Source organism: Meleagris gallopavo, chromosome 7 (assembly GCF_000146605.3).
Source record: "Meleagris gallopavo isolate NT-WF06-2002-E0010 breed Aviagen turkey brand Nicholas breeding stock chromosome 7, Turkey_5.1, whole genome shotgun sequence".
In the NCBI taxonomy this organism is placed as follows: Eukaryota; Metazoa; Chordata; class Aves; order Galliformes; family Phasianidae; genus Meleagris; species Meleagris gallopavo.
This window is the reverse complement of record NC_015017.2, coordinates 16,251,132-16,323,220: the sequence shown is the minus strand read 5'-3', so window position 1 is coordinate 16,323,220 and position 72,089 is coordinate 16,251,132. Positions and strand designations below refer to the sequence as shown.

The 72,089-nt window shown below is 38.8% G+C and overlaps 1 protein-coding gene and 1 long non-coding RNA gene across 4 annotated transcripts in view; one reads left to right on the top strand and one right to left on the bottom strand.

Moving 5' to 3' along the window:
* The first annotated feature begins 19,717 nt into the window (after window positions 1-19,717).
* GYPC (glycophorin C (Gerbich blood group)) lies at window positions 19,718-45,541 on the top strand. 3 transcript variants are annotated; one of them, XM_031554192.1, is made up of 4 exons: window positions 19,718-19,927; window positions 40,714-40,825; window positions 42,826-42,876; window positions 45,298-45,541. In XM_031554192.1, exons 2-4 carry the CDS (start codon window positions 40,744-40,746, stop codon window positions 45,492-45,494), a joined length of 330 nt encoding a protein of 109 aa, XP_031410052.1. In that variant the 5' UTR covers window positions 19,718-19,927; window positions 40,714-40,743; the 3' UTR covers window positions 45,495-45,541. The 3 variants fall into 3 exon arrangements, with proteins under 3 accessions (XP_031410052.1, XP_003207701.1, XP_010711893.1); XM_003207653.4 differs by lacking the exon at window positions 40,714-40,825 and having other exon boundaries at window positions 19,724-19,927; XM_010713591.3 differs by lacking the exons at window positions 19,718-19,927; window positions 40,714-40,825 and adding an exon at window positions 29,300-30,079.
* A 26,026-nt stretch (window positions 45,542-71,567) lies between these two features.
* The window catches only part of LOC109368529, a 7,491-nt gene continuing 6,969 nt past the window's right edge, over window positions 71,568-72,089 (bottom strand). Inside the window, exon 3 of the long non-coding RNA XR_002116657.1 lies at window positions 71,568-72,089. This exon is cut by the window's right edge and continues 672 nt beyond it. This is a non-coding gene — a long non-coding RNA (uncharacterized LOC109368529).

Here is a 72,089-nt window from a genome sequence, read left to right as displayed (position 1 = left end):
GAGCATAGTTTTTAAGAAAGCTAAACAAATCATGACTCATGCATTCAGACACAAATGCAATTCCACACTGATTTTTAAAAACCACATACAAAACAGCACTGAAGTGGTCTGATTCATCATGCTTTTAAAGCAGATAACTTCAAAGAAATTTAATAAAAACATTTTTTTCGAAATCCATTCTGCTTTACAAAACAGAAAATGCTAATGCTGTCTGCAAGGAATCCAAGCCTATAAGACATACCAAAAGCCAAAATACTTGCTAAATAGTGAGAGAGTGGGAGGACCCTTTCAGATGCCTTGTCCTCAGTGTTTTGTGTTATGGTTTTGTCCTGAATAAAATGTTTTACAACTGAGCAGATGAAGTAAATTGCCTTCAAATTATATTATGAATGAATTACAAATAGCAAGATCTTCACAGCTTGAAGAAATGTTACGTTCAGCTTTTTTATTCTGGTATTTAAAAGCCCTGGAACAACAGGCATACGATGTAAACATTGCAGCATCTTCGTTTACTTAGAAAAGTTGCATATCACTGACTCCAAAAGAGACAAGGAGTCAGTCCCTACCATAAACATTAGAGATCTAGGGTCATAGACAACATGGCTCAACCAACTTGATCAGTATGTCCTTTCTGCTGTTTGAGACAGCGGAACATTGATTCACACAAGAAAGTATTAAGAGTGAGAAGTCACTGCCTATAGCCTAGCCATCAGCTGCCAGGCACTAACAACATTTGATTCCTACCCGACCTAATTTCTTAGTAGAGTTTGCACCCTGCTGACTATTCTGTGAGCTAGAGAGTCCTGCCTTACAATTCCACTTAGAAATATGAATTGCTTTAAAAAAAAAAAAGTAAACTTTCTTGATTGCTCAGAATTTGACCTCTGACAGTGATAACATGAGAAAAGAAACAGTGCTACATGAAAGTAAACACCCTACACTTTCTGAAAAGCAATTCACTGCTTAAAGTTTCACTGTATTACATCACAAAACATACTTTATCTCTTTCTGCTCCCAGGAAAACATCCCCTTACTCTTCCCAGATGCCCCAGTGATTTCGTAGGAATTCCTCCACAAGAATTGGTTGGGTTTTTTTGTTTGTTTGTTTTTGTATGTTTGTTTGTTACTTTTTTCTTTTGGTGCAAATAATAAAAACAAAGCAGCTGAACAACACTCATACACCAGGACCCCATCCTTAGCTCCACTGGGATATTTAACTCACATACCTCCCTGAGCTTCCTTTTCCTCTACCTCTGCAGGTTCTTCTAGCTATAAATGAGCTTCTGTCACGAAGAATTGCTCTTCAGCCCTTCTGATGAGGAACACTAACATCAATTATTAAGGTTTAACATTATAGAACTGCTTAGGTTGCAGGGGACCGCAAAGGCCACCCAGCTCCAACCCCCATTTGTGGGCTGGTTGCCTCCCAGCAGCTCAGGCTGCCCAGGCACCATCCCACCTGGCCTTGAGTACCTCAGCAGTGGGGCACTACAGCTCTGTGGGCAACCTGTTCCAGCTCCTCATCTCCCCTGAGTAAATTTTTTCTAACATTTAACTTACATCTCCCTTCTTCCACTTCTAAGGCATTGCCCTTTGTCCTATCAATATTAGACCATGTAAAAAAAATCAGTCCCCCTCCTGCTTGTGACCTCCACTCAAGTACTGGTAGGCTACAATAGGATCTCCTTTGCAGCCTTCTCTCCTCCAAGCTAAACAAGCTCAGCTCCCTCACCTGTCTTTGCAGGAGGTGCTCCAGCTCTTTGATCACCCTTGTGGCCCTCCTCTGGACTTGCTCCAACAGCCCCACATCCTTCCTGTACTGGCAGCTGCAGGTTTGGACATAGTACTTCAGATAGAGCCTCATGAGGGCAGAGTAGACTTGGGAAACCCCTCCTTCTGACTGGGAAGTAACAGTAGGTTTTCTTGTTTATTTGTGACAGAAAACACTCCCAAGGAAAGGAAAAAGTAAAAGAGAGGCATCCAAGATCAAGCCTTTGCTGGAATGCTTTTTCTTTCCTGTAAGAGTCCCCTGAGAGCAGGACTCGTGGGTGTGAGACAAATGGCATCACCTTCCTGCAGTGTGTTTACACAGGACTCACTCAGCCGCATGGGCATCTAAAATAATATATCTTCTCACAGTCTTTCTCAGTTCACCCACCCCATCCTTACCTAAGTGCTTAGACACATGTTGAACACCAACTGAAAATCTCCCAGGTAAGACAGAGGTAAGTTCATCTTGCCCAGAGATATGGATCCTACAGCCTTGGAGACACTCAAGGTCAGGCTGGATGGAGCTTTGAGCACCTGAACAAGTTTTAGGTGCCCCTTTTTATTGCAGAGGAGTTGGACCAGATGGCCTTCAAGGGTCCATTCCAACTCAAAACATTTTAAGATCTTTCTGGCCTTTTAGTTCCTGAGAAATACCTTGTGCTGCAGTGCTGTATCAGGGGGATACACTCTTCCCAGGGTTCTTTTGATTCAAGAGAGGAGTAGCTGAAAGCTTAAGCCGTCTCTTAAGCGGCTGGTGACCAGAGCACCTGTTCTTAATGATGCTTAAAGATATTCATCTCTTGAACAAACCTGTCTTATCTTTCTCCCATAAAGGAGACTGTCTGAGATGCACTTGGGAGCACTGGAGATGAATGCATATTTATCTCAGCCTGCCACTTTCAGGATGCCTTACTGCAGAGATAGGGAAAAGGATGCTAGACCTGTTGTTTCCACTTGTGAAGAGAAGTTCAGACCCTGGGAATTGCTGAGCAACTTTACATGAGTAATAAGACATCTGGGAGTGGAGGGGAGTGAAAAAAACATTACACAAAGAATGATAAGAACACAAGAAAGAAAAGAAATAAATCTGGATGAAAAGGAAATGGGCAAAATAGATATAAAGGGCAATGGGGAGAGCTAATGAAGCAGCTAGGCATGAAGTAAGGGAAGGCAACCACTTTCTAGAGAAGAAGAACAGGTCTGAATTCTGTAGGCCATCATCATATTTCTGAAGGGAAAAGAAAACATACTCTTTCCTTTCCAAACAGCAAGCAAAACAAAACACACCATGACATCCCCTCATGACACCTTGCAATAGAAAACCATATGGGACTGCAGGTTGCTGTTCCGTGGGGGCAGAAATTGGGGTTGCAAAGTGCTGAGGGTGTTTCTGGCTGCCTGCCTAAGCTGTCTCCTTCCGCATGCACTTCCTGGAAATCTGGAGTAAGTGGTAGCTGTTGAACTTTATCCTGCCTCCAGCAATGCAAAGATCCTCCCAGTGAAATTCAAGAGGATGAAGCCAATGCAAGTGTTAGTACTGCCAGGACACCACCCTGACCTTGTGGTCCCCTCCTTCCTTTTCCCATCGAGATGATTCCAACTGCTGTTATTGTTTTCATTTTAGGCTCCTTGTATTTGGACTGTGATAGAAATTAGGTCTCTCAGTTCCACTACAAAGAAAAGGGGAATTATTATATTATAGATTTTACATGTTGCATAATGAATCAAAAAGAATACAAATAAAGAACATAAGAATATTTTCCTGCCCTAAGACCTAAGATAGCCAGACCTCTTTCCCAGGGCTTTTTGTTATCCTTCTACATTGGATGCACTGAGTTTTCCTTACAAATCTCTCACAACAAACACAGATGCCAGTGCTCCTACTGACATGGATAAACTTCTGAAAATAAATGTTAATACAATCTACACCCCAGAAAGAGGCTTTCATTTTGACAGTTTGGCAGAGTTTGTTTCCAGTTTTACCCACCAAAGCCCAGAACAAACTAAAACAAGTTACAGACTGGAGAGAAAAACACCCACTTCTAAATTAAAACCTCAAAATTCCCTATGTAAATAAAGAAAGTACAAGTTTCTTTTTTATCATAATTATTATTACTTAGTAGATATACAAGGAATCTAATCTAATATGCCACCCAGCCTTGCAGTTTTGAAGTCCAAACTAAATTAATTAGCCAAGTAGAATTAACTAATTCCTTTGATACTTCCCAGTTTTAAAGCTTTTGTTTTATTTTATTTTTTTTAATCTTCAGACTGATATCTAGGAGAAAGAATTCCTTTTAAACAAATAAGTAAATGAAAAATGTTCATGCTGGAAAAAAGTATTTTTTTCCTCTCTCTAGAAAAGATTTAGACTGCCTCTTCACATCACCATTTTTCCTATTAGTGTCTTTTTCACTCTCTGTCATTTCAGATGTTGAATTAAAATATAAACTTTAGCTCAGGCCCAAATTAGGGCAAGGCAATAAAAACAATTAGAACTGATGGAAAAAGCGTAACCCACTATTTCCTTCTTTTAATGTTTCATCACAGATCAGTTTGCTATAACAACAATTATTCACTTGGTAGCCCCTGAATTCTCTCAGCAGCTTCATGTTTTCTGCAGGAGTGTGTAAGAACCTATACACCATGGTTTATATAAAGCCTTGTTAACTATCAGACAACTTTATACACTTTACTAGTGATATTCTTATTTCCCATGAAACCATAAACATAAAATGACTTGCTCAGCTATTATAAGCCTCCAGCTATCTAAACTGTGTTATGACGCTATCTACCTATTCCTTACCCTCTGTTTGTGCTTTTGCTTTTTCATTCTAGTGTTTCATCCTTCCTACTGTTGTATTATCCCAGATTTTTTCCAACCATGTCTCCAACGTACCAGAATTAGTTTGAATTTTTACTTTCTCCATTGTCTTTGCAATTCTCTGCTCAGTTAAACTCTACAGTTTTCATTTACTCTTTCTATTGCATCTGGCAAGTTACTAATGAAAATGTTAAAAGAAAGAAATTCAGGCTACAATCCTGCAGACTTGTATGCAAAACATTGTTTTAATACTGAACCACCAGTAACTGCTTTTTCCACAGAAGCTGGTAAAATTGGATATCTATACATCACATCAGTCTCCTTCCATCAGTTTGTTATTGTCTCAGGAAGTCCCTCTGTATCCCTTTCCTAACAGCATCAGAGATACAAAAACATGATGCAAAATGTCCTCCAAGGTCTGAGTGGTCAGTGTTCCTCAGTGCCTGCCCACAAGTCTGCTAGACCAAGTTTCTCCTGCTTCTTTACTTTCCTGAAAAACTAATACAAAGCACCACTTGCTTTTTTTTTTTTTTTTCTTTTCCTGGGGCCTGGGAAAACAATTCTTTCTATTAAAGACCACAAATAGCTTCCTAGTATTGTCCCATCAATGATGAATCCACTCCTTTCCTTCTTCCTGGATATATAAAAATGTTTGTCCAGCCATGTCATACTGCCTGTCTTGTTATTCACATGCTGAAGGGACATGCTGCCTGGGGGAACACAAACCAAAACAAATCCTTGCCCAGATAAATTAATAAAACTTTGCAGAGTAAATAACTGAAGTCCAGACTATTCGAAGACACTTAATCCAGTAAAATCCTTTTTTCATTGTTATGTGACAATCACTGTGGTTTTATTATACCTAATATACTTGTCAGCCTATACTCAAGAATCCTATAACATTTCAAGACCACGTTCAGACTGCCTACTGCAGCATCTAATGCAGATTTAATATCTATTATTATATCTATTGCCAGGAACTAATAGGTAGTATAGGCACAGATGGTGAAATCCATAGTGAAATTCACAATATCCAATTTGTAAACTCTTCAGGGTTTGTATCCACATCTGAAGTAGATAGTCTAGACCCCCTTTATGAAAAGTGGACAAAACTAGGATTTTCTTATTTGCAGTTTCTCACTGCCTAGCCATATTTAAAAAGAATTAGATGAATCATGGCCTGTAAACATTTACGACTATGGGAAAGCAACACAAGTGATCAGTGTATTCAATATATTCATCAATTTTACGCATTAAAATTTAGAAAAGTGGAACCTCAGCTCGAAGCTGACATCACACCAAATGCACAGACAGAAGTCCAGTTTATGTTCAAATTATCATCATGTTCTGTCCTTTCTTTTTTGACCTGATTGGAATCAGTATAAGGCAGCTGTGAAAACACAGGCCTTGGAAGCATCACCATTCCCCAGGAACTGGGGGCTATATTAAGTGCTCAAACTCCTTCCTTTTGTGCTAAACATCAAAAGGTGTAAGACTGATGAACACAGACTGTTGTAGTTCATGTCTAGCTTTTCTTCTAGAAGCAACCTTTTGATTTCTTAAGTGGAAGTGATACATTACCAGGAAAGCGAAGGCATTTATTAGGCAAGCAGACATCTTTGAGAAAGCACACTTGAAAGAAGCCTGATTCACAGCTTTGAAGGCATTATATTGGATCCTTTGAAGTGCGAAGCAATGGATGCGACTTACACAGATTTCAGCAGAATCTTTGATACATCATCATGCGTAAGCAAGTTGTGAACAAGATCAGTGAAGGCAGGAAAAGGACCAGGGGTTTAGTTTGCAGAAATCCAAAGATATAACATCTAAGCATAGCAGGTACCTACAAACCAGTGCTCATAAATACAGCAGGAGGATCTAGCAGAAGCAAGAAGCCTGTTGCCCATTTACCCATGCTTTTTTTTTTTTTAAGCCTGAATTCTAATTATGGTTAATGGCAGGTGTTTGGAAAAGACAACATTTGGTTGGGATATGCAGAATCAGACCCTCCATTTGGAGGAATCAAATTTAAGCACATTAGTTGGAATTTAAATACCAGGTAACTACAAATGGGACTCACTAGCTAGGTAACAAAATGCTCATCAAGAGAGATCTCCCATGTTTTAGAAAGCATATAGCAACACATCAGGAGAAAGGAAGAAAAGAACTCAAACCCTCAATTAAGACAAACTCCTTTGTTTCTTTTAAAACTAAGTAGAGGTTTTGCAAGAGCAGGAGAAGCAGTGGAACTGGTGAGGATCTGAACAAGCAATACCATAAGTACATTCTACTCAATATTTTTGCTTTATGTAGATATATATATAACTATCATCACACAGCACAAAGCCAAGCCTCAATAACAGACAGCGATAGATGAATTATAGAGGAATAACCTGCTTATGATCTGAAACTGAGAAAGCCTCCAAAAAAACCTCAAAGAATAAACAAATTGAACTTAGGAAGTAAACAGCTAGGTAATTTCACTGCAGTTTCAGACACCTTCAGGGAAAAGGCAGCTCTTTAGAGTGACCCAGCTGGTTTCTCTCTGTGAACCCACTTCTCTCCTGTCACAGATTACAAAAAAGAAAAAAACAAACCACTACTGCATACCACAAAGATCTACTCTCTTTAAACTTTGTCTATTTTATTAGGAAAATATTAGATGGTTTCCCATTTCCAAGGACAGCCAGAAGACAGGCAGCAAATACTCTGCTTGCTTCACTTCACCAAATGCTTTACACATTAGGGAATCCAGGATAAGAAGAAAGCTTCAGCACTCCTTTTGTTCTGGGACAATTTTGCATTGCTCTAGATCATCAAATGATTGTATATTTTAACTGCATTAAAGGGCACTAAGCAGGGACTTCAGCTTTTATAAGTTTTAACAACTCTCTATTAACATGGTGCTCAGCTACTACAGTCATTATATGACTTGCAGTTGACTAGATGAGATAAGGGCAGGCAGAATCCATGTCAGTCTTCAGGACTTATGGAGATAGAACTGTATAGTACATGCTGAGGATGCTGTTTCCTTTTCCAGACTCTAGACTACGGCACTATAAGAACAAGTCTCCCAGAATTGGAACTTGGTCCCACTGTGAATATGATATACACGGAACCAAGGTTTTCTGAAAAACAGGAGAACTATGAGATGACTGATCTGCACATGCACTTAACCTTGTACTTGCATAAACTGTCTTAATTTGTGCAAGAGTTATGAACTATCTTAGTATTGTATCAGCAAACCTCACACACAAGAAGATGAATTTTTGCCATATTTAAAAAACAGCGTTACACTGAACATTTTCAGTGATTGGGGTATTGTTATATTTGCTTTTGTCTACAGATATATCTGCATATACAAAAATTACATTATTTTCTAATTACTTGTCATAGAACTAATACTCAACAGTTTTAAAACCATGAAAAATATTTATCATAGGAAAAGGAGGAATCCATAACATTTAAGAAGGCAAATTGTGATGCAAGAATTTGCCAAGACACTTTTTATTAGTACACTTAAATAAGGAAGGCCATAACTGTAGATCAAGAACTGTTACAGGATCCTCTACATGAAGGAAGAATAAAATATCTGCACTGACCTTGACAAAGCAACATTTCTCTTGTGATGTTACCCACCAGCAGCTGTCTTGTGAGGTAATACAAAAATTCATCATTGGTGAATCATTCATTGGTTTGGAAGTCACTTTTCTACCAAAGCATTGACAATTGGAGGCCAATACAGATGAACTCCATCTTTTTCATTGACTCCCAAAAGTTATTTCCCTGCTAGTGAGATGCATAAATACACCTGAGAGATTTGAAGTCTAATGGCAAATCTGTATCAGTACAGCATTAGAAAGAAAAAATTTCCAAGAGAGTGTCATTTGATTCTAGAGCCTGCAACTCCATTCTAGGACACAGTGCTACTTTGACACAAGCTCTTGTCAGAACCTTCAGTAGATTTGTAGATCATATAATCTAAGCTGAGTTAACATAGTAACAGGCTCTCAGCTTTCAAAGCAGATGCCTCATAAGCATCACCCAGACATTAGAAAACCTGAAGACTGATAGGAACTTCACATGAGATAAAAGGAGATAAAATTTATCTATTGCGATAAACATTTTCAGCAATGTTAGCTTGAACTGACAACAATTACCAAGACAGACCAGAGAGTAGCAGCTACAAAAGAAAGGAGGAAAAAATTATGTTTTACACTGCTTGTAGTCAGAGCAAAGAAGAGAGACTATAGTTCTCACTGTGAAAAGATATTTGAGACAAAGACTTGGCCCAGTCCATGAGCATCCATAATATTCAGCTCCCAGGAATCTAGAAAAGCTGGATTGATTACATTATTAAACATTGCCTTTGTAATTCAGGTACTCGAACTCTGCTCAAAAGTCTCCAGTTTAAGCCTCATGTGATGTCATGGTTTCATGATTTTTCGTTATCAGTATTCCACATCATAAGATCATGTAATGCACTGGGTTGCATGTGATTTAGAAAATGCCTACACTGTGTAGGCTGCTGAGGACATGCAAAGATAGCTTACTTAGTAGAGATACATCCAGAAGCAATATGGCTATGTAAGAACAGAGCTTTGCCATGGATGCTTTCCTTTCTAGCAGAGAACAGCACACCTGCCCTGCTTCCTGACACTGTGAACAGCAGTCATTCAAAAGTAGCTTGGTTTACTTTACTGCATCCCCACTGTGGACAGAATAATCATCTTTGCTTCTCCTTTGCTTGATTCTAAAAGAACAGAGAATACATCCCCCACTCCTTTTGCTTCCTTACTTCATTATGCAATATTATTTCCTATTGTTACTAGAACTTCTATTACCACCTTTTATCTTTTACTTAACCACATGATTAATTCCTACTTCTCACTTTCACACACCTAACCATCCTAGACTTCTTTGTTTACCATATATTTTTGTCAGTGTAACTCTTACTGTTAATGCCACATCTTTTCCAAAGCATTTGAGGAAAGTAACATCAAGGCAGTTACTGTTGGTAGAATATATTTCTCACATCAAGGAAAAAGAGGCTACATCACAAGGACACGTCATGTTCTACAGAGAACACAACTCTTTAGAAACCGTAAATGCAGGTGTGACAGAGCTGTGGCATCACACTAATGTCTGCAGCAGGTTATCAGAGAAAGTCTTTAGTGAATGACTCTAAAACAAAAACCTTTGACTTGGGCTCATGCTAAGAAAAGTAGTTGTGCTGAAGTCATGGAATAAAGTAGAAAACAATATATCTTCCCACTTAGTTACACTCTGAGCAAAGAACCCTGGGTCAGGATCTCTTATTTCCAGCAGAGCTCTATCATTACACATCAGCAGAGAATCTGGCCTCCTCTCAAGAGAGGGAACATGAATCATGCTTTATACACTTTATGATAAATATGGAGTTATCATGCTCTTTCAAGTTCACAGTACCAAGCACAAATGCAACAGACTTATTCTGCTTTTATGATGGGATAACAGAAAATTGGCTGCATCTCAGTAATGTAGGCCCAGAAGTAACAAAGTAAAAGGACTAATCTTCCAATATAACAATGGGTATTGTACAAATATAGGAAATAATCTCTATAGGCAAAGAGAAGAGAGTTAACACTCTGCCTGATATTATAATCTATTTTCTCTCCTGGTAGAAGGTGTACCAAACCTGATATATCAGCTACTGTCTCTGATACACATCCACTGCCTCCCTATGTGCTTCACATGTATGCTTGCATATCACTCTGCAGTCAGCCAGCAGCTTTAAAATGTCACACTGATGGCTCACATGGTGATGTGCCTCGCCCCCTGTGCTCTTGAAACTTAATTTCTAGGCCTCTAGTCTATGTACGTGCATGCAATGGCAGAATCAAAGAGGCAGTTCACAGTGACTACTGGACTAGCAACTATTTCTTGGGCCATTTTACAACAGCAAATTCTAATACAGATGGTTTCATCAGCATGTAGCCTTGAGGAACAGAAGAGATATCACAATCATGTAATCGGATACTGTGTGCTCTACAGGCCACAAATTTTCATCAGCTGATTCAGATTTATATCTTCAAGGCCACTCGAACCACAAAATGATACCAGCTAATAACATTGCTTTATTTTTATTTTATTTTTTCTTTCCCAGCAAGGTATCTGGAATATTTAAATAGGAAAAAATACTTATTCTCAGTACTTTGTTCCAAACCTTATTTTAAAATTGTCTTTTCCCCCTCCCCACCCCCATTTGCATTGTTATGAAGTAGATCCTTCACTGTTAACTCTCAAAAAACTTTATTCCACTAGATTCAAAGCCCACTATATTACACTCACAGAGATACTTGCAAGCAATAATCATATTACCTCTTGACTTTCTTTTTGCTAAGCCAAGCAGATGCATTTCTGCAGCAAGGTATTAGTCACATATGAATCACAAACCTACTGCACTTCAATATATATCTATTTCTTGCTATCAAAAAGGAAAGGAAGAGCTCTGCCACTGAACTTCTATCTGCAGTTGGAATTCACCCACTTCACAAAACCCTTTCAGGCCATCCTTCAGGTCAAACAAGACTCATAGCTACAAATATGAGCTGTGAAGAACAGTGGCCTATGCTCATTACATACAATAACATATGTAATGTACAGTTTGTTTCACTCTGCATGAAACTTTGTTGCTGTAGTCTACATTAGGGAGAACCAACACCACAAATGCTAAATTTTTGTTACATTACCATGAGGTATATTACAGCAGATTGTTACCTTTGAAGTCCTCATGTTATATCTGATGGTCCCATTTAGTTTCCCATCAAGAACTAAACAGTGCCAGAGGATCAAGCTTCTCATACTCTTTATTACAATGCAAAAAAAAAAAAAAAAAAACACACAACACACCAGACTGTTTCATGGGGCATAGAGGAAACTGAGCATATAGTGCTCAGGAGGCATTTCAGAAACAGCAGGAGTTAGTTTAAGACACTACAATTCCCAGAAGAGGCGAGGTCAGCCATTGATGTCTTACTTTTTACAAAGATCTGTAAATGATGACACTTGCTCTTCCCAGGTATTTCAGACAATAAAAAGATTCATGCACAATTCCATGTCAGACACCATTTTGTCAGACCACCCCTCTCCTGCCATTTGTCACACAGCAACAAAACGTAACAGAATACTGTCAGGAAGTTCAACCTCTACTGCCATATCACAAAAATCTGCCTCTGATGTTGCGTGATAACTTAATAGAAGGCATTACTTTTGAAAAAGCCCTCATAACTACATTTCTCTAATTAATGTTTGAACTGTAGGATTCTCCTCTTTTTTTTTTTCCCCTCCCAGAGATAAAAAAATTTCAATATTTCCAACCTTTTCTATCAGCATATTAGAACTGTTCTTCTGTTCTTTTAAGGAATCCAAGTAACTTCAAGCTCTCTGTCTACAAACTATGAAATTTTGCCATATCAGCTCACTAGCTGTATGGAGAATTGTCAGAAACATTCAGTCTTCTGCTATTAGAGTAAGCTCATGAATAGTATTTATGAGTCTCCCTTCCAAAATTTATGATACCAACCTAATGCTGTTAAAAAGCAGACTGTAAACACACACACGTATATACAAAGAAATACGTACGTATGTTATCAATGCATATATATCGTCCATAGTTGTTCATTTTGCCACTAAATTCACTAGTAATTGGTGACTCTAGGGTTATGTTGTTCTTACATATGAATAGCTAACTTATTACTAGGTGCAACAAACTGGATACAATTGTTAACGCACTCTGTGTGAAGGCACCAGTAACACCAGGGTAGTCATACCACATGATCAGTTATTTAGATGAGATAGATGGGAAAATATCAGCTCACACTTCACCTGGGCTAGCAGCAAAAGTGGTATATGATAATAAATGAAATAGGAAACTGATTTTTTTTTTCACTTTTTTTTTTTCCAGACAAATTACCCATTTTGAATTTCCCTGAGGGACAAAACTTGAGCATGTTAAGCAGCATCTTATGCTTAACCACAACGACTTCATACACAGAAAACATCAAGGTACCCTATTCAGTGAGATCAGATACAAGGAAAGTGCTACAATTGCCCACGCCAACTAACCACAGCCCTCAGTGCCACATCTCCATGGCTCTTGAACACCTCCAGGGACAGTGACTCCACTACCTCCCTGTGCAGCCTGTGCCAGTAGTCGACTACTCTTTGAAGGAAAAGTTTTTCCTCATATCCAACCTGAACCTCCCCTGGCACAGCTTGAAGCCATTATCTTTCATCCTATTGCTGTTACATGATAAAAGAAGCCAACTTCTCACCTTGCCACAAACTCCTTTCAGGGAGCTGTAGAGAACGATTAGGTCTATCCTGAGCATCCTCTACTCCAGACTGAACCATCCTAACTTCCTCAGCCAAATCCTACAAGACTTGTGCCCTAGGCTCTTAACAGCTCATTGCCATTCTCATGTCCTCATGGCCTCAATGTCTTTCTTGTACAACATACAGAGGCCCAACATTTAACATAGTACTTAAAGAGTGGCCTATCCAGGGCCGAACACAGAGTCAATCAAACCTTCGTAGGTTGCAGAGAAAAATATCTGATGAAATACAAGAAGAAATTGCACTTAATTAACATTCCTATTTATTTTAATTCAATTCTAGTATTCTTTAAAAAAAAAAAAAGTTAGCTCTTTAGAGCTCCACAGCAGATCAGCATTAAGACCACATGCATATACATGTGAAAGAGAAAACAAAACCCCATCGTTTCTTAAGGAAACATTAAAGCATTCAACAATAGCTATCGTTGAAACGCAGATTTTGCTTCACATGATTGTGCAAAACAGCACTAACGTTTTCATTTAAAGTCTACAGAAGTGTTAAAAAGATCGTAACTAGTGCAATATTTTGACTTCAGTTTTTCGCAATCCAAAGACACCAAAGCAACGATTCTCACATGTACTAAGCAAATTCATTCCAATATTAGTAATAGGGAGCCAAAGACCCAATTCAGAATGTCAATAAACCCTTTGCAGCGTTTTTCCAGGTTGAAGCACTTAGCAAGTACTAGAAAAAAACCCCGGCTCTACCTAATCTAACACAACAGAGCGTCAAGAAACTTGCCTGGACTCCGTGCAGTTCCATCCATGCTGGCTCTCAGGTGAAAGAACATTCACTGCTCCTTGCTCAACAGTTTGTACTTGGCTGTAAGAAACAGGTGCAGTACATCAACAGTTTCTGGGGCAAACAGGAGGAAGGGAGGCTCCCTCTCTTCTTATTGAACACAGCTGATTGCCTTCCTGGGCCAGCTGTGATTGAACGTTATGCTACCTTAATCTCATGGTAAGTAACACATGTGCATGTGGTAGGCCTCAAAAACTGTTTTTTTTCCTTAGCATACACCACCTGGAAACTGAGGAAGAAGTGTTTCTACACTCTAACCATAAGCTTATTCCAGGGTTTTAGTCAGGATTCCCAAAAACCTCATATCTGTTGATTTGTGAATTGTTTAGAATAAAATTAAAAATAAAAATAAAACACAACAGCACCCATAGAGAATTGAGCTGGGAGCTCACAAACTTCATGTTTATGATCATGAGGTATGCCCTGCCTGCAGACTATGGTAATCACTTGCAACTTTGGAAATGATTTGTGAAAGCCTATGGATTCACGAACACTGCAACCAGTGATTAGTGGGGAACACTGCCTAATGGTGTTTGAGAGAAGCTGGATCTGCACTTTCTTCCTAAGCTACTGGTGTGATCCTACTAAACTCAATTAGGATTGTCTACTACATCTCCTAGTTATTTAATTAATCACTTAACAATGGAAGTAACTTGACTTAGTAAATGTAAACATATTTATATTTGCTTAAGCAAGTTGCAGAATGAAAGAAAAAGATGATATAAGCTTGAGGTTGTTTAAAAATAAATAAAAATGAAATCATGAGCCATGAGAAAAATGAAGTTCCCCTGGGCTAAACGTTTTGTGGAGTTATTTTTAGCAAAGTGATAGGAGCAATGCTAAGCAACAGGGTCTCAGGGTCTTTGCACACGTCCTCATGGTGCTGCAGTTTCACTCAGCATAACTATGTTTTTATCACATGCCAGCTTTGTGCTCAGATAGTGCATTGGAACGCTAAACTCTGCGCTGCAATATCTCTGCTTTTATAATTAATCCAAGTCTATGGAAAGCAGTCTGATAATAAAACTAAGTCAGACTGTTACAACACCAATATGATGTTGAAGATATCTAGCAAAGCTATTTAAGAAGTGTACTTATAAGAATTCTAAGACAGCATTATTTTGTAGGATAAGTACCTTTGAATAAATTTAGCTGGCAATCCTGCATAGAGACTCTGAGCTGCAGATTCACAAGTAGAGGAGAAGAGAAGAAAGAGCTTTTTGATCTTGCATTTGTAGAAGAAAAAAATCTTAATTTGGTGTCCTTTCCTCTATAGAGGACAGTACAGGCAAGCTAAAAATGAGAGCAAATACTTCAGAGTTATTATATTTCAGGAAGTGTCATCTGCCAATCTGACTGTGCCTGTGTTGCTGTAACACAGAAAGTGAACTTAAAGCACGTACACTCATACAACACCTTTGATGGATGTACCCCATCATCAGTGTTGATCAAAGCAATTAGAAAAATCTCAGCGTTTGATGTGTCCTGCCCATGTCTGATCCATCCAGAATAGAAAGATTAAAGAAGGTGAGGCCCTTGGTAAAGTACAAGAGAGTTTAGCCCATAGCTCATATTACACAAAGACAGCAAAGATGATGGACAACCAACTTCTGAGAGGATCTTGATGTGCACTTAACTAGCAGTGAGAGCATAACTTAGCACTTGGGTAATAAAACACATCAGCCTCCAGAGGTATCAAGACTCTTAACTTTCAATTTTCCAGACATTTTGGAGATCTGCAATTTTAGAGTCCCAGAAAGAAATATCATATTGAAATTATGCTACAGATAATATAGTTCCAATTATGTAAACAGGAAAGGCAGTTTGCAAACTGAAGGTTTAATTAAACTCCTAGCAGTGATGATTTCCACTGATTAATTCTGTGTTGTTTGAGAAAGCTTTCCATCTTGTTTGTTTTAAAATTGAGCATAATTAGCTTTATTATATTTATCTTTAGTTCTTTTGTTATGAGAAATTCAAGCACCACCTCGCTTGTGTTTCTTCTATTCGGAACATGCACTATCAAACAGCATGTCAGCATCCTGTTGACTGATCTAGAGTATAAGTACAGTGATACATGTTTCAGTGATATCAGGTATTAGATTCGAGAGGAGCAGAAATCAGTTGCTTTAAGGCAATCTGTTTGATCTTTGGATATGACAATATTCTACACAGTGACAGAGTGTTTGTGATCCTTTGTCCATTGAGCTCTTGGCCTTACCCATTTTACCTTCATTATAAAATTAAACCAACTACTGTTAAAGGAAAGCCAAGCATCGTGCAGCAGAGAAGGTACAGAGCCTTCTTATATATCAGTTTCACTGACTGTCCTACAAAGAATGATGGCTTGTTTTGAGGATTTGTATTGTATGGATATTGGAGGTTCTCCTGAGAAAATATTTATTACATATAAAAAAATAAAAGATGCAACAGCATTCAGTAACAAATAAATAGAATATTTTTTCCTTCCAGAAATGAGAGGAAGATAATTTGTAGAAAATGGTGTTTCAGAGGATTCAGAGACAAATTATTTCCTGAAGCACTTTTTGTATGAAGTATCTCTTTGTCAGGACACAGCCTAGCATCTGCTGTGCTGTAGCTTTATCTCTTCTTAACCTGCAATAAGTCTTCAAACTTTGGGATCCATCCCAGCCATACACAGCCTAGAATGTTTATGACAGCCTGAAGTTTGTAGCCAGCAGAGGTGAAGAGAAAGCCAACACCATCATGGTATTGTAGACAGGTGGTCACGGCGCACTGCCTGGTGGTACGCATTGCCATGTAATTGCAGCCATCAATACAAGAATGGGACACTTCCAGAACTCACAACAGGAGTAGAACAATTTCAGCTGCTGCTGTAATCTCTTCTCAAAGGTCCTGGCGGGGAATCCAAATACCTCCTCTGAGGCAGGAAGGCTGCACTGAGTGGGCAGCAAGGGATACTACTGAGAGCTTTCGAATCAGCTTCTTTGAGTCTTACCATGATTTTTGCAGTCTGAGACTACAATCTTTGCATTATGTTTTGTCACAAAAATCCAAAAAATACAGGGATTTCTAATCTGATTTCCTAGTCAGGCATAGCTTCCTGGAAAGATACATTTTCCTTTGGCTTATTTATTCATTTTCCTGTCAGTGCAACCTAAACCTTTCCTTCCTGTTGGGAGCAACAGCTGCAGCCCATGACATGGACTTGCCAAGCCTGAACGACTGTAAAATATCATTTACCTTGGAGTAAGATAGTATTAAAGAGAACAACCACATGGGCCTGATCATGAATTCATTACATGGCTCTGCTTAAGAAGAAGAGAAGTTGCAGTTATCACCAGGTCTCTCTTCTGAGCTGCCACCTGAAAGAGCTGTCATATTTGAAAGCATTATTGAGACAAAAAGGGATTTTTTGTTTCTTTGCTTAGAAAAATGTTCTCAGCTTTCAAAGGTTGGAGATACAAAAGTATTTACCAGAGCAGGAAACAGATACTTCTATAGGTTAATGGGGATGTGATGGCCACTGAAGAATAGGTAATTGGACAATGAAGGCCACACAGTTGACACACTTCCCAGCATCCCCATGTTGTCCTACAAATCTGGTAGACTTTGTGTGGGTGCCATAGCCTTTGGATTAAAAAACGCTTTCAGGTATCTCTGCTACCTCCATATTTTTGACTTTTAGGTGGGCTTTTTTGATGGAAGCAACCTTTAAAGTTTAGGAGGGTGTTCAGACGAGCTGAAAAACAATGATTTATCACATATTTTGTTCCACTCCAGTCTTTCTCTCTAGGTCCATTTGATTTCTCCTGTCCCCCAAGGGCAGATGATGGCAGGCTGGGGGAAGCAGAGACCACTGGGCTGCTCTTTGTTTCCCGCCCTGCTCTCAGGCTCCTCCGGAAGTGTGTTGGATTGTCACGCTCACTTCCTTTTTCAGCCTCACATATTTCCCATTAATGATGAGTGGGAAAGGTCAAGGAGGGTCTCTTTAACAGTTTACTTGAGGGCAAGAAACAGCCTTAGGAAATGGGTCACAGGCTTCCTGATTTCCTGAGATTTCAAGCCTATTCAATAAGCAAAAAAATAAATATTAAGAAAAGTGAAAAAATGTAGGTGTTAAAGGGGATGTTAACAGGTGGGCTTGGTTCTACCAGAATTTCATTGTGTAAGCTTCAGCAATTCTCTTCCAGTGATTTTAGTGATAGAAGAGTAGCCTGAACAAGAACCAAGACAGATAAAGGAAACATTGCATAGATGTGTGGGGTTAAGCAGTAGGAGATAATGAGGCTCGGTTTAAGGCAGCTCAGGTGTAGTGTGTTTGAAATTTTAAGTATCCCTTCACAAAATGTCTAAGTGCTACAACCACTGTTAATAACATAATGAAGACAGGAGTGCTTTCAGCTCAGTTACAATGGCTGAGAACTCTTTCCATCAGGAGTTCAGAAAATATTAAGGGATCTGGATAATTAAGGACTTAAACGTAGCCAATTTGCATAACAACATTTCTCATGCCCCAGGACAGAAAGGTGTAATTTTACCTGTGCACACTGTGCTTCATATACAGAAGTAACACGCCTTTCAGTATTTCCATACAGAATCTATTTGGTGTAAATCAGTTTTGCTAGTTGAAACCAGGGTAACAATGTCAGGAGTTTTTTGCTGTTATCTTTCCCTCTTTGTTTTGTGCCTCGCTTTGTTGCGTCTATCACTGAATGTTCCAGAGCTCTCTACAATGAGCTTGGAAAGTGCTGACCCAAATCATTTACTGTATCTGTGCTCACAAACAAGCTGTTATTTGGCTTTGGCATGTAAATAAGTCACTGGTCTTTCCATCTGATAGCTGTTAAATAAATGCTATGAACCAACTCCACAGCAATGATTTCTTGCAGGTTACAGAGATGATATCACAGAAATATCCTGCAACAATTTTACAAAACAGGATGAGTCTCAGCCTGAATTTCATGAGTGTGTTTTTTTCCATTCCAATGGGTACTGTGTTTTTGCTGTCACAGACAGGCAGTTAACTCATCCTGACTCACAGAGGCTAGGAAAATGAAAACTTCACCCACTCTTCATACTGTCTAAGATAGATGTGTTATAAAGGAATTGTGTTTTGGTAGGACCTAGAAGTCCCAGCTCATGTTGTTCACTGTATATGCACACTTATAGTAATTGCAGTGTGCAGTGATATAAAATGTGCATATACAGTGGATGCACCATAGCACAGAAATAGCTAGTGGTACCAATATAAACAGGGGAGCTGGTAGCCTAGTCCAAGCTGAAAAACTTGCTGCAGAGTAGGAACAATCAACCCATGAAGACCAATGAAAATATTCTATTTATAAAGAACACTTATAAATCCACACCTGTGGATTAAAATACAAATGCCGAGACTAGAAGGAAAAAAAGTCATCTTTTTTCTGCAGATGACAAACTGAGGCAGAGATGAAGTGCTTTGCCCAAGATGCCACAAGAATCCTGTGTTAGAGCCAGAACTGGAGTTACGCATGTGTCAGCCTGTGTCTCAGTCACACATTATTCCTCACTCTGAATGCAGTTCAGATTCACGCTCTACGCAGATGCAACCCCTCTGACCCAGTAAACGCCATTCTCAACTTTCACCCATTAAAAGGACAGGATCAGACTGTGAGTGTAAGGATGCTGCTGGGCAATAAAAATTGGAAGCTCTGATCTTGATCTCACCCAGTGATGATGGGCACTTTTGGAGGGGACTCACACAGCAGTGAGTTTTGCACTTAAGTAAGGGCTTGAGAGGTGAATCTAATAGGTGCGTCTGAATTTGGCTGAGAATGTAAAGAGAATTTTCTTTCCACTGGTTGCTGGCTTGTAAAAGCAAAGGGATGGAATACATCCAACTTGCAAAACTTGAATACAGTTACTGCTATCTGCAAATGTGTGCCCCTCCCCGCTCATGTGAGCTATACAGGCAAAAGAGAATGACACATGTGCTGTTTCCTTTTCCAGTTGTAAAGGGGTCAGGAGCCAGGAAAGGAGAGCCTGAACAAGAGCCGCATTTTCCTGGGCTCTTCCAGCTGTTCTGTTCAATCCCGCCGTCGGTTCTGAGCAGGGAAGAGAGGCTGTCAACACAAATAAGGCATTTTTCAAAGGCGTAAATTATGAGTTACCAAAACAATACGACATCTCAACCACGTGAGTACCCTTATCCCCCCTCCTTGCAGTAAGAGTGGGTTTACCAATCTGACGCTTAAGGAAAGGATTGTCAAATGTGTTTCATGTGAAAGGGAAAAAGAAAAAAAAAAAGAAATGCCTGAGACTCATCCTGAAGGAGAAAAGTTGCGATGAAACTGTTTTCCTTTTTAATTCTTTGTGTGTGCGTGCGTGCATGTGTGAAGAACTGAAACGGCTCTGCAGACTCCAGCTCCTGAATAGGACCAAGCAAACTCAGTAATGTTTCCGTCTAAACACTGGTTTAAGAAAATTTAGATGTTTTTCCCTCCCTACCGCACCTCCAGGAATGAAAATATAGAGCATTTTGAAAGCTTCCTGATGCTTTTCTGAGCTATTAATGGTGCTGCCCAACTTCTGTTTAGAGTCCCAGGCTGTCTGCGTGTAACATGAGATGCAAAGCCACAAACGGACCGTCTATATTTAAAGTCACAATGTGTTTCTGCTCTGAAAATGTAGAAACGTGGGCTTAAGGACAAGCAAGTTTGCTTCTCAGCAAGGGAGGGTACAGGAGGGCAAGTTCTCTGCTGGCATAACTCTGCATATTTTAGTGAACTTGGAAAGAGAGTTTGGCCTGAACAGTCAAGTGAACACAGATGCTTAACGGCAGCATGCCTGCATTCCTTTTGGGTTAGCTTAAAAAAAGAAAGCGGAAGAGAAGGGGATGAATTCTGGTCTGATAAACTGAGGAAAGTTTTCAGCGCTGAAACAGCAGGACGCAACCCTCTCCTTTATGATTTTGGTATAATCTTTCCTGTTTTAATTTGAGGCAGTAATTTTGTAATATTTTTAATAAACAAACAGCCAATAGCAGAATTGTTTATCGTTCCGTGGTATCAGTAATGAAGACAAAATGTACAGACAGGATTGCTGGGAGCTGCTGGAAATTTGGGCTGTGCTGTCAGAATATTTGGTCTGTATGGAGGCTAATGGCAGCGGTGCTTCCTGAGCTTTGAATGGGACAGGCTGATCCAGCAGAAACAGCACAGCGAGCAGTAACTCTGGAATCCCAGGCAGCAATTTCTGCTTACTCTTTATTCCTTTTTGCAAGTTCCAACCAACTCTAAAGATTAGATGATAAGTTTATCTTATACATTATTCTATATTATTCAGCAGTTTAGGAGATAATGACTTGTTTACTATTGTTTCTGTTACTGTTTGTTTTCTGTTATAGACAGGAAAGAAACAGGCAGGCTAATTCAGGATTCTGAGAGTTTGAGTTTACATAAGCTTGAATAAATGACTTCCATTGGTGCTCTCAATACATGTGCAGGAGGGTGGTAGTGACTCAGTGAGGTTCATTTTGCTCCTTGTGCAGTATCACCAACGGTCCAGACCCAAATTTCCGTCTCTAGTGACAGACTTGGACAGCTGACAAGCCAAGGATCAGTTCAAAACACCAAATAAGTGGTTTCCAATCTAGCTAGAATAAGAATTCAGCCTAAAAAAAAAAAAAAGACACTATTCTTTACTTACCCTCATAATTTCTCTTACTGATTCAGACAGAATGTATCTTATTTCACTTTGTGTCCCTCTGATTATTGTTTTTGGTGTTTTTTGTTTTGTTTTATTTATCTATTTATTTTTAATTCCATGGATCAAATGACAGAGAAAGAATAAAATTAAAGAGAAATCTGCAACATACTCTGGTACAGTAAAACCAGGGCATTATTTGTATAATGGTTGAAGTTTTTTGGGGGTCAGGTCTGGGGACGAAGGTCTTATTTGTTAGTAAAATTCCAGTAATTTTTGTAAGTTACAAGACATCAAAAGGCTGGTGTACTACCAAGAGCAGTACAGTATGGATGGCAGATGTTTACCAGAAAGGCAGAATATTTGGGAAAACACATTTTCTTCAGAATTATAGTGAAAATCTTTGAAATGGGCATGAAAATGTATAAAGAATCACCAAAACCCTTTGACTAGACTGAATGTATTAATTATTACTGACTATATTAATTATTCCTAGGTACCTCCAGATGAGACCGCAGAGCAGCTGCCTACTGATGTAAATTAAGCAGGGTTAAGTTACCTAATTGCTTGTGTTCTTTGCTTATCTCCTTGTGTTCACTGCAGCTGATAAGGGATTTTTATTAATTCTATAAGTACAGTATGATCCTACCGATCCAGGTGGGAGCAGAGTGCTGTTTCAGATTTAAACTGTTCACCTCTGCAAAGTCAGCAAATGTATTCTGCTTCTCGATGGGAGTGCCATACCTTATAATGTCAGGGAGCATGCTTGGCTCCTATATCCCATCGCTCTCAGTGAGGTCCCTGTATACTCAATGGACAGTTGGGTGAGCCAGTAGTTCAGTCTGCTGATGTTAGGAAGTGTGTAAAATATTTAGTCCATCATTGTTCTGTAATGGACATTTGCATGTAGCTAGAATCCAGGAATACCTAAGGAAAGAAGTCTGATAACAAAGCCAAAAATGGAGTTAGGACCTCAAATTCATTGGCTTGGATTCAGTACAATATTGTGCTCTGAATATATTTCCATTTTCTTTCTTCTTCTTTTTCATGCCATTATTGTCATTATTTTTATTAAGACTAGCCTCACTAAAGAGATGTGAACTTCCCGACTTTCAAACATATAATTTCTAAGTATATCACCATCTAGTGACATATTTGCTTCTTCCAAACTATGCTCAGATGCACAGGAAGTAACTGCCTGACTTATTACAAAATTGGAAGAATTCCACAAGTTGGGCAATCTCTACTCTAACTGCAGGTTTTGCCCTCTTCCTGTTGGACTGCAGTGACTCAATTCTGAGGCAATGAGCAACATGAGGTGAAGTATTCACATAAGCCAGCATCACTGGGTGGAAAGTGCAGCCTGGAGAGGCAGTGAGCTATGCAAAGCCATTGCTGGGGTTCAAAGGTGTCCATCCCCACAGAGAAGGTGATCAGAGAAGGCAAGACTGAATCTCAAGGGCTGTAAAGTAGTCCTCTGAATGTTCATGGAGCAATACCAGTACTTTCACTTGTGGCATGTGGAAAGCTCAAATGGTCTTTTAGCCTTTTAACTACACTGTTCACTGCTTTGGGGGCAGATCTGATTTCATCAGCCTCAATCACCTGTCTGTGACAGTAAGTAACAAACAAAAATAGGGGCTACTGATTACAAAAACACTGGTCTTTACAGGTAAATCTGTGAGTATTTATAAGTGAGGAAACCTGTAGATTATAATAACCTCCCATTTTTAGCACAGAAGGCTCAAAATGTGTGCCACAAAGCATTTATGTAAATTGAATGCCTCTGTCTATATATTTGTCTTCCACTACTGTGCATATGAATTGGAAAATTTGGCTTTATACTCCAAGGCTTCTCCTCAACATCTCAATGCCTGAGATGGGGATGTGAAAGTCTGCAAATTGGAAGGCTCAGAACACACCTGAAATTTCAGTAATTAACAGCAGAGATGCTGGCGAATTGCTAAACTGGGTCAGAGGACAGATGTCCCTTGAGATAGGAGCTTGCTTTTATAAAAAATGGACTTTTCAGCAATTCTGAGATCTGCTTCTCACAAAATAAAAAATTAAAAATGGAGAAATTTTCCAACCAACAGTTTACACAATAGGTGTTAAAGATTCAGCTTTGGCTGTTTGTGTTTAAGCCTATTACTAACACAGAATTGTGTCGTGTCTGCAACTCATTGCTGATACTGCTGCACCTTTCTTTCGAGGCTCTTGTGGAACATACGCTGTACCCATCACTGTTCAAATGACTGAGTCCAATCAGCAGAGCCTTTTGTAAAACAGGCTTTGGGGACTGCATTCTCTAATGAAAGTCTGTTTGTGTGTCTGCTCTGCAGAGTGCCTGTCTCTATTGTTGAGGAGGGATTAGTATTCCTATAGCATAGAGAAATTCAAGCCAACAGAGAGATCTGATTGTGCGAGGTGCTGTGCAGACATCCTTTCCCCAGAAAGCTGGTAGACTACATAGAGATTTTACAGGTAGTAGAAAAATGACTGCTTTCCTGGGCTAGTCTTGAGTATGGAAAGTCACTGATAACAGGTAGGAGACAGAAAAAAGAACAGATTCCAACAGATCCAGTAAGCAACAGCTCTCTGCTTCCTACTCTATAATTTTGTAGTACATGCTTGGAAAAAAGATGCAGCTTAGAAATCATTTAGCAACTGGCACAATTATTTTGTGGCAACCTTATCCATGGCAGTGGGGTTGGAACTGGATGATCTAAAAGGTCCCTTCCATCCTAAGCTGTTTTAGGAGGAATTTTTTTTTTTTTGTATGTTTGTTTTTTGTTTCACATCTGGGTTGCAATAAGAAATGCATGAAAAATTGGGGTCAACACAATACTGCAGAGACAAAGGTACCTGAACACCTTAGCTGGGCGGGTACTTGGGCAGCACACAGACCACGCTTTAAACTTATTTCTGAAAGACTTCAGTTCCTAAGTCAAATGAATTTGACAGTTACCCCAGTAATGAGTTCCTGAGAAATCCACTGGCTGCAGAGCATTTTGTAAAACTACTCTGTGAAAGAATAAGACTGGCATTTGGGTAAATCAGTCTGGGTTTGCCAGCAAGTTGTGAACACAAATAGAGAAAAGGACTGTTTTCTCTGCATAATTTATTTCTAACACATTAACTCAACTATATCAAGCAACGATCATGCGGCATGATAACAGGCATGTAGCTTGTAATTTGTAGCTGAAATCAGATCCATGCTCCTCAATTTCTCCAAGAGTCAGCATGATCTAATTCACACCAGACTCTTCTCTCTCTAATGTTAGCAAAGAAGTCAAATGCACTGTCTTTGCTCTGCTGATCTCTCATTGAGATGTACCTTGCACGTATAGTTTCACCAATGAGACATCTGGCTAAGTGATTTCTCTCTTAATTAATCTTCTCATCTGCAAAGAAGACCGCTTTCTCATATCTGCTTCTCTTCTGACATATGTTTCACTGCAGGATTCTTCCTGATGAAGCAGAAAACTTTACTGAAAATCTCAATGGGTTAAACTTGTTCTGCTGCATTTGTTCTTCTGCACCTTCCCTTTCCTTCTCTTTTTCCATCCTTGAAAAAAAACTCAGTTATTTCATGAGGGTCTACCTCTTTCTTCTTCAGATAAGCCCTGAAATGGAGTTAAGCTCTTTATCTGTAAGTTGCAGGGGGGCTTTTGAACACACCCTGTGACAGCTTCATATTATCGTGAGTGATAAATTCCTATTTTCCTGCAGACTGCATGTTTAAAATATCTACTTTGAGGAGGCAGTCCACATTACAAAGAGCATGTGTAAAAAGCTTATAGCTCAGCATAATCAAACATCAAGCCTCTATGTATGTGCAGATGTTTAGATTTGGAAAGACAGACAGTTTCAGCAACAGCAAACCTGCAAAGTGGATTTGAATTCTTTCTATACGGACACATATATCATACACACAGTGTATGCATATATGAAGTTTACATCTGTGTGCAGACTTAGACTTACTTATGTACAGACACCCCCTCTTCAGTATTTATGCACCTTTTCATAATCAGAGTTACGGGCATGGAGAGGTTTATTTTCCTGACTGCATCTCCATTCACAGACCAACACCCACAAGCTTATCTTCTCTTTTTTATATGAAAGACACCTCCAAAAGCTGCAGAAAAATGACCAGATTTTTGAAGGCTTGGCTGAGGCATAAACTCAACAATGAGGAAGAAAGCAAGAAAGAGGTTTAGGCTATATATAAGAAGTTGGAAAATATTTTTTAAAATCTTTTTTGTATGATACAGTAAAGCATCAGTAAAGCAGCCTTATTCAAACTCTCTCTTGTAGACACCAGATTCAGCTCTCTCTCTGCTGACTATTGTACAGCCTGTCAGCTCACAAAGGTGTTGACACTGAATCACTCCATATTTTAAATTTAGGCATCACAGCACTTGCTTTATCTTGGACACCAGTGTAAGATTCATGTCTCAATAAGTAAAAATCTAGAGGAAATCAATTAAATTGCATTCTGCATTTCTGTGTCTACCTCAAAATATTATGGGACAAATGAATTTATACTGGAACAGATACCACAAATTTTGTTTCAGATTGACTTCATGCCTCTGTGTAGCAAACATTTATTCTCTCTATAAAACAGCAACCAAAAAAACCCTTGTTTTCTTTGAAAAAACATCTTAATCTGAAAACAAGGTGCTTCTCATCTCTTAATTGGATATTTCAGTCTCTTAATAAAGGATGAAAAAAACAGGTGCTGATGGCCAGCTTTAATTAAACCAGATAATTGATAGGTTAAGCAAATAATTCAGAAATCACTTAACCCCAGTTATTAAAGAGCTTCATGTATGAAAAGCAGAGAGAAAAGTATTTCTAGAGGATTAAGGAGAATTAGTCTGAAAATGCCATCCTTGAATTCAGAATATTTGGGCAACTTTTCAAAAATTCTCAATTAACGTCAAAATTATACTATTTTTATATTTCGTTTCTATATTCTGAAATCTATGTGGATATATTGCTGAATTCAATTTTGAAGGTTTACTTAATGCATATTAGAGATAGAAATTTACCAGTTTATTACAAAATCACATTTTCAGTTGAGACTATTATTTCCTGAAATTTTAAAGAAGTCCTTATATAACCTTATATAACCAGAATTTCTAATCTAGCAGAGATTGTCCTTCTAACTATACGACAGTTCATTCCAGTGTCATGAGCACAGATGAACAGTACAGGGAGTGTATCTTTATACAAGCATGCTCACTGAGAGTGGACCAGTCTCTGCTGTGATCTTTCTCTCACAGCTGCCCTATCAGGTTGTCTAGTTCAGATATCCTCTTCAGATATCCCCCACCTTCATGCTGGTCCCTTTCTCAGCCTACAGGTAAGGGCTCATGTCTCAGCAAAGGAGAGACAGTCCAGTTACTAAACATAATTTCCTTGCTTCTTTCAAGGATGTTCCACAGTCCCAGCAGTGGGAAGGAAGATAGCACAGGCAAGGAAGACATAAATCTTCCTTTGTCAGGCAATGGGCTGAGGCAGTGTTTCCTTTGGGAGTTGTCCCCTCTTCCACCACCATCCCTTTTCTCAATCGGTTTCTCTTTGCTCTCCCATCTCCACAACTTGCTATGAAACAATATCTCCCCGCCTCCAGATCTTTCCTGTCATAGGAATTTTCACTTAGAACCTGGGACTTTTTTTTACATCCTGGATCCCATAACTGGAAGAGTTTATTATTGTCTGTCTCCCTTCAATGTTCATAATAACATCAGCAGACTTCAATTTTGGGAGTCTCTGTTCCACAAAGATCCAGTTTTCCCTCACTGAACACAGTGGGATTTATTTCTATTTTAAGCAAGGCTGTACTATCAACAACTAATAGCAATTAAGCGCTTGGTGGAAACAGGGGGATGTGCACAGGATTAGTCTGCAGAAGAACCTGCATAAAGCACTGAGCAGAGCAGACCAGGAAACAAAACTGCCATTCAGTGCCATGATTCTGTTCCTGCTTTACAAAAAGAGGAACTCACAGCTTTCTTGTTCTTTTTCAAAATCTCTCTAAAATCTTCAAATTTTTTTTTCAAAATGAAAGATGCTGGTCATGTTTCCTGTCATTCATAGCACTCCTGCTGTAGTCATGGAGAAGAGTGGAGTGAATGTCTTCTGCTAACATCAGCATTCCAACACCAGCAACTCCAGATAGAACAGCACAAAGTCAGGGAGAAAAACGATGATCTGTAGGTTGCTCTTTTGCAGATTTTGATCTTCTAACGGAAAGGGACCAATTCAAATGAAACCTTGTTGATTGCCTATGATGTTTTTCCCATTCCCAGTGAGAGGTGACTTCTCCTCCATGGCTAGAACTCAAGCAGTGGTTAGCTTTAGGGCTATAGATTACTTCTTAAACCAACCCAATTCCAAATGGCAATCATGCATGGTGGCTTCATGTGGTGAGATGGGAAAGATGAGCTTGCAAAGCCCTCAGAAAGTAGCTGGTTTGCTCATAGCCTGACATAGACAAATCTTTCCTCTATTTCCAGCTCTCTTGTCAATGTCTCCTTCATAATCATATTAATAGCAGCTCTTACCATCTTTTCCCTCACATCCTTCCCATTCTTTCTTGATAAAATGCAACATTTTTATTTTGCTTTGTTTAGCCTGTAAATAATAATTTATCTCTTATTCTATCTACTTTGTAAACAAAAATCACCAAAGAATTGCTTGCCACGTCAGTGCCCTCAACAAGGGAAGTTGAACACATCCATCTTCCATGGGAAGATGGGATTAATCTTCATGGATGGGTCTTCCCTCATTATGTTGCTCATTCTGGAAGAGATGGAGGCCTCCTGAAACATGAAGATAAAATGCAAAAAAAAAAAAAAAAACATTAAAAATGACATCAACTAGTGAAGCATATCAAATTGGAAGGTCTTTAGGGTTTTCTCCTTGAAAATAATTTTTCCCTAAATATATTCATTTATATTCTATGAGATAGTCTCTAGGCAGTAGAGATTAAACCAAACTGAAAATCCAGCAGAGTTCTTAAGTGCATTACAGGTAGCGTGTTTCAAAGCCTTCTGCCTGAACATTTAAGCACCGTAGAAGAAGAGAAGTAGCAGGTGGCAATACATGTAAACATGATTGCTCTAATCTTTATACTTTTCAACTTGTCAAAGCTAACTTTCCAGCACAATATATGACAAAGTGCAAAAATAAGGGATGCTGTATGCACATGCATACACACATGGAAGAGCATAAAATCCAGGGTCACCAGCCAACTCTAGATTTTCTTTCAGACACATTTCTGATCTTGTAAATCATTCACAGAAATAAAGACATGGGTTTATGAGACTTATGCAGAACCTGGAAAATCTGTGCTTGGAGGGAGTGCTGCTTCTGAGGCTGGTGTAATTCTCTGCAGCCTTACTTTTTGGCAAATTTCACCCAGGTAAAAGATACAAAATTAGCGACATAGTTTAGCAGGCGATATTGGTGGGTAGGTGGACGATTGGACTAGATGATCTTAGAGGCCTTTTCCAATCTTAATGATTCTGTGATAATACAAAAATGCCATCCATTACAGCTAGTGAACATGCTTCAGATGCAGTTCCATCTACTATCATTACAAATTTCAATGAAGGCAAAATGATTTATCAGTGGTAAGTCAGAGTTCCTGTGGGAAACAGAAGTGTAGGCATGTAGTAGTGGGGAGCAAATAAAGATAGACAGATTCTGTATGATCCCATCAAAGAATATTTCCTGTTGATCTAAGTTCTTTGCACATGAAGAAAAGATGTTTATGGCTCCTAAGTTCATTCTTCCTCTAGGACCCTTTTTACCAAGGAGGAGTAAACCAACCTTCCCACTTTTGGCAGGCAGGAACACAACCAGGAAGATAAATGCTTTTGCATTTTTCTGAACTTCGCTTTTGCTCCTTAGTAAAAGATTTCCCCTTCTGGAAGCCATTAAAATTCGTGAATCTCAGACAAAGACTTTTCTTCCTCCTCCCACACTCTGTGCAAGATACTTAATGTCTGCATCCTGGGGACATAACCGTGAGACGGAAGCAGAACACGACCAAGACCTTCTCTTGCATTACTGCTGCTCTTTGCCTTCACTTGGGATGAATGAATCCTTTCATCTCATCTGCATTTGACTCGTGTCACAAGGTTCATGGAGCAACAATGGGGCAACAGAGATGGTGAAACAATTTTAAAAGTGTCATTTCCTTATAAGTCAGGCTCAGCTTTAAGCACTGACGGAGAAAGCAGGAGCAGGCACAGGTACAACAGTTTGACACAATTTTAAGATGAAATGCAGCATAAAACAGTGGACTTTACCCCTTTCACGACTTGCACTTCCTTTAAGGAAAAGGTCATGTCTTTTCTCCCAGCTGTTCTGAGCCCTCCCCAGGCAGGAAGAATATCCTGTGTCCTGTGTTCTCCAGGGGCCAGCAGCAGAGCAGAGGAAGGAGCATGGCTTCCACCTCCCTGCTCCCACGGTTCTGTTCTTAAGTGATGTGATCCTGAAGCACTGCGAAGATCTTCCTCCCTTCAAAACATGATGCAGCTCACATAGGACCCCAGCAGATGGTGGAAGTGGCCAGAGGGGGAAATACAAGCTATTCCCTTTGGAGACCTCAGTGCCTATTTTTGTCAGGTATGAAATTGCAGTCACTGGGGGAGGGGAAGTAAATGTCCTGTGATTAAAGATTGTGTCTATCATTTCTTCCCGAGAGAGGGGTGTATTTTCCTCACTGGATGAGAAATTGGAAAATCGAATAAGTGTTGTTTTCTACCTAAATGATTTCCTTCAAGATAACAACTGAGAAGAAGCTCTCAGACCCTAAGGGATGTAACCTCCTGTTCGTGCACACAGCATGGTTTAGGGCTTCTGAGTGACTGAAGGAAGTCTGCCATGGAGATACGGATACATGCTGATGTCCAGCTTAGTAAACAATTGTGCTTGCTACTGTGTGGCAGATAGAGGTAGCAGCTTGTTATTTGTGGGCAAAAGCATCTCTTATCCCTCACACTGGACGTAACTCTGGATAGAGGGGAGATGTAGAAAGAAATGCAAAACCAGTGCAAAGATACGGCACCACAACTGTGGCTGAGGGTCATATAATCTCTCCAGACTTCCAGAGCACACTTCTCTGTCTTTCCTGTTCTTCATCCTTGTTGGGATATTTCTTATCTACCTAATAGGACTTGGTAACAATTTTTCACATCCCTTCATTGACATCGCACGATGAAGTCACACTGTGATTTTACCAGAACTGCCTGTGTTTCCCATGACTCTCTCCAGTTGGCTATCTTAAACACCAGCATTAAGAAAAGGAGAACTTTTTTCCCAAGGACAACATCACCTCTGTTAAAGCATCCAGGAAAAGTGGTTTGCCAAGATCAGTTTGATCCTGATGGCACTGAGCTTTCTCACCTAATCAGACCTTAAATGCTTTTACAGCTCTGCCCATGAACGTGCTGTAAGAAGCACAGAGCTGATGGGCCATCTTCCCTGCTAGTCATCTGAGGAAAGTAAAAGCACAGGACAGCCATCTAGGAGGTCTGAAACACAGGAAATTCTTGAATCTGAATTAGTATTTCAGTGTTTATAGAGGTGTCCTGAGTTACAAAAGCCTTTGCACTTACCAGAGTTTCTGGTATGAAATACTTTAACCTCCTGCTCAAAGCTTGGCAGAATTGAGCCTCACCTCCCCCTCTTCCCTCTCCTTGAATGAGCTCTTTTACCTTGTAATTGAAGGAATTCAATCCTGGGAGATCAGCGCTGCTGAAGGCACGGCTTGTATCAGGGAACGAGGCATCACCCCACCTTGCCCAAATAGCAACGACCAGGAGGGTAACTTGGTGGATGCAGAAACAGTCATTCAGATTTGAGGATCAAAACGAGAGGAGAGAATCAAAATTGAAAGGCATCGTGAAACTTGGGATTGTTTTATTTACCTCTTTAAGAATTCTGTTCCATCTATACAGAGGAAACAAAAAAAATACAAAAGGGATGTGGGATCTTCTCTTTGATTGGTAATGGATACACACTCCTGACTGAGCCTTGCTCTGAAGTACAGCACAGCTCCCCCCGACATAAACTGCAGCTAACACATATCTCAGGGCGGAACTTGGCTCTTAAACAGAGTTTAATGGGAGTCTGTTCTGGCTGAACTCTACTGATGACTTCATATTTTCCAGGGCTGCACTGGTGCAGTTGGCTCGTTCTTTTTTTGTTGTTGTTTTTTTCTCTCTCTCTTTATAATAATAGGTGTTTCAGTGGAATAAATTGACCTTCTGATACTATTCTAAAGAACACTTCTTTGGAGATGATAATAAGTAGTTTGGGGATGTTATAAAAGGACATTGATAAATTTTCAAGCACTTTCATGATTGCTGAGAAGGCAAAGATTTTCAGACTATAGCATCAACTGGTGAATAAATTTGGGAATTGGAAAAACAGAAAGGATGAGCAGATGCTGCATCTGGTGATCTTAATTCTGGAACACCAGTTCTATCGTGTTTCTAATATTCATAACATGGATTTTTTTAAAAGATTTCACCACTGGCCCAATTTTGCAGTTGAAATTTGTGGGAGATCTGTCACTAACTTCAAAGGGACCAAAAGCAGCATCACAGAGCATGCTTTTACAAATCGTACCTTGCATGTATGCAACTCAGTATTTCACTTCGTGTGTTGGAATGATGCCCTGCTTTGCTACAAGTGTAAATGGGACAGGAAGGATTGCTGTTGGTGTTAGCTGCTGATTCAGCTATGGCAGAGCAACATCCCTCCAGGCAGGCAGGCAGGCAGGCAGGCAGGCAGGCAGAGGGGAGCAGAGCCACAGAGTCCCTATTTATACAGTTGAGAGAGGACCCTTACTTCTATATGTTCTTACACAGAAAATACCATGCTCTCAACATTTGCCAAGCCACTGCATTTCAAAGGAGTTGCTTGTCCATGAAAAACTGGAGTTTTCTGTTAAGAGCAATCTAATGAGAATTATCCAGCTTTATCCAGCTCTTTTTCCCCTTGTGCTTCTCTTTTAGGAGAACCTGTTCATTTTGAGTATAGATTAATAATGTACTTCACTGCTTGAAAGCTCATTCCTGCCTTCCTCTCTGTCTACACAAAACCCCTTCTTCGTTACAGAATAACTGACAGTCAGACCACACACTGACTTTGAATCAGTTTTGCCAATAAGTAAATACCCCCTGCCTCTTTCTTTCTGGTGGGCTAGTTTTCTGCTGAATCAGCTTGAATGGAAAAGAGCAGCAAGAATGCACTTTTCAGCTGCAATATAGCAACCACCTCAAATCACAGCAATTCACCCTCAGCTTTCCTGCATGTACATTCCATATATTTAGGAAAGGATCAGTCCAAGAGCTTTGCAGTAAGCCAAAAATATGGTGATTAGAGAAGTGCCTTTGCAAGCATTTGTTGCTATTGAAAAGTACTAGACCATATTTCTTTGCTTAATGACACACATTAATCCTCCATTGAAATTGCCAGGGCTGTCCAAGTTGAATTTGGCTTTAAAGATTTAAAATATAGTCCAAACTATAAAAACATAATATTCTGACCAAACAAGGAGCTGAAAATAATCTTAGCACTGTCCATTTGGCTTTTCCTTTCTTATTTAAACCACTAGAGACATTGCCTATATTCTTTGAATCTGCTGCAAAAAAATGGCAATTTTAATTGATGACCATTATATGAACATCATCCAAGTACTTCCACCCACTGCCACTTCTGTTTTCAGTCCAGTTTCCTAATGAAATGAGTCTTATGAGTTCCTGCTGTCTATCTGTCTGCTTAATCATCTGTTCACCCATCTGTCACTTTTCATCAAGAACTTTTGTATCCACTAACCAGTTTCAACCAGATTCGAAAGAGAAGCAGAAGCCTCAGAGATTTTTATGGCCCTCCAAGTTGTATGAAAGTCAACGTTTGTCTACAAAGAGCCAATCAAGGGATAAGTAAAACAAAAATGACTCCTTACTAGAAGATGAACCTAAATAGGATTCTTTTCTATTTAGGAGTGTATAATATCCAATTTAAGCAAGACAAGTTTGCTTCAGAAAATATGTATGCAAGATAGTAGGCCTAATGCAGAGACATATATAATGCAGAGACATATATCAAGAGTCTATTGGAGAGAGATCTAGCACTGATGACCAGCACATGTCAAAAGCTTTATGAAAAAGCTCTGATTACCTTTAAGAAAGGCTAAGCCGTTGGTGCAGTTTTTGGAAAGGATTAGCTGAACAATGCTAAAAGTAATAGTTGGGATTTATTTTCCCTAATTGGAAACTCCAGAAACCTAGGCCTCTTATTTAAGCTAGTCTTCTATGTTAGCTTCCTAGTTGATGGGAAGAGAAATTCCCATTCCTTCCCCCAGGTTTCATCACACCTCTGCAAGAGCTGAATCAATTTTCCTGCAAGAAGGGGTGTCCTCTGTGCAGCATCTGTGAAGACAGCACAGATCACATAGACTCCCTTCCAGGAATCAAACATCTCACCAAGCTGGTTATTATCTTTCTACTACATGCTACTGACTGTTCACTGTTCATTAAGAGAGAGGAACATTATTAATGAATTTCTAATGAATCTCACAACAGTGTAAGTTCCTCAATGAAAAATATTCTGTATATGGCTCCAATTCAGGCTTTTTATGCTCAGCTGTTAAAGTCTTCAATATGCTGTTTGTCAAATAATACTAGACAACTGTCCAAAAACAATAGACAAGCAAGAATTTCTTTTTCCTTTTTTTTTCAACAATTATTGCACAATCTGTCCAGAATTGCTCAAATAGATACTAAAGAAGTTTTACTAAAATTGCTCAACTCAATTCAGACAGCTTGGACTGATATATATAAATGCTTTTCAGATAATGAAACAGGCCTTTTCTTTTTAAATGCAGGAGATATGCAAAAGAAATCTGCATATTCATTGCAGAATCCTGGGAAAATAGAAGTGTTTTTGCTGTGAGCTATTATTTGCCTTGCAAGTTTCTTAGGTGTTTCAATGTCTTATTTTCTTTGTTTAATATGTTCAATATTTAAAGCATTTGAAAACTTATTTCCACTGCAGATATCTCCATTAATAATACTAACCTCATCAGTGTTCCATGAAAGATCTCTGTGTCCCTAAAGAGCATATGCTAAACATCCTGACATTTCTACTTCGCAGTGCTTTGCAAACAGTGCCTTAGGCTAGCACTGGTGTAGGAATTGGATGTAGCTGAATACAATTTATACCAAATAAGCATGGAGATGCAGTACAGACTGCTCTTGTTTCCAAGAATTATCACCTGTAGAACCACTTTGCAACAAACTATTGGTGGTGAGAATGACACATAAAGGAAGAAACCTGCCCATGTTGGAAAAATTACTATACTTTTCTAAGGAATGTAGCTAGTCTCTAGATTCTTCAAATTGTCAGGATAATATCTTTGTACATAACTGCAGGCTTTCACCAGGTTCCAGGTGATTTCTAGGTCGTATGACCTGTAATTTAAGCACAAGGTCAAGCCTTTTTATCTCAAAACTAGAAATAGCCATTTAGCAGCCTTAATAAAGTAATGGCCACATTTCTTTCCTTTCATGTCTGTGTTTCTTAGAACAAGCTTTCTGCTAGTGGCAGAAGCAGGGAAACACTCTTACTTTTGGATTTATGTCCTTGTCCCCTAAATCCCACCACTGCATACAGTGGCTCACTTCCACAGCATCTCAGATTGGGAATGGAAAGTACATTGCTGCAGCTCCTGTTTACCTACATGCATGACCACTGGAAGGCATGCGGTGACTGGTCAACCAGTTGCTGGCAAACAGAGCTTAGAATTGCTGAGTCCTCACTGCCTTTCCTTCACTGCTGGTCTAACCTGATCTTCTTTCTCTCTCCAGCCTACAGTTCTCACAGAAATTGAGGTAAAGTGTTTGTCTTTGCCCACTCTTCCTTCAAAAGCTGAATAATGGAGCCAAGATTTCCAAAGGTTGTAAGGACAGATATAGAGGCACAAAGGAAGAATAGCTATATCCCTAGACAAAGGCAGGGCAAAATGATGCCAAATATATTTGAAGGAAATATTTAAAAAAAAATGGTTCTGCTTGTCTTAGTTGAGGGGACTAATTTTGGCTAATGTTTGTCTTCAATCATACCATGCCCAGAAAAAGGGTGTGTTTCAGATGTAATTTAAATCTTAAGTAGTTGTTAAGGTTATAAAATCAAGCTCAGTAATGTGAAGAAATATGGAAATTACCTTACACTCTGCTGACACCATCAAATGTCCTGAGAATCAAGACTGAGGCTGGTAGACCTGTTAAGTACACATTAAAAAACATCTTGGTAAATAATTACACGCAGTTTAGCGGTCAAACTCTCTCAATACATCATGTAACCATCTACACAAATGAAGGAACTATCAATACATCTTCTAAAAGATTTCTTAGCCTCTGACTTTCCACTGAAAGGTTCAAATTTTTGTGCTTACCTTTCTAACATGCAAAGTTTAGGTCAGGGCAATGTGCTTTTTCATGGACTGTTTCTCAAGTGTTACAAGTAAAGTATCTGTTACATGCTGTCAGTTGAATTTTCACTATATCCATCCTCAGCTACTTTGATTACCTGTGATAATTTGCAATGGTTAATCAATTGATTCCTAGTGATTCCTTTCCATTAAGTGCATTATTTTGATCTCAGTGAGTGAGTAAATGGCTGTTTTGTTTCCATTTTGATTCAACAAAAATGATTGGAGCTTGAAGTTGCTGACTTTGAAGGAAAGTCACAAATTATTAGGCAAATTCTCTGGCTATTTAGTGTTTATTTCAAAAGTTTCCTCAAAAACAAATGCTCTGTTCTAATGAGGAATGGGGAGATGGAAGGACACATACTGGAAGACTGTCTGATCATGGACCATAGCTTCTAGATTGATTCTTACCCCATTTGTCACTCCTTCTTTAATGAAGCAATAACAGATCAATTTATCTTTCCCAGCAAGATGTGCATTTCGAGTGCAAGCCAACTTTCTTGTGGATGAAAAATCTGCCCCTTCTAAAGGGGAAAAAGCCATTTAAATGCTCATACTGGACGTACTGTGCTTAATTGACATTAGAATATGTAGTTGATGTTCAGCAACTTTAAGTGAATGAGCTAAGTTACTTCTATGTCAGTCTCTAGTAAGCGCAAGCAAAAGTATGTCTATGTACACATATATGTGGCTCAAACTTAAAGTTTTTATTAGTTTTTTTAGTTTTATTAGTTCTTTCTGGAGATGAACACATATGTTTGATTTGGTTTAAAAAAATATGTGCTTTGTTTAGATTATGGAGCCCTTTAAGCAAATTTCTTTATTTTCAGCCAAAATTTTAATTTCAAAATGTAGACTATCTGTTCAGTTTTAAGAAAATCCTTATCTTTTGCAATTAAAATAATTTCTCATATTTTATGATCACTTTTGCCTTTCTCCTTATCATCAAAATCAAAATCAAATGTGAACTGCTGAAATTATGTGGCAATACTAATCTAATTAAACTAATTTAATAATGCCCTTTATTCCTCACTCTATTACACAGTTTGGAAACATTTGAACAAGCCTTGATTTTAATTGAAGAAGACTGGACTTTTCCTTCTCAGAATTAATGACAAAGTACTTAGTTAGCTAGGATAACAAAGGGATTGGGCATGGTGCATTTTTATATTGTAGATATTTCTATCTGCATTATTTAACTCAAACGTGGCACACAGGACATTTACTTACCCAAAAGATCATGCGGCTGTTGTATCTCACCATTATTATCATTATAATAATTTAGAATATAAATGGCAGCCAAATTATTCTGTCTCTTGTCCAGATTGACAGATGAGAATCTGTTCCTTAATTCTGAAAGAACAGCCTTGATGTGTTTCATTATCTAATGGGAGCTGGTGATGGCCTTTTCAGCAGAATGTGTTAAATTGACAGGTTCAGACTGATGACCCTTTGAGATAAGAGATGCCAGCTCTGGCTGGGCACTACATATTTAGTGCAAATATTAAAATAGGTAATTACTTTTTTTTTTTACCCTAGGAAAAACTCAGTGCGATGCATCCAATATCATTACACAGGCTAGGGAGCAACTTAAGCAATTAAGTTTTCAGAAGTTTGTTCTCATTTTACACATGCAGCCATAGAGAACTAGTTCTAACTATAGTTAGTAAATTAAATCAGTATGCTTAGGTTAATAGATTAATGACTTTCTCAAGAATGCAATGTGTTGGCAAAGCACAAACGTAAGCCAAAGGGCAAGGCGGACATAGAACGCTTTCATAAACAAGGGGAGATATTAAGACTTCATTAGATTTTCAATACTAAACATGTGGTAAGTGAAATCTTGCATCAGTAATGGTAACAGACATACTAAGAACTGCCTTTACAGTCAAAAGGAGTGGTCACTGCAGAAGAGCACACAAAGAACAAAAAGAGTCCTTGAGAGAATAAAAGTTAAAATATTTTTTAATATAAGTAATATTAAAAGAGAAAAAAAAAGGAAAAATGATTAAGAATTGAACATTAAGGATTATTAAGGATTGCATTAACTTCCTAGTGGTGTCTATAGATTCAGAAGCTTAAAATATGTTACTGAATCCAAACAAGCAGCGTACTATCATCTTCAGCAGAAGCAGTGATGAACAGTTTGAAACCCCACTTAAAAAATTCCTTAGATAAAAATGAGGTCACCCTTTAGAATTAAGACCTTTTTAAATAAGGCAAGATTTGTATGATATCTTGTGTTATGTCAATTGACACACACAAAAAAAGCAAAACCAAAAAAGACACAGTATAGTAGACTCTTTGTAGCTATCTCTGAGTAAAGTTTTAATAGTCTCAAGTTACAGTTAAAATTCCTTCAAATCAAATCTATAACATGTGAAAGATCAATCAATAAAGAGGTAAAATCTCTCTCTCAACTCCATTTGTATGTGGGCTGAATCATGAACTGGATCTTATTCACTTTGAACAGATCTCCTGTTTATTGAAAGTCCACAGATAACTTGTATGAATATTTAAGACAAAACCATTAAACATTAAGTAGCTGAATTCTCAAGGTACATTTAGCCTACAGACTGCTTACTCATTGCTTGCTCTGTAGTCAGAATCTGGGGTGGCTCTGCAAAGAATATGGACACTAAACTTAAGCTGGGTTGTTCCTCACTTGTAAGGTGAGCGGCAGTGTTTTTCATACAGAGGTAACGTGAGCCTATTAAAGAGGAAGAGTGTGTTTCTAGTTTGCATGCCTAAGACAGCCCTAAGAAGAGAAGGGCTGCACTAACAAGCTCAACTCATCATTCCAGTGGATTAAGTGACTTTCAAGTGTTTCTTATGCAACAAACATGCACATCAAGAGAGAACATGAGTTGCCCAAGGAAGCGCTTAGAGACCAACTTAAGTGTAACTTAGCAGCCAAGACTTCTGAGATTGTAACCACAAGCAGGCAGCAACAGAGCATCATGTTAAGGGTTGGTTTAGGTTTCTATGAATCAGAAGCATAAGCTTGTGGGCAGGAAAATCCTGAAAGGCAGGAGCAGCAGCAGTGCTGCTTCAATAGTTCCAACTGGTTTTGTAAATTATATTGCAAAAGCAGCTTATTGCACATAGATATCTGTATACTTATTCAGCTTGACTCATCCACTCCAAAACAGCAGTGTAACTGAACCACAGCTATAAGAGATTCATTACAATGTAAGTTGTAAGGCTGTAAGCTCAGGCTTTTCTTTATATATTTGGTACTGCAGAGCAGTAAACACTTGTCCTACTTTGAAGATTTATCATAGGAAATAACAGACACTGAGAAGTTTGAGTTAAGGTATGTGTCACCCCATCAGGTTGTCCTTTGGATTACACAGCAGAATCAGAATCACAGAATATCCTGAGTTGGAAGGGGCCCACAAGGATGATCAAGTCCAACTGATGTAAAGAAACTGTCACAAATGCCAGGAGCAACGTATGACAAAATAAGAAGAGTGCTGAACTTCAAATTTTTTCACTGCTGGACTTGTCTTCTTCAAACAAGTGCTCCTCAGCAAAAATCAAATGAGAGCAGTTTGAAATAAAAGAAAAATCAAAATTAATAAAAGTCAAGTTTTATTTCAAAATCATGCCTAGAGTAGAAAGTTTAACAAATTTATTGGAATTCACTGGAAAAAAAAACATCACTGGTTACACTAACATGAAAGCTAGTTGTACAGGGTTTTCACTTTTGAGATCTTAAGCCAGAGATCTACTTCCAGTATTTCAGACTCAGAAAATTTCCTGGGGCTTTTAGAGGCTGTTGCCTTCTCGGCATGATTTGATTGATGAGAATGAGGCAGGTAGCAATTGTTGTTCTACTGCAAAATCTTATCTGTAAGCTTAGGGATAGAACTGGAATTTGATGAATTTCAGGTCATGGCACAAAAGCATTTTTTCCTTTCATTCTAGCTTTTAGAAACTTGCTTTTCCAACAACAGGCAATTTGATTTCTACGTTCTATTCTTGATTTAGGCAACCCATTCTGATGACCAGTGTTTTTATGAAAAACAGGTTTTCCTTTGCTCGTTTGATTTTTGCGTGTCATGGTAACCAATGGCACTAAATAACAACACTGTCTAAATACATTTGAGACCAGATTGCAGCTATGGACAAGGGCCAGTATAATAGTCAGAGGAAGTTTTGCAAGGACAGTTTAGCAGTAGATAACAAAATATGTCCTTGAAACAAAGGAAAATAACCAAACAGGTGCAAAAACAGTTACTGAAATATAGACCTTTGAGTGCCCTCCGTGCTAATAGCAGAATAGAGAAGGAATAAGGTGATCTGGATGGTTTCACCTCCACTCTGGGAAAATGACCTTATTTTCTTTAGTCGTTTTTTGTAAAAGATGATACGGTTAGAATCTTGAATGACATTGATACCTTTTCCCCACCTAGAAATATTATTATATTGCCATAGAATCACTTAAGACCTTCAAGATCAGCAAGTCCAACCTCAACTTAACCGTAATACCCTAACAAGCCACCGCTAAATCATGTTTGCTATGTATCACATTCCTATTTCTCATAGAATCAGTAAGGTTGGAAATACCAATAATATCATGTCACCCAGTGCAACATCTACTCTTTTCCTGAACACTTCCAGGGATGGTGACTCCACCACCTTCTTGGCCAGCCTGATCCTGTTTTTTGACAAAGTGAAATCTTAAGGGCTGTGAAACAGGTATACTAAGGATAACTGTCTCCCCTTCCTCATCCTTGCTTCATAACTGATTTAGGGAGCAGACCTTGGAAAATCCTGATCACTGATGGCTGCAGTGTCCTGGCACTCCAGAAGTTGCAGCAAAACCCAGTCAAGGACAGCTGAGAGGACAGCAAACACATCCTGTGGTAAAAAGTGAATGCACCAAAGAAAAGTAGGACTTAGACATACTTGCAGTAAAATGAGAGCTATGCTGAATGAATCATACTGTTAGCGATTTACTGAATCACATAACATTGTCTGATAAACTGCTAACTACTCAATATCTCAAGATGGGACCAACATTCTTCTGAAAACTTAGTACAGTATTGAAATGAAAACTTTTCTGCAAAGTGATGATACTGCAATATCAAAAAGCACTTCTGTGTAAAGTACCAGAGATAAGACACCTGCTTGTTATCTGGGCCTGAGAGACACATGGAAAGAACAGAAAAGAGCTGACAGTTACTCACTTACCTTTTTATAATTAAAGGGATAATGATTTGATCCAGAATTAATGTTTGGAAGCAAGCTGTGTAGATAGGAAAGTACTTCAGAATTCACATCTTTAAGAATTTTATTGTTGTAGAGGAGCTTGCTTCTTTGGCATGCAGTATATATTTGTTGTATTAAGAACCACTCCACAATTTGACCTTGAAGAAATTAATCCCTTCTGAGGCACATGGGTTTTCAATGGACGTACACATAATTAGAGTTTTTTAATTACACAAAGCGTGCCCAATCCTTCCATCAGCATACAGCCAGAAGAAAATGTGGGAAGAACTTCTGTGGGAGAGAAAGGGTCTTCTCCTTTCCAGAAAAAACACTTCACATGACTGTGATGAATTTATTGCATCTCATCAATTTGATATGAAACTGGGCATGAGTAAGAAAAAAGCTCCTGAGAGATTTTTCCTTGCAGGGTCTGTCACAGATCTAGCAAAAGAGCCAGAGTCAGCCACAGTGCCACTGTTGAATTTATAATAGGATTTGGTATTAGCATTTTTGTTTTCAAGAGAACTTTTCTGTTGTATACACTGAGAAGGAAAAATTAAAAACAAAAAACAAAACAAAAAAAACAACAACTCACCTAAAGCTATTTGCCTTGTTAGGAAACCAACAGCACTAAGAAACGCATAAACAACACAATAATACGCAAAGAGTGTCCTGTCATAAAACTAGCATGGACAAACACCAAGAGTTTATCACCTTCCCAGACACACACATAATTCAGGAGTAAATGGGCTGATACCAGTGATGTGAGATAAGGATCTGAAAACAAGATTGTATGTCGATCAACTACAGAGATGTTGGTTTGGAAATGCTTATCTACATGAATTTACTTTCACTGGAGGTTTGCATCAGATAAGGAGAGACAAATTCTCGCTTTTTAGAATTTACTTTTCTACTCCCCTTTAAAACACTTTGCCTATTTGTTAGCTGTTTTGATTGTTTCTAAAACAATGTGGTCAAATACTTCTCTCTAGGTTTTCTCTAGGTATTTTGCAAAAATATGCTTTTTGTTTTTGCTTTGTTTTTTAAGAATTTATAACCAGTAAAGAAAGTAATTTGATTTATCAGAACCAAATTCAGACTTACTCCAAATGAGGACTGTGTTTAAAGCCATACATATAACATGATGTATTGTAAGATTAAAAGTAAAAATGCCAAAATTAAAAGCAGAATATTGCAGGCAAATAAGTAGTAATTAAAATCAAGAGAACTAATTTGATTTACAAGTTCCAGACCACAGATTGAAGAGCCATAAAGAGAAAAGTAAATAGGTGCTAACCTTTTTTCCTCCCCAAAAAACCTGCCTGAGAGTATCACAGTACCTGAATGCCCTTAATATAATCATTCACTGGAGGATGTTACAGTTAAGTGCTCATAATACACAGTAGGTGTTTCCCTGAGGACCACAATAGTTTGCATAATGTACTAGTTATTTCTTATCCAGTGTTATGGTGACAGAAAACAGACAATTCTAATGAGGTGTTTTATAAATGTATTTTGCTAACAAAGGATCTTATTTAAGTTCTGAGTTTCAGAGGTTAAAATAATACAGCACTGCTAGAACAGTCACTGCTGCTACGTGTGATCCAAGTCCTTTTTCTTTAATTAACTTTTGTATCTTCTCATCTATTTATAGACGGGGACGTTGAGAATTCCACAGCTGGAGCAGATGTGGCTGTTATTGGAGGTAGGAAGCAGGCTGTACTTAGCAGAACCATTAGAATTAAAACAGCAGGTTGGTTGCTTTCCTGCATTTTGCAAAACTCCTACTTTGCTGACAAGACAACAGGAGCGGCACAATTAGAGTTAATTAGGCCAGTGGGAAATCTACTCCCAGAGGGGCTATTGGCAAGATAATGAGATAAGATAATGAGCATGAACCACTGAGCTGCACCACCTCCATCTATTCCTCCTTTTAGGACAAAATATCCAAGCACCCAGTAGCAAAGTCAACCTCTGATATCTCTCATCATTCCATGGTCCGAGACTTTCACACAATACAAAATTGGAGTGCTGTCTTTGATTTGAGCAGGCTAAGTCACACCAGCTGACCTTTTATTCTTACAGAACATGCCACAGAGCCCATCCTGGTGTTCCATTAAAAAACCCTCATGCATTTAAACTAAATACAGTTGTCAGAAGAAACTAGCAAAGCTATGTTCACAGAGAGAACCCTGTCTTTTTACTTTTATTGTGTTTGTTCATTTCATGCTAATGCGCTAATTTAAGTTATTCACAAGAGGGTATACCAATCATTAGTGCAAATTGGTGAGGCTCTGCTATATTTCCCTCAGGTCCCATCTCACATACCTTTAATTTCAGCTTTCTATGAACAAGTAGCAGGTAAATTGATTTGTACTTAGTCCCTCAGGCTTATTAATATTGTGCTATATCTAAAGCCTATTAAAACCTCTTGTGTCAAGGGATACCAGCCCGAAAAACTGATGAAATCCCCACCACAACTGAGATATCACTGTAAATCTAAAGTTCCCAGTATGAGCAATTTAACTTCTGCCAGCAATAACTTTGCTTTCCAGAATCAAGCACCATAAAACCTGTGGGATAATGTTGCAGGCATGTTTTTTAAGATAAAGTTATTATTTTTATTCACCTTGATAATGTTCCGTCCAGACCCCCATCTTCATGTCAGTACAGTATCTGAACTTAGTTTACAGATGCCCCTAAATGTAAAGCTTTGGAGACAATCTCTTGACTCATATCTTGAATACAGGGAACAAAAGAGGGACACTCTCTACACAGCTGTCATTGTCACTGTGGAATTGTTCTTATTTCCAGAGAACGATTCATCTCAAACACAGACTTCTATTTCTAGAAGAACAGGAATCATCCCCTCCATATTACTGACTGCAGAAGCAGCCAAATGGGACTAACTCAAATGGAGCCTTCTGTACCATAGATGCCTACAATTAGTCAGATGAGTTCCTACCAACTGCATCCTCACAGCAGCTTCAAAATCCACTGGGATCCCATATGGGATTTTCCTAGGAATACCCTATACTGATGCTTTTCATTTTCTTTAAATGCTTGGTTTACTCCTTTAATCCCCTTGGTCCTGGAGTCACATGAATATAGAATCAGCTCAGTATCATGTACTTGTACAGAATAGCAGCTATAGAGCCTAGAAGAACATCCAAGTTATATACAAGTGCAAAAAGAAAAAAGAAAAAAAAATCGAAATTGAATAAATCAGCTTCATATTATCTTATTTATTTTCAAGATTCTTAAAGGATTGATTTGATCTGAGAGGAGGGTATGCAACTTGTAATTTTTTAGCTACGAACTTGTCACAGGTGCTTTTTTGTTCTGGACTTCCACCTTTCACTGTAGAAAAGGGAAAAAGTGAAAAAAAGTGAAAAAAGGAAAAGACACTGCAAAGTAAGGACACAAAGCAAAGCCAGGACATAGGGGTTCACTGCACAGCCATTCCTGGAGCCTGGAATTACCTTCCTTACCTAGGAATGCTTTCATTCATAATTCAGTCCCATGTGAGTTCGGGTTACCTGTGGAAATTTTTGTCCAGTCAGCACAGGGATAAGAATGTCTTAGTCTAGGAGATGTAGTTCTACCCATAATCCCTCCTAGGTGTCACTTTCATGTTTATTGAAATAAGATTTTCCTAATTAGAGCACAACATGATGTGACAACTCCCAGACAGAAAGCAGTACTGCAGGCACATGGCTCCTGCTATTTGTTGAATATCTCCAAAGAAATGTTCAGTGCCCTTTACTCCTCCTGAAATTGAGTACACCCAGTGGGGCAGGATCAGGCTGCCCGCATATTCCCATGGATATATACTACCACTGGGATGGCAGTGAATTTTTGAATGTAGTTCCAATGAATTCAACAGAATCAAGCTATTGATTTGAAAGAAAGCTATCAAGAATTCGACCTGCATTTCTGCAGTATGTATACCCCATCTGAGTTCTTCAATTTGTTCCTTTCAGAAACTTTTCTAACCTCGGCCATTACAATTTGTGAATATCTTATGTTACACAGATTTTTTTTCTGATCAAGTAACTCAAGCTGTGATGCCTGCCTGTAATATGCTGCTTGTGTTTCATTACTGACAGTAGTACTTTTCCTCTAGGTGTGATAGCTGCGGTGGTATTTGTCCTCATTTGCCTGTTGGTTGTGATGGTACGGTACATGTACAGGCATAAGGGCACCTACCACACCAATGAGGCCAAAGGAACTGAGTTTGCTGAAAGCGCTGATGCTGCTTTGAAAAATGACCCTGCTCTCCAGGAAGCTGTGGATGAGAGTAAAAAGGAATATTTCATCTGAGAGGCAAGAATTTCCATGGAGACTTCCCCACGGGAATCAATCAGAAATACTACAACAAAAGTGCCAAGAGATGGATAATATTAGGATGCAGGCAAGCATCCTGATTGAAAAGTATCTATTTTGTCACTGAGTTGTTTCTTTTTCTCTACCCATGAAGAGCTAAATGCCAGATACTCGCCCGTTGATTTTATAAGCAACACAGCTGGTCACAGTTGAAATCAATATCAGATAAGAAGAAACAAAATCTCAGTATGAGTGATACACCAAAACCAGATAACGATAGCAAATATCAAGTCTTGACATTTGGTGAAAATAGCAGATGCCAATGGAAAACATCCTCTCAGAGTTAATGATGCATTCTATGCTGATATTATACAGAACTACCTGAAATTGAATTTCAAATGGTCACAGAACAAACATTAAACTAGATAAAGCTGAAGTAGCTGGAACAAAAATATCTCTGTAGCCCAGATATTTCCCCCATCCCCTTAAATGTGCAATTTTATTGCCGCAGGGGAATTTGCTTTGTTTGTTTGGGGAGTTTGATTGAGACTTTTTTTTCTTTTTTTTTTAATTTTTTAGGATTTTATAAATATAAAAGTCCAAGACAATTCAAAGAAATAAAACTGTTGGGAAACATGGAAAATGAAAGAATGAAGGATTTATTTCTAACTTGCTCTGCATGGCAACTTGAGAACTGCAGAATGTTGGAATTTACAATGTAGAATATAATAGTAAACTTGCAAATATGATTTCAATTAGTCGGTAGGTTCCCTGCATGCATGCATAAGTAGATAGGTATTAAAAGGTAAAGTATCTTGGTTTGAGCAGGCCTTTTAAAACAACTGAGCTCAGCCAGATTTTTTTGAGTAAGATATTTTTGCCTGGGTATTTATTTATTTATTTTGCATTGGAACATTCTCTTGAATGCTTGCCAGCAAGATTTTGCATTTTTGCAGGAAGAGGAATTCAGTTCTGGTGCATATACTGATAAATCTTTTACAAATGAAAGCACAAGACTGCCAGTAGAAGGAAGCTTGTTCAGCTGCATGCCATTGGCTGGTACTGAAGTCTCCCTCTGCATGGCCTCTGTACATCCTTCACATTGTCCTCAGTAAGAGAATTACACTGACTATCAATGCTTTAATATAAATAAATATATAGAATGGTCGTGGTGGATCACATGAGAAGACCTTATGCCTCACCTAAGAATCAGTGATGATGAGTTTCTTTAACCCAGTAAGCTGGCTTCTTAATTAAAGCCCAAGATTAGCTCCAGAAATAGAGTAGTTGTTCTCTGCACCTGCTCATTCCCAGCTGCACTGGTGCCCTGAACTACTGAAAACAGAGAGGGATAAATATGTGATAACTCTATATTTCTATCTCTTATGTTTATATATATATATACACACATATGTAGAGCAATATATACATAAAGTCACGTACAACTGCTTTCAAGACACTGTTACTGATCACTTGTGCTCACTTCTTGGCACCAAAGCACGAAATTCTCCAGGACTCCAGCATACATTACCAATGTTGACTGCAAAAGCGCAAACAGATCTGACAAGAAAAGACTGTGGACTCAAATGAAGAACTGGGATATTTTTGTCTTTTCAATCACAATCTCATTCTTTTCTCAGAAGCTGAAGGAGATGGACTTTGAACTGCTCTTCAAATCCTAATACCTTAGCTCTCAAGTCCCTGTGTGTTTGCATTTTAACCAAAGAATATAAAAATCCTGCCACATTTACTAAATGCATCAGGTATTTTTTTCATAACGTACTGTTGCAAAGCCAAATTGTATACTGTGGCTAAAGTATAAGATGCATGTAATCCAGAACTAGCAGAGAAAAAATATTTTGATATTATGCACTTGACTATTTTTTTTCCTAAAAATTCCTTGCTATTTTCATCTTTTTATTGCTTTTGAAAAAGAAATCTGTTTGTATTTTTTTCTGGGACAAGCATTGCATAAATTAACTAATCTTAGCTGTAAAACTGAGTCTGTAAAACTGAACACCCTCCAGTTCAATGAGAATGTAAATACTGCTCCTGAGGAGATGCTAAATGGGGTGACGAGCTCTGCTGCATTTATCACATAAGGCATGGAAACACCAAAATCCTCTCCTCAAGCATCAGAAGGATCTATAAAAGACTGCCAACCTTTCATCGCTTTCTGTCCCCTGTTAGCTACCAAGGACCATGTGACACAGATTTGGATGTTGAAGAAAATTCACTATAGAGCAAGGTATGGGGATCATGGAGAATAAATTTGTTCCTTCTGCAGTCATGAAATTCTGCTTTTGCAACTTGAACCTGCTGATTCTAATTAGACAATGGTGACATACCTGATACAAGATGGGGAAACATGAATTAGTGTCTCCTTTTGGGGGAAGTTAAGTTTATAAATTATGAAATGGAATAAGTCAGACTAAGTGTCCACATTCGAGCCACGGGGTCGGATTCTCTGATGATACGATGTGAATTCAGAAGATTTAAGCCAATTCTTACAAGTTCAGTCAACACCAGACATTTTGTCATTTCTTCCCCTACTGAATACAACTACTAGTCGTTGACTATTTGCCTTTTTTAGTAGCTTAATTAAATCTCTTTATCCCATTTTCTCTATTCATTTGGGCTAACAAACAGTACAGCAACAGCTTCCTAGCAGTAATGAGCCACACCGAATGTTTGCAGAGCAATGAATTTGGCAAGAGCTTCAGTTTCAGTTAGTTTATTTTTTAACAGAGTCCTTTTGGGCTCCAGGACTTTGTGTATTTAGAAATGACTCAAGCATGCTGAACATAGAGATGTTTTTTGGAAATTTTCTGCTTATTTCTTTTTTCAGGACAAATTTTGCTTTGTAATGAAGAAACCCATGACTTCTGAATGACTGGCAGAACTCTAATGGCCTCATCCTGCTTTTTTTTTTTTTCCACTCAAACAGTAACTCTACTGTCTTGAGTAATTCAATTTAGTTGTAAAAAGATGGCATTACAAACTTCCTACTGCTTTAAGGACTAATAATTAGCAAAAAAATCCTCCTGCAAGCAACATGCTGTGCTAAAGAAAACACTGTGCACAACATTGAAATGTGCTGGTTGGTAGCCATAGCTTTTCATCAGCGATGATCAATCAGTTTTAACAATTTGCTTCCTGAACAGGAGAAAGAAGGAAATACTTTATTTTCCCCTCATGTGCTTTTATCCCATGCTTCTCTACTGCTGCAGGCCTCGCTGTCCTGTGACTCTCAGGCACCCCATCTCCCCAGCCATGCTTGCTCTTCCCATCTGCAGTCCCTCGGGCTCCCAGTTAGATCCCCTTGCCTTCCCCATGGCATCTCTATGGCAAAGAATAGATTGTTTAAACATTTATTAATTTTTATCAGTGAGTATACTCTGTCCCTCTCTGCCAGCTAAGAACTAATTTTCACATCTGACACTTCCCACTCTATCTCAAGTCTGATCAAACCTTCCCAATCTGTCCTGAGTGATTTACAAAGTGATCACATTTGCTTGCTAGTTTGTAAATGTATTGCTGATAAACTTCTGGCATTCACTAAATAAGGGATCTGGATGAAGATCCCTCAAGCAGCCTGGTTTTGTCCCGATGCCTAAATTCCTCTTGAAAGTTTGAGGAATCCCACTGTGTATTGGCCACTACCTTCCTCCTGGGGGCCAAAGTGCCATTGCACATTAACGCAATCCTGCAAGGGATTTGAACAGACACTAGTCACAGTAATTGTATATATTTCTTTCTTTTTAGAACAAAAGGACCAAATCACTTTGGGAGACTCTTAATACCATACAATCCCTTTAGTACTCTCAATGTGGATTTTTCTTTTAAACCAAACTTTGGGATCGTTGAAAGAATTTCACAAAGGGAATATTAAAAGGACTGTTCCCCTTCAGTGGGGAACACAAAGTGCTGCAACACTTACAGTAGAAGAACAGGTAGGATAGTACTGTTAGCCAAAAACATGTGAGGATGTCTCACACAGAGTACAGAAAAAGCTGATACAAGATGTAAATTAGTAAAAAAAGATACAGAGTGAGACAAGGTAATCAGATGACAGTAGAGATAGCACTTTTTCATCAGACAAAATAGATGGTGATATTTGGAGAAATCAAAGTGTATTTGCAGAAGGCAACTGATGACAATAAATTTCTTAGAATTATACAAGGTGTTTGAATACTTTGCATGTGCTAGTCCAGTAAAAAAATGCTGGTAAATACACACCAAAAGAGCACTCTTTCTAAGTCTATTAAGAGCTGTTTATTCCCTTTTCTAAAATCTCTCAGTAATTCACATAAGAAAGCTTTTGTGTTTGGAAAACGTAAAAGCTTCACAGCAGCAGTTCATAAAGGAGAGAACACTAAAGAACCTCTGAACAAGCAATGAAAACACATCCAAGGTTTGGAAACACAGCCAGCTGTAAAGGAAGCTAGTGATAGCAAAGAAAAACATACATCCAACTGTATAACAAAGAAGTGAAATGTTTACAGAAGTAGTGGTCTTTGCCTAGTCCAAGGTAGTGAAATTATCAGTGACTGAAAGTAAGGAATCCTTATTCTATGTGACAGTTCCCTGTGCGATTGGGATAAACTCCTACCAAATTCAGTGGGACAAGAATTTCACATCTATTCTTCTTGCAAGAAAATTGCATTCCCATATCAAGAAAGAAACTCTCTAAAGCAAGGTAGAAATTCATATAGGAGTCAATCTTTCAGCATAATTTCATTTTTTTTTCACATCCTTTTTCTGTTGTTTCGATCTGTACGTATGGTTGAAAGCATCTGGTATGTTGTATTAAAGTATCTGAATTGCAGCATTGCTATGACAAGAGAGAACACAGCATTCAAAGCTTACTGCTGATTGTATGTTAAAGCTGACTATAATGTTTGTATTTTTCAAAGCTATTAATACAACGCTGATGTAAATTACATTGAAATGGGAAAAAGAAAAAAAAACCTTAAATATAAAGGAACAAATAACTTTATAATTAAAGTTGTAATTTTCAGCATTTAAGAGACTGCTCTTCTATTTTTGTTATCTTTGAAAATATCCTGAACTTTCAGAATCACCAATTATGTTGTTTTCTTTGGAATGTAGGTCAGAAAGGGTAAGTAGGCTAGAATTGTTTTCAATAGAGCATGCAAACACTGAAAGATATACTAGTAGAATTTGCTTGTGAAAAAGCAAGAGAATCTTTCAGTAGATAGCTGAGGAGTCAAACTTGGAGTATGAAATCAAACAATAACTCTCTCTGAAAGAGCATTACCCTATGGATGTCAGCATGCAGCTGAACACTGGTCTATTATAAGACAGCGTTTGTAAAAACTCCAGGCAGGCTCATAAACACTTAATGGATACTTACTGATGTATGGTCTGCCTTCCATCCAACTGCTACCATGTGTGAACATTTCTGCTTTTCTTCATTCTTTCCATACAGTTTCAGTTTTATCTTAGTATATCCCCAGTGAAAAAAACAATCAGATGCGATGCCTAGTACAACATACATTGTAATTTTTCTTCTGCCACTTCTTTTTTCCAAGACTATTATTGGTAATGGGAAAAAAAAAAAAAGGGAAGAAAACTTAACTCTTGTACAATATGTGATTTGTCAAAATGATGCCTGAAAATGGTCACATCGTGAAGGGAATCAAAAGGACAGGGTAAATTTTAATATCCATAAGCAGAGAAGCTGAGGTAAGAACAAATCTTTGAGCCTTTCATATACGTCAGGACTTAAATGTGCAGGGCTGTTCGGGGGCCAACAGTAGCCAAATGCTTTATTAGTATTTTTCTTGCTGGGATGATAAGGAGAGGAATAGAATAACTAGAGGGATACTGAATAACAACCACTTTATATTCCATGACTAGCCAGCAGGAATTTTGACCTTGACTTCAAAATACATCTAACTGTGGGATTTGGTGCCATTGGAGGTGCTTCAGCAATCAAAATCTGTGAATTAGTAATGTTAACAGTGGCGCTGAATGGTTTATAATTCTATGGAGATTGGCCATTGGCTGTTTGCCAAGAAAGTGTGTTGGGGCAAAATTCATCCTTTAAGGCTAATCAGTAGTTGACAAGCTTAAAGAAGAAACAAAGTACAAAGTAAAGGAAAAAAATACTAAAAAAAGGAAACAACAAGAGCGCTCAGTAGTATGTGACACCACATAGCATTACGTGCATGATTTGCTTAACATCTTTTGTATCACCTGCGCTGAACCTAAAGTCTTAGTACTGGATGTTCTGATTACAGTGAGGAAAAAAAGGGTCATTGCAGCAATGAACCTGTTTCCCAGAAAGGACTTTGATTAAAGCTTTAAAAAAAAATAATATATATATATATTAACATCCAAACTTTCTACAGCCAGTCTTTTTAGGAGTGCATGCAGAGAGGTTTTCTAATTTTTGGGGTTTGGCTAGTGACCAGGAAGAGTTGAATGGTCACCCAGCTTCTAGCATCTTTGAAAGTAAGTATCTAATCTCCCAGGAGGATCAACTAGCAGATTCAATTGAAAGCTCTTCTTACTGTGATATATGGATATGCTGATAAAATGCAACTCAACACCACATTCTCGGAGACTGAGAACAATCATCTTTATCCAGTATCCATACACCTAATGGAGTGATCAATAGCATTTTAATAAAGCCTGCTATAAGTCATATTTAACTCAAATAAGATTTTGTATTGTATTTCGATTAAATTACACTTTCTTCCATTCCTTACTGTCAAATTCTGCTTTCCTTTCCATTCATAAAATTTTGTTTCACAAAAGCATGTACGACCCTGAGAACTTCCTATACCATTTCCAATATTCCTGTAATGTTATGCATAAATAGAGCCTCGTGTTCAAAATTCTTCTGTAACACTGAATATCTCCATTCCCTTCGGTTCAACAGCAGCACAGCTTACCTGCCAGAACAGAAGTGGAGAGATTATTATATCTCTCAGTTTACAGGTAAGGGGATAAAGACCACTGTTCCATGAAGGGAGCCCTGGACTCTCTAAGTCTTTCTTCTTGCATGACATGAGTGATGCTTCTGGCACTGGGATGTAAGAAAAGCAGAATGAAAAAATGAAAGGCACAGCAAAGAATCAGGAACAAGATGATTCCCCTGAACAGCGAGGTGCTGAACACATGCCAAAAGTTAAGCCGCAAGAATCAGTCATAGAGACTCCTGCCCAGCCCCCAAAGAATTATTTTTCTTAGTCTTCTCATTCAATATCTTACCTCCCTCCTTTCCTCTGAAAAACATCTGGCAGCTGTTTTTAAGTTTAACCAGATCTCTCATCTCTGCTGTTCCACTGACTGCAATGAAAAATGAATTACAGGCCCAAACTGCAGAGCAAATAGTTCAGGTTCAGATTACTTTAAACCTTATCTGACCTACCAAGTCAGCACAATCACTGTCCCACCAAGATGTACACAAGTTCTGAAAATCTGTCGAGATTTCTCATTTTGCCCCAGCCCCCCAAATCCTGTTTTTGTCCTCCCATCCTTTGAGATGAGGAACATTGTTATTACATCCTGGATGACCTTTACAGAGATCTGCTTTTGATGAGTGTGCAGGGATTTTTTTATTTTTGGCATCCAATACCAAAAACAGTTTTGCCAAGCCCAAAAAACAGGGATGTTTCAGTAAGGAAGATAATGGCACAGTCCTGAAGTGAAGGTCACGTTCTCAAAGAAAGTCAGCCTGCCTTCCTACCCAAAGTAGGGAGACAGTGAAGATGTAGAAGAAATCTTTTCCAGAATACTGTTATATAAATTTTATAGAAAACAAATTCTCGGCCAAAGTTGAATTGTTTTTGGAAAAAATAAAATCTTCTAACTCCTTGTAATTATCTCCTCCCTGCAATCAAGGGTAAATAAATTCTCAGTCTGAGGAAAAATCATTTCTAATTAAACACATGAATAAGAGGTCATTATTCATGAGAACTATTTGTCTTCCTACAGTTCTGTGCTGTATATAGTAAATTTTTCACAAAGTACTATTTTTGTTCCATCTTCGCTTTGTAGTAGCATTTGTGGAATGTGTTTGTGTCATTTTATCTAATAATCATTTTTCTTGTGCAGTATCTTCCCAGGTCTTGCCCTCTCTTTTTACATGCAGTGGGTTAAGGCGGAGCTGGGAAAATACATATAATCACTCATTTCCTTCCTCTGCCTTGCTTTGAGTCCAGGCAGGAGTTCACACTTTCCAAGGGCTCTTTTTCATTTTATTGCTATTATTATGGAAAATTAAACCTCTGAGAAAATGCCACACAGTTTCCGAAAATTATGTATTTAATATATATTTATAGATATCTGCAGTCACTATTGACAGCATCTGAAAGAGCATATCTTTGTTTTTATTTACTACCTATCTGGGGACATTTTCCAGCATTGCTTCCTACATTATTGCTGTGAAGGTCATTTTAAGATGGTATTTCTAAACTCCTCCTAAGCTCTCTAACAGTGTTTTTCCAGAAAGTATCTTCTATAAGGGCAAGGCTGCATAGCGATGCATTAAAGTCATGGCATATTCTGTGGCTACTAAAGATTTCAAGGAATTTCATTTCATTTCAGTTGGCAATCAAAGCTGACTTGGATATCCTCTTCAATTTTCACACTAAGGTCGGTTCTGCAAGAACACCAGAAAGCCCTTTGGATTCTACAAGCAAGCCAAAAACCTCAGGTATCTCAGAGAAAGCTCAATTATTCCTAACAGAAACACTTTGTAATCTATCATCTTCCTCAAATGTTAAGATTCTACAGTTATACATGCTGGTAACTTAAAGCTGTTCGTCACAAGAAAGCTACAAGTTTGATCACTAGAGCTAAAAGCAGAAGTTTCTTCAGATTTAGTTAAGCCAGCGAAAGTTTCCAGATGAGACTGGTGCCTCTCTCAGATGCTGTATGTCAGGAACACAGTCAGCATATAAGTATAAGCATGCAGTGGGATAGCATATAAAAAATACAAGTGTCTTCCAGCAAGCCTCTATATGCACCACAGCGCAGTATTTATTCAGTGAGTATCCATTTTCAATAACCTATAGCAAAAATAAATTTTAGTCCTCTCTGCCCTGACAAGAAGCTGACGCGAATATTTTCTCCCACTACAGCATTTCAGAAGTTCCCTTCAACAGTATAATATCTAACAGACGGTGCAGGAGCACCATGAGCCCTCTGAGTTAAGGAAAGAAAAACAATCAGTTCCCAAGAAGAGCAGAAACGTTCACCTATTCCAATCCATTTGCTTAGCAAAGCCCCTCAAACTAGAAATTATGAATTTCTGAGAAATATAAAGAATACTTAAAATAGCCATTTGCAACATATTAACAATTTAAATAGTAAAGTCTTAGCTTATTTTTCCTAAGGTTTTATAGATCACAAAGGGGCAAGAGCACCTAATAAAAGTATTTCTCATGTGAAAAATCCCCTCAGTTAAAAACAGGTGACGTGCATTGTCAGTACTGGAAAGCTTGGGAGATGAAACTCCTTGCCAAGAGGAAAAAAATTATTAAAGGTATCAGCTGGTAAACACTTGAAGCCACAAGATCTACTGAGTTTAAAGAAAATTGGGGTTGTTGAGATTTCTCATGTTCTGCTAATTAAGACACTTGAATGGGGGACAAGAACTGGCAGCCAGCCCAAGTGTTTGATATGAGTTTTCCAGGATGATTTGGCCAGACTGGCATTCCCAGACAAAAAAGCCATCAAGGTTTATGAGGAGCTGGGAAAGCAGGAGTGAGGAACTCCATTTGTCATTATGAGGAAGGCTACTGAATGTTCTGGTTTGAAGTGAAACTCAATTAAAGCGCACATTTTTCTTCTCCTTTTCCTCCTTTTTTTTTTTTTCTTCTCTTTTTTCTCAACAGCAACATAGCTTAGCTAATGAAATTCCTGATAGGAGTAAAATAAAACGTTCCTTCCAAAGATACATAACCTTCTGCTCCAGAACTGTTGGCATGCAGAACATTATGCTCACTTGTCTCATCAGTCTAAGACTATGTAGAAGGAAAGCATCAGCTCTTTTGAGGGCACCTGGTCAATAACCTTTTCCAGTGCAACAACGGATAATAAGAAATGGAGTAAAGAGACAAGGACCTAGTCTGATCAGTTCTACTGATTGATATGGAAAGAGATGGAACATAGGAATGTTGATTCAAGAAAGGTTGTCTAAGTGAGGATTTCTGGATTGGTATGATAAGAAGTAAAGAAGAGGGAACAGTAAGCAAAATGCTGAGACACAGCTGCATCCCCCAGCCTGGTCAGAGACCCTGGGTCCCTTGGAAAGCAGCTGGGTCCCAGTGGTCAGATGAGGAGCAGTCCCAGGATGGAGCAGCTGGAGGAGTGAGCCTTGCTTGTCACCTCCCTTAGCAATAGTGGGTGCTTTGGCAGCACTCTGAGCAACATAACCTGTCTGCACAATACCTCATTAAAACAACCTTGCAAACCACAGCATTTCATGTTAAAGCTAGCAGGACAAGATACCAGTACAAATCATATTCCTTAAAGTCTTTTGCTAAGCTCATATGTAGAATATTAAGCTTTGCACTGATATGCCTCTTAACCCCAAGGGGAACAAGATCAAGGAATGATTTGTATACTTAGGTATGTCCTAGTTTTGGATGTATCCTTTTGACAGGGATACCAGCAAATGTTTCACTTTGTTTCACAGAGAGTACATAGGAGAGCTATCTAGAGTCTGACCACCCATATTTGCACTGTTTGGTGTGGCAATGTTTCAGAGCAGCTGCTCCCTCCCACCATTACCACCAGCAGCTCCGCTGCCTCACATCTCTCAGATCTGCATGCAGCCTCAGTAATCTCCGCATCAACATCTGCCTGAAGCTTGCAAGGGCCATTCGCTACAGTCAAAATAATTCCATGAGGGTCATATCACCTCTGACTGAACCAGGGAAAATGGACTTTGAAATTACTTTAGAAATGGCTGAAAGGCTACAGATGCTGAGCATAACTTGCAAAAGCAGCTGGATCACATACTGTGAGACCAGGACACCCTGTGGGCTAGAAATGCTATGTTGGTGGGCAAACACAAAACACACAGACTGGGGAAGGCAGATGAGTTCTCTCTTCCTATTTTGGGAGCTGTGGAAAATGAGTCCATCTATCCTAGCACCTGTGCTATATAAATACAACAAGATTTATAGAATCATTTGGGTTGGAAGGGACCCTTATTGTCACCTATTTCAACTCCCCTACAGTGAACAGACACCTACAGCTCCATCAAGTTCTCAGAGCCCCTCCAGCCTGACCTTGAGTGTCTCCAGGGATGGGGCATCCACCAGCTCTCTGGGCAACCCGTGCCAGTACTTCACCAACCTTACTGTAAAAAATTTCTTCCTTATATCCACTCTAAATCTCCTGTTTTTTGTTTGAAAGCATTTCTCCTTGTCTCATCACAACAGACCTTGCTAAAGAGTCTGTCCCCTTCTTTATTATAGCTTCTCATTCTTGTGATTCAAGAGCTGCCTGGCCCCAAAGACTGGTTGAATTAACCTGGTACCTATTTCTGGTTGTTTAAACCCACTTAATACATAGTGTGAGAAAAATCTGTTCCGACAGATGAGTCAGACAGAAGTAGGAATTGATGGTGGTCACTCGCTATGACTGTCTAGCTGTGGATCTCACAAATATTTTATCACTACACAGCACAGAAATCTTCTCCTTGGAATTCTCTGCATTTGTGTACTGACAGGCAAAGCCTGAACAGAATTGCCCAGCAACTGTTTTGTTGGTGCTGGATCCAGGACTTCAGCTCAGCCCACAGGCAGCTGGTACCAATTAATACAGTTCTCCTGACAGCAGCATCACTACTTTGACTTACAAGAGAACTAAGTAATGCAGATTGGTCAAGGATCTGATACAAAAAATATGCAAAATTTGAGATCTGAATAAATAGTTCAGCATCCAAGACTTAAGACTGGGTATATTTTTCATTAAGTTGCTGGCAAAAATTCATACAGCAATAGGTAAATTGGAAAATTAAAATGACCTGAAAAACAACAAACAAGCAACAGAGGGATCTGATCCTTTCTAAATGATGTTGGCAGTCTTAATTTTGCAGAACTGATGGCTTTTGTTTCATCTCCCCAGCACAGTTAATCTGACAATGTGCTACTGTAATTATGAGCCAAGGCAAACTTGTGTGCTTTCAAGGGGGAGTATTTTTTTTTTAACAGAAAAAAAAAGAGATCCGTTACTGTGCATTAATGACTTCATTAAACAAATTTCTCAGGACTTTAGGAAGGGGGTTGATATGATGGGCAAGAATTATCTTCTTCAAACATCTGGGAGCAGAGCACAGCTGGCTCACTATTGGAGCTTGGCACTCAGTTTGCTATGAGACATACTTGAGTACATAAGAGAGGCTCTTATAAAGCTGAATCATTTGGGCAATTAACACTCAAAGCAATTTTCACACAAGCCCTTGATATATGAAATTTGAGTTTTACATAAGTTACAGGCAAGATTCTGTATGCAGACAGCTCCAGCATTGCTGTAGCACTTCAAGGTTTATGAAGGGGAAAACGCTTTCCATGATGGAAGGTACTTTAAATAAGTTTTTCAGCTCATTTAAAAAGGAAGCCTTACTAACAATGTTTTGCAGTTACGGGCCTGTCCACATTGAGTCAACTCACAGGAATATTCAGACTGGGGGCAAAAAAAATTTTCAAGTTCTACATTTTAACATCTTAAAGGACTAAAAAAAAAAAAACAAACTTCTGATTTTCACCTTTTGCACAAGATCTAGATGTAACCTGCAGAGCCTGTCTTAGGAAAATAGCATATTAAGATATTAGGACAAATTTATTCTCAGAAGTGGTCAAGCACTGGCACAGGCTCTCCAGGGAGGTGGTGGAGTCACTGTTCCTGGAGTCGCTCAAGAACTGTGGAGATGTGGTGCTGAGGGACATGCTTAGTGGGCATGGTGGGGATGGATTAATGGTTTGACTTGATGATCTTATTAGTATTTCCAACCTAAATGATTCCTTGAAAATACAGTTTTGTTCTCATTTTCTGCAGTCAGCAGCATCTTAAGTAAAAGCAATAAATTAGAACAGAAAGAATATGGATTTCATACATGTAATTACTTTCAGTGACTACTGAAACGTCATTGATTAAAAAAACAAACTATGAAATAGCCAACAATATTAAAACTGCTTATTAATGTTAAAAGGCCACATACAATATAGTTCACTGACTCAGAATTCCCAAAGATCTGGGAATTGACTGCTGGATCTATAATGATTAGAATGGCTAATCCTGTTCATTTGGCAGCCATAAATTATGTCAGGCAAGTAAAGATGGTAAGACATATAGCTAGTCACAGGTAAGAAGGCTAGGAATGGAAAATAGAGTTTGTTCTACCATCATCCATAATGCAAACACTTTTCAGAGTAATTACATCACTCTAAAATCTAAAGCATTACAGGAAGAACAAGTTTCTCCTCCCACCTGTCTGTGAATTGAAAGTAAAAGCTCACTGTTCACAAAAGTAGTTTTATTGATTTTTTTAATATTAGGTTTATTTTCCCCATTTTTAATTAAGTGCAGGACTGAGTGAAATAGAAAACAGAATACGTGAATTTTACTACTCCTTTGGTTCTGCAAGGAACTGATTTCAGATACTCTTTGAAAGGGACTGCTGTGATTTAATGCAGTACAATGAAGTTTATTTAGAAAACCAAGTGACATAGAGTATACACTGTCCACCACTATGCTGTTAGACAATCAGCTGCTTTAGATAAGGCTACTCAATTTCCAGAGAGATAACTGAGAACAAAATCAGCCTGAAGACCCCTCAGTTGATTAAAGTTTCTGAAGTCAGAGTTGAACCTATCCATAGAAGCAGCCTTGCTATCAGTTCCACAGTAAGAAATAAATGGTCAGATCCTTCAGACTTAAAAGAAATTGAACAGAGACGTCTTTAAGAGGTAGACCTACACATTTGAGGTATCTCAGAAAGCCTGTATTTACTTCCCATCAAGGTCAATAACAAAAACTTTATTTATTTATTGCTACTAAGCCTGTCAATAGCACTTCACCATTAAATGCCTCAAGCTCATTTCAGCCTGAACCCACTACCAAAGCTATTTTAGACTCCAGTGACCAGGAGCATTCTATCAATGACTTCAGCTTCCCAGCATACATTGCTTCTTGACACTGAGTCAGTCTCTGCACCCCAGGCTTCATTCTCAAAAATGTTGCTATTATCCAGGAAGTATGAATCCCACTAGTTACCTATGGCAATCTAATACAGCAGCTCAGGATAGTTAGCTTTCTGTACTGCCTTCCACTAAAAAGCTAACCCTCTCCTATTCAGTAAATAACTACAGCTGGGGAGAAGCTTTTATATTTTATTTTTTCAGTTGGTCTAATTTGGCTAGAGGGGTGCAAGAGGGAATTTTTTCATTTGAGTTTCAGAATAACTTTGTACCAAATATGAAACACGAAGATAAGTCTGAAGGAGGAAAAACTGCAGTGAAAAATACAATGATGTTCAGTGAAGGGAACCTAAAAATAACTTCTCAGAGAACAAGATATTCTGAATTAGGGTAGTAGAACTATATTTCTATATGGTGCTATATGGCTTTCCTGTGTAAGGCTGATTTCTCTGGAAGAGCAGGGTACTTAGAGAAGGTGTAATTTCCTCCTCCCTCTTCTTGTCTCCTCACATACCTCATCCAGTATGGATACTTCTCAGGGAGATCTCATAGAAGAGAATCATGAAGACAATCATACAATCATTAAGGTTGGAAGATCAACTAGTCCAACTCAGCCTCATCCATCTCCTCAATGTGTTGTGCCAGCTGTGCTCATTAAGACATGAGCTACACCCCATGCTGCTCACACACTCTGGCCTTCATAGGAAGGAATACAGCACCTCATCACTATACTTTCCTGTTACCATCCCATCTCATCTGTAGCCAGATCCAATTTTTTTATTTTTTTATTTTTTATTTTTTTTTTGTAAATAGAACAGCTGCTTACCACAGTCAATACTGAGTCTGATTCCTTATGTACTGAGATTCTCCTTCAGCTTACTTTGTCTCCAGTTGGTTGAAGGCAATAAATCTCTTTCATCTTCCTCATACTAACATCCCACTAAACTCTAGAAGAAATTATCTGACTCCACTATTGTAGAGAATGTGTGTAACTCTGTAAGAAGGTAAATGTTACCTAAAAAAGGTCTACTGGGTGAGAGCTCCGGTTCTTAGCAGCAGAAACAAAGGAAAAACACAAGAACAGAGAATTACGGTGAAATTCCCCTGGAATACAGAATCACTTGAGTTGGAAATAATACTTAAAGGCCATCTGGTCCAACTTCTCTGCATGAAGAGGGACACCTACAGCTCCATCAGGTACTCAGAGCCTGGTCCAGCCTGACCTTGAGCATCTGGCATTGCCTCTCTGGGCAACTTGTTTCAGTGCCTCATCATGCTTACTGCAAAAAATTTCCTCCCTATATCCAATCTACATTTCCCCTTTCAGTTTGAAGCCATTTTACCTTGTCCTATCACAACACAACTTGCTAAAGAGTCCGTTTCCTTTCTTCTTATAGCCCCTCTTTGATACTGAAAAGCTCTCCCCAGAAAACACTGTAAGGCTTTTTATGTGGAAGCATTACCTTATAAGGTAGTGTTTTGAAATCACATAATTCTTCTTGTGTCTGAGACATGCTAAAGCAAGGATTTCCACAGCTTAACAGTGAACTTGTAAAGTAGGTCCTTTGTTCTGAATTTACCCCTGATGGTTTCAAAGCGCAGTCTGCTAGATTTTGCAGATGATAAACATTAATTTCCATTTAATTTCTCAGAGGTCTTCATACTACTTGGAAGCCCATTGCACCATCTGAGTTGTTTGAGAGTGCTCCAGTGGTGTGCCTTGTCCTGTAGGAGGGAAGCTACAGCAGCACTTTCAAATAATATGAGAGTAAATTAGCTGGAAAGTAACACTTTTTATATTTTCTTATTGTTCTCAGTTTCTGTTAAGCCACTCTTTTAAAAGCTTGACACTTTTGCTCTGCATAATACAGTCAGCAAGACACTGTCTTTGTGGCAGCAGCTTTGTTCGATAAGAAACCACTTTACAATCCTGGACTCCTATGCAAGAGACAGGATTTTAATCTTCTTGTTATTATAGACCACTAGAGGGTTTTTCTAGAACTGGCTTTATGTGTAACCTTGATATTTAAAAAAAAATAATAGATATTTGGCTTTCACTTTGTAAAAAGCTATTCTCCTCTTCAGATAATGAATTGTTGTGTCAGAGCTCATTGGACAGAACTAGGATAATTTGCCAGGCAAAGACCTGATGGATACCTAACTGACTTCAGCCCAAAGTTTTTTGTATCTTAGGTGAACTTGTTTATGGAATCCAGACAAATTGGTGGCAAAAATCTTTGCTAACACAAAGCAGCTGCAAGCTGGAGAAAGGATAAATTCTAGTCATGGAGGTAGCATATTTCACACTAGCTGACAGCATTGGAACTTTGACAGAATGTTTCACCTACATGTCACTCTCCAGTTTCTTTTCAGAATCATTATGCTATTCTTTACCAAGGTTAAACAGGACTTTCCTCATCTTTCTGTGAAATATGAAACAGATCTATATTAGAATTTAAGGCACTACAATCTGGATAGTGGAGTTCCTATTCCACCTTCCTATGGTGTACCTATAGGTGAGCTAAAGGTAAATACAGAATTGTTCCTCAGAGAGGAATATGATGAATAATAAGAGCAATGACAGAGTTTGCTTTGAAAGTTTTGCCCATCTGAAGTGCATCTTAGCCAAAGGAAACACAGTATTACTGATCTAAATTAGATACCAAGCAAGGAACAGAATCCTATAAACCAGTGAGTAATATTTATAGTTCATAACAAAGTAACAACTCAATGTACTTTGAAAGGGCAATAAAATGGGTGAAAAAACTCATTCCTTGGATGAGGCAAGCACTGAAGAAGAGAGCAATGACTTTAGTATCCTGCCTGGCAATACTCACCTGATGCTGGCATACTTCCTTCATACTGGAATGGCATGTCCAGTTCTGATGTTGACATTTTAAAGAGGATGTTGAAAAACTACAGAGCATGCAGGGAGGAGACACAAACACAGCTCAAGGATGGAAAAAAATATTTACATAGAGACAATTTGATCTTATCTCAAAGAAGACTTGAGACAGTCATGAGTAGAGTTTTAGTAGCCTTCCTGGGGGGGAAAATAAGATACACAAAATGGCCCTTTAATCTTGCAGAGAAAACTTAACAGCCAATTTATGGAAACTGAAATTGAGCAAATTCATATTAAACATTTTTAAATGGGTATGATTAACCACTGATATATACTGAAACAGAGCATAACAAGTTTTTGTATCTGTACTAATATTAAAAGAAGCCAAGGCTTTCATCAGCAAAACTAGAATCTTTCTTATTTACCTTAATACAGGCTTACAGAATCGTGCTTACACTTCTATGGCTCCAGGTCAAGACTAGCTATGTTTCCTGCACTGACATGTAAACCAAAGGACAGCACAAGCTCTTGGACTCCACCCAGGAGTAACAATATGAGACTGAATGTTGAACAGAGTAGACTTTTTCATCTGAGGGTCATATTTTAGCTATCAGATCTACAAATCCACACATCTTACCTTGTTTGCAAAACGTATCTTGAATACTCATACTTGCCCAAAGCAAACTTGCTTGCAAAAATCATTTACCTACATAGAGGGCAAGTACTGCAAGAGGTAATAAAACCAGCATTACAACTGAGCCTCATGCATGAATGGAGCTGGTAGATACTGCCTTCTGGATATAACAGTGCAGGAGTCGTATCAGCTGCTCAGGTACTGTTTAACCTTCAGGCACTGTTGTTTGTGTTGCTTTACATGAAAATGCGTTAGTGTTATCGTTGACTCCAGCAGATATAGCACTGCTAATTATCCCATCATGTAGTCACTTTGGAGTGATATAAATAGCCCAGTTTGTGTCATTCTACATTATCCAGGAGGGAAACTCCAAAGCCTGGATAGGGCGTAGAAGCTGTCTAAAAAGAAAAGCAGGTCACTTTCAAGACAGATGCTGCACATTTTTCCCCATACACTTCTCGTGTTGCTATTTGCTTGAATCAAGTCACAGAGAAGGAAAATAGGAATGCTTAATAAAATGATGAAAGAGATGAATTAATGAAATCCTGCTGCTGAGAATTCACCCAAACCAGACATCCCAAGGTTGATGCGGATGGTATTTTCTTCAGTGTCTCCTAGATTCTATACTTCAAGCTTCCCTCCTCCAGCTAACTCTGCTACTTGCATCTCTTTTACTCCCTGCAATGGTTCATGTTTCCTTTTTGCCACCAACTGGCTTATTCTAGCATCTTGGTTTGTTTAATGATTGATGCTGTTCACCCTTGAGATCCACCTCACATCTGTGAAACACTGCTATACTTTAGCTGAGCCATTTCAAGCAAGAGGTACAGAAGAATATGTTTTGGACACTGAGGAAATTATGGTATTCAAGCAAAGGGCTGCGCAGCATCTGTGGACCAAGGAATAACACGAAGCTATAAGAAGGAAGGGGACAGACTCTTTAGCAGGACCTGCCGTGATAGGACAAGGAGAAAAAGTTTCAAACTAACTTACAATTAGGATGGTGAAACACTGGCACAGGTTGCCCAGAGATTTGGTGGATGCCCCATCTCTGGAGAGACTCAAGGTCAGGCTGGAGGGACTCTGAGCACCTGATGGAGCTGTAGGTGTCCCTGTTCACTGAAGGGGAGTTGGACCAAATGCCCTTCAAGGGCTACTTCCAACTAAAATGATTCAGTGAATACAATTTCTACAGCCTTGAACATCAAGTGCTTCTCCCCCAAATTTGTGCTGCAGTCACAAAAATTTTGTGTCATAAATACTTTAAGGTGAGGAATTGATTTGCAAGTTCCAAAGCAACCGTAGGATATTATTTTCTGAGCAAACATCTCTAAAATGAATGTTGTAAATTTCATGCATTCCTTGAGATGACACTCAGCCACCTGCATGTCTCACGGTAGAAGCAAAGTTTTAAACAACTTGCATACAGTTGTCCAGGGAATTTTTCACGCACATCTCAGGCTCTATTTGCTATGCAAATTGAATTGTAGCATACCCAAAATAAGTTACTTGTCTCTGTCTATCTATTTGCAAATCAAATGATGTAAGTTAATATGCAGCATAAAACAGGACCCCCACAGCTAAGTACATAGATTTACAATTTATAAGTCAGCAACCCCTCTCTATTACTGTTCATGACTCCACTGCCCAATGAAATTACCCAGCTCATACACCTCTAGCAAAAGTTGTTTTTCTTCTGCCAGTCCTTCTAATACCATCATTAGTAGGTATGCCACTCCTCTCTTCAATGGTTACAGAGACCAGTGAAATCAGTAGGAAATCACTCATTAGTTTCAGCTCGTTGTGGAGTAGCCAGGAAAGAAATAGCACATTACATGCATTGCTCTTTGGAGACTTTCTTCATGCCAAGTTAATCAAGGTATAATTGTGAAGAATTCAGAAGTGGCTTGATGGAAGTGAATGAGAGTCCTGCAAAATCTGGACGGCTGAAGCTGAAGTCCAAGAGCTCAGGATGCTGCTACTAGTGCACGTATCAACATTTTTCTAAAGATAAATTCACAACAGTTTTTTGTTTTTTTTTAAAGAGACAACTGGAAATCTTATTCACTGGATATTTTTCCTTTCAAAATGAATTCTGTTTTCTTTGGAAAAGAATTGGAATTGATTCATTTTGATGAGGAAAGGAAAGGAAAAAGTTGAAATGGTCTACTTTGATGTGCTGTGACAAAACATTTTCCATTCCATCAACATTTTGTTTGCAGACCACTTAAAAAAAAATAATAAAATTGAAGTCATTGCTAATGCTTTGAAATGATAATTGTGATTTTTTTTTTGCTCACCAATTAATTATCATAATTGTTGCTATCAATGTATTTCCAGATTTTGCTCCTATTGCTTGGTTTTTGCACTGAAAATATGACAAGATTATGCTTTTCTCCCCACCCCCTGCCCATTTTCACGGGGTTAGGAGAACTGTATTTTCACCCTTCACGTTAGCAGCTCATCACTGACACCTTCTGTTATTCTCTTTGTGTTCACACAAGTTGCTGTATTTCAAAATTCTTTAGCCAAGCAGCTTTCCTACACATACCAGATCAATCTCGTTTAGAGGAATAGTGTAATTGGTCCTTTTCATGAATATTCACTGAATGAAGTGCTCATAGTTGAACCGTTAACGTTCTGACACAAAGGACTCCACATTTTGCAACCCCAAACTTAGTAGTAGCTGGGCTAGAAATGCAGCCCGATGGTCAATACATGGCAAATGCTCAGGCACATTTCCTTTGTGAGTAACGCTATTAGGAACCTACATACTGGGACTTCTGCATAGGTAAGCGAAGAAAAGATTTCTGTGCTTCACTTGGGTGTCTCTATGGGGATTTCTGTTCAGTGTGAATACAAACAGAAGGACAGAAGCTAGGGTGATTTTTGCAGCTGCCCCTCTTCACATAGCACAATATCATTCATCTCTGTGGGTTTTAAATATTAGAGTGAAATATTACTCTTAGCACTGTGCATGCTGCGTCTAAATAGCTGAAGGATGATAGAAAAAGTTATGACGTGTATATCAACACAACCTGATTTTAGGTTTGCGGACCTTGGGAACACCTGCTGCATTTGAAACCATACTTAGCTGAAAATGATTTCAACACCACTCCTGATACCTAACCACATGGTTTGGCCAAGGACAGCAATATTCCTGCCATTTCTTATGCAAAAAGCACTGGTGATCAACAGGATACTTGATACAATCAATACACATGAGCTACTCTGTAGTACACACCTGCAAAGAGCTGGATTTTGGAAAGACCCAGGAGGTCCTCTTACTCCTTTTTAACAGGATTTGGAAAGATGAATAAAAGGAGTGAGCTTTCAACCACCTCCAGCCTAAATCAGTGTTTTCCCTATTGCTGCTGGGAACTCATGTTGAGACAGGTCATTGAAAGATCTGTAAATGCAAAGATGAAAGCAATCGAACCTCTAGAGGGAAAGGCAGAGAGGATAAAGCTGGAGGTAGCAGCAGGATGCCACATGGTGGGAGGGGAAATCTGGAAAGAAATCTTGAGATTTGTTCTTCCTTGCCTAGCAGGGCTGGAGTTGTTCTTGCCTTCCTTAAGAAGGCTTGCTGTTTCTGTAATGCGGTTGTTATCGGTTGAAGACTAATTATCTTTCACGGAAAAACAGAGATGCTGGGAGAGGGTGAAATTTTAGCAAAGTGAAACCTAGCAGAGATATATAACAGGGCCTCCCCCCATCCTATCCAAATGGGCATACTAGAAGAAACCCTGCTGTTCTACCAGAGAAGAGAGCTGCTACCAACCTATCTTGTGAATAACTAAGAGTGGCTAACTCTTCTTGTTAAGTAAGTAGCTCTCTTTGCTCACAATTTCTGAATACTGAGCACAAAAACAAAACAAAAAACCCAAATGCCAATTTTTGCCTGTGTCCACAAAAAGGGGAGGGAAAAAAAAGGAAAGGAGGGGCACAAAAATGTGGTGCTTGCAGAGAATAAGAATTCTTGTTTGTTTCACTCCATCTTCTCATCTAATGCAGGTCATAGCATGATAACAACTCCAGCACTGCATTGTGGTAGCACCCTATGTAATCCTCGTGATGAGCATCTCTGCAGGCATATAAGTTGCTGCTGTTGAATTTCGCAAGCTACTTTATTCTTCATTTTCTCTGCACTAGAATTGGATAAATCCAGCTAAAACTGAAAAGTTTAGCAATTTGGCACTATTAGCCACTTACAACTACAATACGTGGAACAGTACTGGGAACTCTGAAAATTGTGCCACTATTTCTTTGAACTACTCTCTCAGCTGCAATTAATAAGGCCTGTAAGTCTGGCAGGCAAAATCTGCCAAACACAGGGAGAATATACCCTTAGCTCTTTGATCTATAATACTCATTAGTACCCTGCACGTTCCCAAGAAATTGTTCCTTTGATTTTCATCTGGTTTTGTTTAAATGTGTTTGAGTTCACGGGATGTTTTGATTGTCTTTCCAATATCTTTACACACAACTCTCTGCTATAAAGCTGCCATCTGTGTCTGAAATATACACCAAGCGTGCTGAGGCTTCCCTCCCTGGAGAGCTCCTGCTCACTATGAAACACTGAATAAAATTCATATTGGTGTTTCAAAGCCAAATAATGGAAAGAAAAAAAAAAGAAAAGAAAACCCTTTTTGTAAGAGTGAGACAGTCAGATTTAAACATTTTACCAGCATTATGTCATCCAAGCAATGTTCTCACTATTTTTGTATTTAGACCACACTATTCATCCACAGATTACACTACAAATATCGGGAAGCTTGTGCTGCATGTGAAATTTACACCCTCCAGTCCTAAAAAAAGCATAGGGGATGATTTGGCCTCTACAATAAAATGATGACAATAAACACTGAATAAAACTCAAAGGCACCACTCAGTGAATAATAACAATCATTTTCAGTGGCTGTAATTACTGTTCTTTCATTGTCACTGGTCTAACCCTACTCTGATACCATTGCTTCAGAGCTGAGAAGAGTAGAAGTAACTCAGATGAAAGGCACCTTCAAAAGTAGAAGGTTCAACTGCAATATCACAAATCTAGTCTGTACTCTAAAGATACCTGAGGACTTTCTGGAAGATGAGGCTGATCACTAGGTGAGACTCACCACCAGTTTGGGCAACAAAGCTTTTGATCACAGATTCTGGGAGGTCCAGCAGCTGCTCAAGGGATTATAGGGTATGCTGAGCTTTCCAGCATCCTTAGCAGGACACGTACACCTAAACCTAGATGACCCTATCAAACTATTGGCAGGACTTTATGTTAACCTGAACAGGCAGCATCACATGAGCAATGTGGGCAAAGGCTACATGAGCCAGTTCAGCCCTCCGCTTTGATCTACAAGCTGGGACACTCATGTGAGAGTCCTCTTCCCATCAGTAAATTATATTTTAATAATGCTCAGAGTCCCATTCAGAAGCCAACTGCCCTCTTCTATGATCTCCATTACAAGAAAATACAAATTGGCTCCATTGTGATTTCTTTCCCCTACCAGAAAGCCTCCTTAGTTAGGGCTACTTCTGGTCACAGGCAGCAGTAGTTTGCTAAAAGGCAGTCTCTGCATCCAGAAGCTTCCAAAGGCTTTTATTAGAGGCAACAGTGTTGTGAAGCAACTTGCTTCTCTCTTCTGATGATGGATGAAATGGAAGGTTCAGCTTCTGCTAAAGAAAGGGTAGGTGCACAATGCAGCTTTCAAGAGCTACACTGGAAGGATTTTCTGATACACTTATTGGGGCCTGCTGCAAAGTGCTGCATCAAGCAACTCATTCACTACTAAAAGCAGCAATATGCTGTATCAGACCTATAGATCTCAGGCATTATGCTTGGTCAAAGTCCCTGACACTCTTGTTCTTTAAGAATACAGCTGCTGTTGTCATGACACAGCAGTTACTCACAGTTATCTGAGTCTCTTGCAGAATGAGAACAAATGCCCAGCCTTTGGAAGACATGCCATCATTATTTAGCTTGTAACACAGAGCAAGAAGATACAGCAGGAAGAACTGCAGAAGACTTAGTTCTCCACAGTAGGCTTTGACAGAATAAAATCTAGGTAAGGATCCATCCAAAGGGAGCAGATAGAGGATTTTTCTGAAGGGATCTCTGAGAGATACTGCTGAAACACGGTATTTGTTGACTTCATCTGCCTCAGCTCTGTTTCATCACACTGAACCTCGTGCGACCCAGAGCAGAAATAACACTTTTCTTCCTATGAGCTGTATTATGACACAGAGGTAGAATTAGGGAAAGAAGCTGGGAGAGCATTAAAACTGAGACTTTCAGTTTTAATGCCTTCCTATTCTAGTGGTAGGTAACCATTTATCATAACTGAAACAGAAGTCCTTCCACTTTAAATGATGTTACAGCTTTCATGTAAAGAGTTGTTTATTTCTATTGCCTCCAAGGTGCCAGGCCATAAAAAAAAGATTGTTTCCCTTGCTGAAAATGGCATCTGTTGCTGCGATCAAATTCTGCATACCATCCTCTTGACAAAATGGGACACAGCTGAAGATTCAAAGCTTGCTGATACAGAGGGAAAATTTTCCACTGACTTTCTCAGGCACTGGCTAAGGCCTTTGTTCAACTAGCCTATGAATGTTCAGTATTAAATGTTTCTTTTTTATAGGGTTATTAGTGTGTAGGTCTGATGTTAGCAGGACACTGGAAAGCACTTTTACTGCTAGCCCTCCGTTGGAACTGATGGGCAGTTTGGCACATTATGGTCCATTATTTTTGACTGAGACTCTAAACTACCCCGTAAAAATGTTGTCCTTGTTGTTAGTTTGCTATCCTGAGTGTTGCCATAAACAGAGATTCTTGTCATGCAGGAGACAAGAACGGTAATTTCTGATGTCCTAATGAACCCTTGGCTCCTCCCAGGCTGCAGTAGAGTGCCTGAGCTGGGATCAAAGGTATTTAAACATTAGTCTGATTTGGAAATGGGGGCATACACTCCTTTTGGAGGTACATCTCTTCCTTGGCTACTTATCCAATGAATGGCAGCAACCCACACATGGAAGGATGACCCAAAAAGGGTCCAACTCACACATTTTCCCTAGTCTTCACATAAAGCCTGTTAAAGCTTTTAACGTGCTTTATAAGCCAGTGAGCAGGAGATTCCCTCCAGGCTGATAAGCACAGTATTTACCAACCCTGTTTAGTCAATGCTGCTCTAAGGAAAATGGTGGTTTTATGCCAGCAGCAGCACCGGAGGGAGAATGACCTATGCTTTCAGTAGCTTTCCAACAACCATATTACATAACACTGTGTAGCTTTATAAATCTATGCTAAACAGAGAAATAAGGAAAACTTTAGAGAATGGCACTAAGCATCCCTGCTATACACAATTTTGACATCTGTCTGGGTGTGTGATAACATGCTATCTTGGAGTCTACAATTGGCATCACTACAGAGAGGATCACACCCCTAGCTTTCCTCTTCCAGACGTTTATGATGGCCAGGTGCAGGGCTTTTTGGTAATTAGAAAAAGCATGACAGCTTCCTCAGACAAGAGCATATCAGTATACAGAGCTTCACTGTTTAGTCATTTTTTTCCTTTGAAATCAGAGAGGATTTCACAAATGCCTACTCTATACTTTTGTAAGTCTCACCTCTTCAGCATTACAGTTAATAAATAATTGCACTTCTTTTTTAGTCTCCTGGTTAGAGAATGGCAGGTGTTTATCCGTGACACTAACAACCAGCTTCAAATAAATACAACCCCACAATATTCCTGCAAAAATTGCTAAAGTTTCAGGAATAGTGAATCCTACGGTGGGGTAAAGGAGCAGACTAGATGATTAGATCACAGAATTTTTTGAGTTGGAAGGGACACTTAGAGGTATTTGGTCCAACTCTCTGCAATGAACAGGGAGCACCTACAGCTCTATCAGGTTGCTCAGAGCCCGATTCAGCCTGACCTTGAGTGTCTCCAAGGACAGGACTTCCAGAAAACTGCAAATACATATCCCACCAGCCCTGCTGAGCCTGTAGAATAAGCAGTCATGTTATCATGGCTTGAGTTCAGTGTTTGTGAACTCTCACTGTTCTCTTAAAGAGGGGGCATTTTGAAGATACCGTATACCCTTTCCTTTCTCTTACATCACCAGAAAGCAATGCCTAATGTTGGCTTTTCTTGCAGAGTTACTTGCGCTTGCCATTGCAAGCAAGTGAAAGAAGCAGGTTCCTTTGGCAATTGATTTTAAACACCCAGGGATTAAAGGAAAAATCAGTTAAGGTTAAAATGCCTGAAAAAAAAAATAAAAATCAAGCTCATACTTATTTTTAATGAATCCTTCTACCATCCCTTTTAATTCAAAAGAGTTCCTTAGGTTGAAAAGTTTATTATCAGTAAATGTTTCTCTTTGGAAAAAAAAAAGAATATAGAAAAGGGAAAGAAAAAAAGGAAGAAAAGACCTGTTAAGTGCTGAGTACTAGGAAGTTTAATTGGCCAAGATTAAACATGCTTTTACTGAAATATAACTATCCAAGAGGGAGAGAAAAATTAAATAAAAGTTTTTGCCTATGAGGTCTGCTTAATGCACTGAGATGCAGTAACTGACATTTTTCAACTCCTGCACTACGATTTCCCCCACCAGTGTGGGACACTTTTCCTGATTCTCTTCCTGCTTGGCTATTGCTTTGGGTTTCTTTCTAAGCCAAGGATGAATTAGTCCCTAAATGGAAAGCTATAAATTGTTAGAGTAAACTGATATTTGGCAGAAAACTTCATAACAGAGAGAACCGTATGAAAATACAGAATGCTGAGTCCATCCCAGTGTTACTACATTGACTAGCTGCCTTTGTAACTAGCTATGAATCATGGTCAAAGTGAAGACAAACTGGAATATCTCTAAGTTCATTTAACATTTCTAAAAGTCTCCACAAGCAATGCTTCATCATGGCAGGAACACACCTG

What these genes read in the sequence shown, in the direction of transcription:
- GYPC (XM_031554192.1), top strand. Translation starts at nt 40,744, where the DNA reads ATGGCTGCAGTGTCCTGGCACTCCAGAAGTTGCAGCAAAACCCAGTCA. An exon ending in GACAGCAAACACATCCTGTG is followed by an intron (nt 40,826 to 42,825) that starts GTAAAAAGTGAA and finishes ATCTATTTATAG; the next exon opens with ACGGGGACGTTGAGAATTCC. An exon ending in AGATGTGGCTGTTATTGGAG is followed by an intron (nt 42,877 to 45,297) that starts GTAGGAAGCAGG and finishes CTTTTCCTCTAG; the next exon opens with GTGTGATAGCTGCGGTGGTA.